At 31.8% G+C, this 60,665-nt stretch overlaps 4 protein-coding genes and 2 long non-coding RNA genes across 7 annotated transcripts; 3 read left to right on the forward strand and 3 right to left on the reverse strand.

Moving 5' to 3' along the window:
• Positions 1–10,290: 10,290 nt before the first annotated feature.
• LOC123229727 (disease resistance protein RPV1-like) lies at positions 10,291–20,836 on the forward strand. The gene is made up of 6 exons (XM_044655647.1): positions 10,291–10,769; positions 17,219–18,284; positions 18,573–18,875; positions 18,977–20,527; positions 20,622–20,721; positions 20,814–20,836. Exons 1-6 carry the CDS (start codon positions 10,291–10,293, stop codon positions 20,834–20,836), a joined length of 3,522 nt encoding a protein of 1,173 aa, XP_044511582.1.
• LOC123230057 lies at positions 20,729–21,942 on the forward strand. The gene is made up of 3 exons (XM_044656157.1): positions 20,729–21,178; positions 21,328–21,414; positions 21,618–21,942. Exons 1-3 carry the CDS (start codon positions 20,841–20,843, stop codon positions 21,844–21,846), a joined length of 654 nt encoding a protein of 217 aa, XP_044512092.1. The 5' UTR covers positions 20,729–20,840; the 3' UTR covers positions 21,847–21,942.
• A 550-nt stretch (positions 21,943–22,492) lies between these two features.
• Positions 22,493–22,805, forward strand: LOC123230058. The gene is made up of 2 exons (XR_006505007.1): positions 22,493–22,588; positions 22,738–22,805. It is a non-coding gene; the product is annotated as an uncharacterized LOC123230058 (long non-coding RNA).
• A 20,119-nt stretch (positions 22,806–42,924) lies between these two features.
• On the reverse strand, positions 42,925–43,579 carry LOC123228574. Its single transcript, XR_006504731.1, has 2 exons — positions 43,490–43,579; positions 42,925–43,286 (listed from the first exon to the last, which is right to left on the reverse strand). It is a non-coding gene; the product is annotated as an uncharacterized LOC123228574 (long non-coding RNA).
• A 6,462-nt stretch (positions 43,580–50,041) lies between these two features.
• Positions 50,042–52,275, reverse strand: LOC123229177. 2 transcript variants are annotated; one of them, XM_044654814.1, is made up of 3 exons: positions 51,971–52,275; positions 50,891–50,977; positions 50,042–50,687 (listed from the first exon to the last, which is right to left on the reverse strand). In XM_044654814.1, the coding sequence occupies exons 1-3, from the start codon at positions 52,081–52,083 to the stop codon at positions 50,228–50,230; spliced, it is 660 nt and encodes a 219-aa protein (XP_044510749.1). In that variant the 5' UTR covers positions 52,084–52,275; the 3' UTR covers positions 50,042–50,227. The 2 variants fall into 2 exon arrangements, with proteins under 2 accessions (XP_044510749.1, XP_044510748.1); XM_044654813.1 differs by lacking the exon at positions 51,971–52,275 and adding an exon at positions 51,127–51,768.
• On the reverse strand, positions 52,091–57,856 carry LOC123229729 (disease resistance protein RPV1-like). The gene is made up of 7 exons (XM_044655654.1): positions 57,320–57,856; positions 54,817–55,928; positions 54,664–54,671; positions 54,273–54,572; positions 52,622–54,172; positions 52,252–52,527; positions 52,091–52,135 (listed from the first exon to the last, which is right to left on the reverse strand). Exons 1-7 carry the CDS (start codon positions 57,796–57,798, stop codon positions 52,091–52,093), a joined length of 3,771 nt encoding a protein of 1,256 aa, XP_044511589.1. The 5' UTR covers positions 57,799–57,856.
• Positions 57,857–60,665: the final 2,809 nt, after the last annotated feature.

Raw genomic sequence — 60,665 nt, forward strand, 5'->3', positions numbered from 1 at the left:
CATAAGGTGTTTTTAGGGTTTATAGGGCTATTATGTGCTGGATGGGAATGTTTTCGCAAGAAGAGAGAAAATAAAAGAAAACCCATGTGACAACTAAGGTTTTTTCTTTTCTATATGTGGCATATTATTTTCTATTAATTGATTGATTAACCTACACTTTGTTTTATAATTATATGCAAGTGTCCAAGTGCAACAAGAGTTTAACTTATACTTGACATTATCAACACACGTGCATATGTGATACTTTTGTGTGCCACCTGCCACACATTAAACCATGCACATGTGATACACTTGTGTACCACCTGGCATGAAACATGCATTAAACGGTTAGATAAGACTTGTCCAGTCGTGCTATGCATATTAATTTTGCACAGTGCCAAATGACACTATACATATTAAGTCAAACTTGGTTAAAGTATATTCAACTGGAATCTTTCCCAATCTTTGCTTCTGGTTTCATATCAACCCCTATACGCATGTGACCCATAAACTCTTTATCAAACTGGTAGTGTCTGAATTAGGGTCGAATTCAATCACTGACCAAGATTAGCCTCTAGCAAAGTGTCATGACCATTCGAATGATAGAGTACTAGCGAACATCTTTTAAGCTTTTACAACATCAAAGTTATATGTAATTCAATCTTTTCCTCAACTAATATTTATCAAGGTTGAGACATAGAAATGTGTCTATCTTAATAGTTCCTCTACATGAACTGATATACATTAGTGACTTACATGGATTAGACTACAACCTTATCTCATTTTGGCCATAGATTCAATCATTCATGAATGTCATTTAGTATTCTCATGTAAGATATCTTTTCCTATGTTCAAGAGTGAAGAATCTTTTATTTATCAACCATAGTCCCTATGTATGTCACGATATGGCTGTGCACCACCTTTATGATACCTTAGTTACAATAATACTTTGGATAACATCAAATCATACTAATCCTTACACGAGACAATTTGGTGACCTTAAGTGATAGATCATATGCACTTATGATGTTCAAAGGATTTGTTCTATAGGCATTAGAACAACCATCATATAGATATCCTCTGGTAAGGTTAGTTTGATAAACACATCTACCATGTGCACCTATGTGTTGTATCAAACATTTTATAAACAACTTTAACATGTGAGAACTATCACCACCTTTCAGTGGGGTTGCTCAACACTATGATAATCTCATCATCATTACATATGCCCTTGTTCATTATAATGTTTGGATTATGAATATTTCTAAAATTACCACTTAACGTGTGTATAAGGTTCTCACGATTAGTCATCTGATCCCTTTGTCACAGTTCTATCATTCTAAGGGCATATTATTTACACAATCATATAAAATGACATATATGAATTGAATAACAATTAAATCCTTTATTAATTAATGAATGTAAAATTGCAATTATAAGTGCTGAATTAATTGGCTTTAAGGCACCAACCGTAACAGTTTGAGGCTAAATACAAAGGAACAGATGTGATATGCATTAGAGCTCAAGAGTTTTTCACCTTGGCTCAAGATGCAAACTCCATAAAAGAGTACTCCATTAAGTTCAATTATCTAACAAGATATGCCCTTACAATAACCAACATTGAGATTAGGCAAATAGAAAAATTTGTGTAAGGGTTTGATCTAGCCATAGCATAAAATGTCATGGCAGGTACACAACCACCCTAGGCTTACATTGAGGCCTTGAGAGCTAAATGTTTATAGTCTTCATGGATTTGATTAACCGAGTATTTCATGAATACCTAGATAAGTTCATTGTAGTATTCAAATATGACATACTAGTGTACTCTAAGAGTCAAGAGAAGTATGAACAACATTTGAAGTTTTCTTTACAAAGGTTAAAGGAAAAACAACTATATGCAAAGCTTTCAAAATATGAATTTTGGTTAGATACAGTAGCTTTCTTAGGGTATATAGTCTCAGTAGAAGGTATATCAACTGAATCTAGCAAATTTGTGATAGTGTTAGATTAATAGAGGCTAAAGACTATAAAAAGGTTTGTAATTTTTTAAGTTTAGTAGACTATTACAAAAGGTTTATTGAGGGTTTTGCCAAGGTAGGAAGGCCTCTCATAGCTTTCACAAAGAAGGAAACTCGGTTTTAGTGGTCAGATACATGTAAAGAAAGTTTCCAAAAGTTAAAGAAGAGATTGACTTTTGCTCCTATATTAGCCCTACTAGAAGAAGAGGTTGAGTATGATTTGTACATTGATGCTTCTCATAATGATTTAGGAGTAATATTAATGTAATGAGGCAAGGTAATAGTTTATGCCTCAAGACAATTAAAGGATTTCAAGGCCAGCTACCTTACTCATGATTTTGAGTTCGCAGTGATGACGTTTACACTTAAAATTTAGCACTACCTGTAATACCCCTTTCCAGATACATACTCTTAGCTAAAATAGGTATCTGAAAAGACATGTTAACTAAATCTCTTCCTAAACACATGTAGTAATAAATAATAATATGCTAAATAATTCACTCCCATTATCCTTAAAAGTGTAATAAATATGAATCCAAAATGTCTTAAATCCAAAATCATAAAAATAAAGTACACAAACATTGCTGATAATCCTAAATACAAAAGTTAACCTTGGACAAATTTGCAGGTATCATAATTCTCCCCCTAAAAAGAATTTCATCCTCAAAATTCACTCAAGCAACCATGAGGGCTTTTACCTCATATTCAGATCCACTTCCTAAGTGACCTACTCGACTTAATGGTTCCTCTAAAGAACCTAAACAAGTGATAATTATTTGTTTATAAGTTGTTTAACCCATCCATCCAAAATCTGAGTTGGATGCTCCTCATAAATCAAACTATCCTCAAGTACCACATCTTTATCTTTACATATATGAATTAAGTTACTACTGAACTTACACTAGAATGACATATGGAATACACTACAAATCTAGTCCATGTTCGTTGGTATCACAAATTGATAAGCAACCTTACTCTTTCCAAAATCTTGAAAGGTGTGAGAGTGAATTTACCTTTTTGTTCTTACCTTAATACAAGACTATAAGGGTAATTCACATAAAAATAATATCACTCAGATCAAATTCCAAGCCTCTTCACCTCTAATTGACATAACTCTTGAAAATCTTGTAATTGTTTTATTCTTTTCCTTGATTAATCTTACATCATAAATCATTTTTTGAGTCATTTTTGGTCTAAAAACTTGAGTTAGAGCATTTCTCTCATCTATCTTGTTCTAATGAAATAGTGATCTACATTTTCTCCTATAAAGTGCCTTATACAAAGCTATTTGGGTGGTTGTCTAACATACCCAAACTCTATCCATGGTAACATACCACTCCAACTTGCTTTTTGATCTGAATAATTTGCTTTCAACATGTTCTCCATTACTTGATTGACCTTTTCGGTTTAAGGTCATAGGCAGTACCAAATGCTAACCTTATACCCATAAACCTTTATGATTCTACCATAATACTAAAACAAATCTCATGACTCTACCTAACACAACCATCTTGGTTACACTATAGGGTTTCACACTTTCATTAGCATGAACCTGATTCAACTTATCAGTGCTGGTGTTATCCTTATTTAGAATAAGATACACCAACCTTGGTAAATTTTCTAGAGATACATGTTGCAACTCATATACAATAGAAGTATTTTGTAAGCTTAAAAGTGATTTACTAATCTCATTCATCATATGCATTAGATAACTCGCATATCTTTTACTCAACATTTCTCGTTTTCACATTGTTGATCATCATACTCATGATTCAACCCTCTCTAAAGGTGAATTCATTACCATTTCCATATAAAACTGAACTTTTCTCTTATTGTAATAAGTTTCAACCCTTATATTTGCTTATGAAGTTCATGCCAACAATCATATCATGATCCATAACCAATTTTTGGCTTCAAACTTATTGTCTCACCCAACAACATATGATTACTTATAATTTTATCCTTGTAGTTGTAACACCCTTGAGGAGATGTGTTGAATTAAAACTTCCATGCATAAACATTTAGGTCAATCATGCAGTAACATTAAATAATAACCCACGTCCCCAAAAGTGCATTTATTAACTCATAAATCCAAATAACAAAGTTTGAAATATTAGTTATAAAAATCTAGTGTCCATAATAAATAAATACGATTCAAAACCAATAAGAGGTCAAATCATGGTGAAATGTGCATATACTAAGAGAAATAATTCAAAATACATAAGATGTCCAAACTTAATGTAAATGATGATAATGAACCTACCTTCATGCACCTCTATAAGTTGACCTTCTAGCTTCGCTATTGTTACCTTACTGCTCTATAACTTTACTTACAAAACTGCACAAATAGAACATGCGAGTGATACACACTCAGTAAGCATGTAATTCGTATAATTCAATCATATCTACAATAATGTTCCAAATTGTACTAGTATAAGGAACATGAGACATAAATGCCCTTTCCAAATCATTTTGAGGACATTGCTTAAGACTAAGCTTATCTCTTTTCACCACAGGTACCTCATTGCCCTTACAATTATGTATATTAAAACTCTTAAGTACTCATTTAGTGTAAGTCTTTTGTGATAATCCTAATAACCTACGATTCTTATCATGGTGAATCTCAATACTAAGGGCAAAAATTGTCTGAGTAACCTATTCAGTAACCTTCTCCAAGATCTTTTATATCAAAAGCCTTAGACAAAATTGGTTCAACTCATGAAACAAATTACCATCATTACTGGCTAACAGAATATCATTAACATGAAAAGACCAGAAAGATGAATCTCCTCTTATTGATTTTTATATATACATGTTGATCAAATTTGTTTTCAACAAACCCATGTGAAATTATTACCTCATCAAACTTCAAATACCATTGTTGAGATAATTGTTTTAATTCATATATAGATTTTTTTAGTCTACATACCATATGCCTTTTTTTTTTCAACTTCCAAACCTTTTGATTGCCTCATATAGACTTTTTTATAAAGGTTTCCATTTAGAAAAATTGTTTTCATACATATTTAGTAAAGTTCCAAATCAAAATGAGCCATCAAAGCTATAATAATTCTAAATGAATCTTTAATGGATATAATGGAAAAAGTTTCATTGAAATCTATGCCTTCTTTTTAGGTAAAACCCCTAACAACCAATCTAGCTTTAAATCTTGCAAACTCATTTACAACTAATAGGTCTAACCCCATTAGGGTGCTCTATAAGATCTCATACATTATTTTCGCTCATAGACTACATTTCTTCCTTCATAGCCTTAAACCATTTATTTGATTATGGATAAGAAATGACTTTTTTAAAATTCACAAGATCTACAATCTGACCAATATCATAATTAGACTCACTAAGATAGACATAATATTTATTAGAGATGATTGTTTGTCTCTGTCTAGATAATCTTTTAACTAGAATCATAACTATGGGCTCATTAGGTATAGTATCAAAAAATAGGTAATTAGACTAATAAGGGATCTAAAATAGTATCCTCAGTAGTGACTTCATTATGAATAGGCTCACTTCCTATAAGATTCTTTAAATCTTATTATTTGGGCTCATAAACAAAAACGAGTAAAATACCACTATATATATCAACTAATGGCTATGATCTAGATGAACCTTCTTCAAATTCTTTCAATGATTGAAAGCTATTACCTTATGCTAAATCTAGCTCAAGAAATTTAGTAGCTAATGACTCTACCACTTTAGCGTTGTGAGAAAGACAATAAAATCTATATCCTTAGGAATGTTCAGGATAACCAATAAAATATCCTCGAACAGTCTTAAGATCTAAATTATTCGCATTAGGATTATGAACTCTTACTTTAGTTAGACAAACCAAAACTTGAACATATCTCAAACTAGGTTTTCTTCTTATCCAGAGTTTACAAGGAGTATTGCGTACTAATTTTGAAGGAATCTTATTTAGAATATATAATATAGTCATTATAGCTTCACCCTATAAATACTCTAGCAAATTAGATCTACACATCATACTTCTAACCATATCCTTAAGGGTGCGATTATGCCTTTCAGCCATCCATTTTGTTCAGGAGTCCCTAGTATAGTATATTGAGGAAAAATTCTACAATCTTGCAAATATTTTGCAAAAAGACCCATTTGTTGCCTTGAATTATTATATCTACCATAATATTTTCCACTTTGATCATACCTCACAACCTCGATAACTGTCCTAATTTGTTTTTCTGATTCTATCTTAAAAATCTTGAATAGTCATCAATAAAGGTGATGAAATACCTATCACCATATAAGATAGACGAATAAGGCCTACTAATATATGTATGAATAAGTTTTAGAAGCTCTTGACTCTTGGTTGATCTATATATCTCTTAGTCTTTGTCAATTTACCCCATATACAATCAACACAGGTCTCCAAATCTTGAAAGTCTAGAGGCGAAAGAATTTCATTTTTAATCAGTGTATCTACCTTTTCTTTAGAAATATGTCATAGCTTTTTGTGCCATAAGAATGATGACTTTTCTCTAATCAATGATCTTTTTAATACGAACATTTTCAACATTCAAAGAATAATCAATACTACAAGGAGCCAAACAAAGTCGATAGAAATTATTATAAAAAAACAAATACCAACTGATTGTGAATTAAACCATAAATCAACTTTTCCATTTCCAAACATAAGTCTACAACTAGATTTGTCCAATATCAACAAAAATTAAATTCTTCCTAAAGGAGGGAACATAAAAATAGTTTTCCAAACATAGTTTAAAACCAATCTCTAATAATAATTTGATAGTGCTAACATAAATGACTTTAACATCAATATCATTTCTAACGTTGAGTTTGGCCTCCCTATCAGTTGGTCTGCTTGTCTTATTAGAACCTATAAAAACGTAGTCACATGAATAATAGCACCATTGTTAATCCACCAATTATCTTTAGGCACATTGATAAGATTGGATTCATACACATATAGGCTAGGGCATTACCTTGTTTTTTCTTCCTATTTCCAACTAGGTTTTTAACTTCTTACCATTTACCTTCATATGAAATCTCTTTTTACAAAAAAAAAAAAAAAAAACATTTATCTTTCATTCCTACTTTCATCTGTGACCGATTTGAATCCCTTCTTTTAAAACTCTTCGTATTCCTTGTAGCATAAGACTTGAATTTTTTACTCTGTTGTTTCCCTTTAGATTAACTTTTAGATGAACCAACTAGAATTATAGTTTCTAGCTTCTCTGTTTTTAATTTCTCCTCTTCAGCCACACATTTGGTAATCAAGTTATTAATAGTCTAGTTCTTTCTTACAATATTGTAAACTGTTTTAATATGACTAAACTCTATAGATAAGGAATTAAGGGTATAATAGACAATATAATTATCATTAAGGGGAATATTATAATTCTTCAGCTTTGATTGTATCCTCACAATATTCAAAATAAATTCCTTAACCCCTTTATAGCTGTCATATCTAGCACTTAATAACTCACTCATCAAGTAGAAAGCTTCAAAATGATTGGAAACCTTATATCCATGCCTAATGATACCAAGAAACTTTCTAGCAATTACGGACTCTGGTAAGGTACTCAAACGATACTTTACAATAGTCATTTTTCTAGCAATAATGTTGAGTTTATTAGATCTTTCCCATTTATCATAATACTTTTTCTTAGTTGTGAAACTCTCATCAATAGGTCTTGGAGGTTCATCAACTTACAAGGTTATATCAATATCAATAATGCCTAGTGCAAATTCAGTATCAAATGTCCATCTCTTAAAATTACTATAAGTCAGGAGTTAAATAGTGGCATTGTTGTTGTTCACTATTATGGTAATTGAATTCATAGGTAAACAATGCAACTAATTAGTAATATAAACAATTAACCAATTAAAATAGCTCTAAAACCTTATAAGCTACTCTAAATTGGGATTACTACTGTATCAGCATAACTCTCCTTTAGGCAAAGAAAATGGCATGTGACTAGAATCCCAAAACATAAGGTCACAAAACCATAAAAGAATCTTATGAACAATTGATTTTAGAAAGAAATATCTCTTTTGGGTAGATAAACTTTCTAGATCAATGTTCATTCTCTCTCTAAAAGAAAGCACATGTCAATTGAATAAATACAACCACTTTTGGTTGCATTGGACTTATTCATGACCATGAACAATATATTTCATATAATCAAACTAATGCTATTATTAGTCTTAATACGCACAATAACTCTTTTTGGGTAGAAAATTACATGTAGTAAAACTAAAAAATGTATCATTACCAGATATAATATTTCTTGAGCTTTGATAAATGCACCACTTTAGCAATTAAACATTCTGATAACTCACTATTTAATTCCTATGATATTAAACAAAATTGTCCTAACAAAAATTTCATGAGATATTAACCTTAATTATCTCTGACAATCTTTTAAAGCAAAGTTGCATTGAACACAGTGAACAAACAACCATTTTGGAACATTAATTCTCAAATTGCAGCTATTTACAAAAGAATGTGTTCATAAATGTGTTATAAATGAAATATAACACAACAAACAAGCATGTGCACTTCTAGTTAACAAATAAACTCCTCGCACCAGAAAACCTCTTTCATACATCCAAAAACACTATTCAAAGCCATCAAATTAGAAGTCAACGTGGTCGACTAGTAATGAGTGTTCATATGTTGGGTCATGGGTTATAAGCAAGCTGGAAAACCCAATTACCTGACCTATGTAGTCAATGGATCACCCAAACCTAGGGTCAATGGTCAACACTTTGACTAGTTAACCATTTGACCAATTTTAGTCAACAGGTTGTTTGACCCAGAAACTAGGTCAACTTGAAATGTGCATGGGCACACGTGCACAACCCAATTTCAATTGATTTTTGATTGATTTTAGGTTCAAAAACATGTTTAAAATCATGTATAATCTTTAACAAACACAAACAAATAATTTCCATGCCCAATTATCAACTGATTTGGCAAAATTCCCTAAACCCTAATTCGAGAATTAAGCCAAAAATGATCCAATTTCATAAAATATGCAAGTTTTATACCTCTAACACCAAATCTAAGAAGAAAACATAATAGAACACCTAATTCTATAATAATAGAACATAATGATTTTACCCAAATTCATAATTTAATCATAATAGGCTATGAAACACTGTAATACAAAGATTAGGGACATAGAAAAACTTGTTTGTGCCATTTTGTTGTGAAAATTGTTGCAAAATGGGTTGATTATCAACCTTTGAGCAAGTCTTCCTTCTTAGTTCTCAGTTGCAACGCGCAAAAGGAGTGCTAATAAATTATATCACATAACTTGGAAGGGGACCCTACCTTTCTTTTATTAAAAATAAAATGAGTTAATTAGGTTCTTTATTAAAAGTTTAATAACCTTATATTAGTCTACATTTACAACCCAAATTTAATAACTACAATATAAAATGTATTGTTACATTTTTGAATGATTACATCAAATCTATAAAATAAATTCTTTCTGAATTACATATTCACCCAGTTTTTATTAAACGATAATAAAGTTTAATCAATGTGTGCCCACGTTATTTCAACATTATGTTCTAACATTAGGATGGTAAAACTTTGATTTTCTATCTTTTAAAGATTTCTTCCAGAGATGGGAGAGAAGCAGCTTTTATGTATAATATTGGTCCTATCAAGTATAATGCAAAATCTACTTATCAAGTTAGACGAAATTCATCACTCTTTCTTTATTTCTTCTAATTTATTATTTATCACTTTTTATTTGTGACATTATAGGAAAAAATTTACCAGCCCAAAATATAAACCAAATCCGATGAAATCATAATTATTGGTTTGCTTTGAAATTTTTCGTGAACATGATCATGAGGACTGTGCACCCCTCTAGCTTTTAATTGGGAATTGTATCTTTGGAACGAGGGGAATACAATTTCCTCAACTACGATTGACTAGGCGATGAATATCTCGTGAGGATATACTATATGTCTAGCAAAAAATGCAAGGCCGGCCATTACCAAGAAAGGTCACACACAGAATAGACAAATAGACATTGATGGCTTAAAAGAAAGTATAAAGACAAAACAAAGAAATTGATTTATAATTACCACAATTCTCCATCGATGTTCACTAAATTAAAAATTATCATTCTCCAACTCGTTAAGAAACAGTATATGCTGATTAATTAAGCGATCTGTTTTTGCGCAAAGTTTTCATTTCAAGGAATCTTGAAGTAAACGCTATTAAACATATTCCCAAACTTCAGAGACTGAGAGTCTGATTGCTTCAAGCAATTTGATGGCTTCTTCTTCTCGTCCTCAAGTAAATTACGATGTTTTTCTTAGTTTCAGAGGGGAGGACACTCGCAACGGGTTTACCAGCCACCTCTATGCAGCTTTGTGTAGAAGAGAGATTAAAACTTTCATTGATGATGGGCTTAGAATAGGAGATCGTATTCCATCATCTCTTGTGGAAGCAATTGAAGGATCAAAGATTTCAATTATCATTTTCTCTGAAAACTATGCTTCTTCTAAATGGTGCCTCGAAGAACTCGTAAAGATCCTCGAATGTAACAGAAAATATGGTCAAATTGTGATACCAATTTTCTATCATATAGATCCTTCAGATGTAAGGAAGCAAACTGGAAGTTATGGAGCGGCATTAGCTGAACATGAAGTACGATTTCAGAGGGAGAAAGAGATGTTGCAGGGATGGAGATGGAGGATTGCATTGACGGAAGCTGCCAATATATCTGGGTTTGATTCAAATATTATTAGGTGAATCCTTTTACTTTGATTTATTTTTACTGCAATTCTAATCTTTAGACAGGTTGGTTTGTATTGTTAGGGTGTACCAGTTCAGGTTTTAGGTAGGAGACTTGCAACTATAACACAACTAAAATAGATCGTATCGAAAATTTTCAACCACAACCCAACTGGAAAAATTTTCAGGTTAACTTGGTTCAATCCGAATTGATCCAAACAATATAATGAGTCATGTTGCGTCAAAACACAATATGCAATGACACGATTTGTTATAAAACAATATATTTTGATATAAAGAAACGTTTTGTCAAAACAAAATGTTATATTAATAGGAAACATCACATTTTGATACAAAATGACATTTTTTGTGTTAAAACTGAACAACAAATTTTCACACGAAACAACAAATAAGACCACAATTAAATTACAATTAAATTTAACTGTGGTCTTATATTGTAAGTTTTGTCAAAGCAAAATTTCTCTGTTGTAATTTAATTGTGGTCTTATTTGTCTCATAAACATCTTTAATAAAGAAATTCTACCTTTATTAATTAACACACATGAATAATTAAATTATGAAAATATATAGATTTATCAATGAAAATAAGGAATCACAACAATCAATCATTATAGTACATAAAACATAATTATATATGAATAGCATGAGACAATCACGAAGATATTATATGCCAGACAATGATTTCAAATCAATGTTACTGATAAAACCAAGGTTTTAAGAACTAAACCAAATCATGAACTATTTTAAGGTCTAATTTTGATCAAACCAGTTAAACCATTTCAGTTTTGTGTAAAAACTTAAAACAGTTTGGTCAAATTACATGTTTTTTACATATTGAATTTAAATCTATGCATAATTTTTCAATTCAAACTATGCAAAACACGTGTTGAAATACCATTACAAATTAATTATGTAATATAACCATTACAACATAAGCCAAAGCAAAAACCAAACCTACTACATTAAACAAAACACAACAACAAATTGAACAAAACACAAGTCATTCACCATTCTACATAACATTAAACGTTAATTTAACAATACATGCATTACATAACATCAATTAACTGATGGAACATTAGAACTTTTAGATTGAAAATTTAGGTTCGAGTCTCTGTCACGTTTTTTAAACTTAAAAAAATTACATAGGAAAAAAATTTAACAAAACATAATTGGTCTAACATCAAGTTAACTAAATGAGTAATTAGTCATTCTTCAAGATCAGTGTGAAAATTAGTCATTTATGCAATTGTATAGATGTTTATGTCAGTGCAAAAAAAAATAATGTTTTTACTTGAAAAATAATGTGATAAATCATAATCGGTTGGATTATTACTAATAAGAATAGATCCTTTTCTATAAAACATTTATTCTAATTCATTTGCATTAAGTTCACCAAACTCCTCTTCATCGTCTACTATCCAGAAGTCAATTTTATCAATATTTTCATAATTAATTTGATCATTTTTTTTTTGGGTGTAAAATAACCTAAATGGCAAAAATGATAATAAGTAAAAAATTAAAAGAGCTTAATACCAATAACCATTAAGTAGGGTAAAATCATATGAAAACAATTTAAAAAAACATGATAAATAGTCTAAATAGAGATATTAAAAATACAATGATGCATAATTGACAATTGTATTACCTATTTTGCAACCATAAGTTAGAATGAATGAAAACAAGATTATTCAAACATTGATGCTCCAATTTATTTCTCTCCCTAGTATGTATGCATTCAAAATACTCCAATTACACTCACAATATGAAGATATTGAAGTTTGACTAAAAATTTTAATTGCAAACTTCTATAAATTGGGATACAGTATCCAAATGTTCTCCACCATTCATGTATACAAAATGGCACATAAATAATTATGTAGCGGAATTTCATAACTTAGAAAAAGAATTGACACATAAAATACATATAAATTTAATACGTGCTAGATTGTGTGGATTTGCATGTTTCAATAGCAAGTTGATGTGAAAAATTCCCCTCATAACTGCGAAACATTCTACCCTTTTCCAATAACTTCGACATACTGACATTAAACATCGATGTTTTACTCTCAGAAACATCTAGGAAACCATTCAATACCTTTGGTTTTGTGCAAAAAGATTCATGGTCATACTGAAAGGCCAAATACAAGCAATATGTAGTTATATGAATGCCTCGACATAATGTCCTTTCCCACCTCAACTTGATAATTTGAGTGTAAGGCTTGTAGAATTTTTTTTTATTCTTGAACAACTTCTTTATCTTTGTCCTAGTTTTATGCATTCCATCATAGACATATTCTAATGCAGATCTCTCATCTAACTCCATAATACAAAGCAAATACATAAATGAACCCACAACTTTTACAATTATACCTATTGTGTTCCCAAATTCAATATTCAGAATTATGGTCACAATTTCTTTGCCTGTATTATTTCTCTCACATCTAGAATCAATAGAAAATCTATCTATGATCACTTGCAAGTCATGCTTATGCTCATAAAGACTTTTCTATGTGATGAAAGTCGTAGCAAACCTAGTTGCACTAGGTGGGATAATTTCTCTCCATCCTTCTTTCTTTCTCAATCAAACTATCAATAATGTATTATTATAAATAAACATTGTCACAAGAGATGCACTTTTGAAATTCTAACAATGTTATTCATTTCACCAATATCTCTTAAAATCAAATTAATACAATTTGCTACACAAGGTGACCAAATAATATTTTGATATTTTGCAAACAACAATCTTCTAGCAACTTTATAATTAGTTTCATTATCAATCACAAAATAGACAATGTTGTTAGGCCCAACCCATAAAACAATTTCCTCAAACAACCCAAATAACATGTCCGCCCCTTTTATAACATCAGATGCATTTACTAATTTGATAAAACAAATTCCTTTTAGACAATACACTGAAAAATTTATCAACAAACTATTTGAAATGTCCATCTAACCTTTAGCCATAAGTGTACAACCAACATCTTTCTAAATTTTTTTTGTAACTATCAACAAGTAATTGAACTTCGCTTTTTCCATCATTTAACAAACTCACACGTGCTTCATAATATATTGGTTGCTTATATATAGGAGCAATTGCAATTATGACATCCAACATAGTTTGGAAATAAATAAAATTTAATACATTAAAAGGGATGCAAACATCATATAAGAACCTAATAACAACCATGTTGGCTCTCCATTTAGCTTCTTTTCTAGCCAAAACATTTCTTATTAAGGGTTGAGATCTATTAGTAATCCTTGAAGCAAAAAAGTCACCAACCCCAACTGGTCTTTTTTTTTTTTGAATAATTTGAAAATCTATTTTGTTTTCTAGAAAAGCCAATATTAGCTTTATTCATATTCATTTGACCTACCCTAATCCCAGATGATGACATTCTTTCACTTTATCTATCTATTGCACATAAATTACAGAATAATAAATAACTATAAAAGAAGAGTACCAATTTTATAGATGTGTTTTTATTTATTTATTTATTATATATTATATGAGCATTAAGAATTAAGTCAGAAACTCAAAATCAATGGAATATTTAATCATTAATAAAAAAAATAATGTAAAAGTTAGGATCTCAAACAAAGTTTGTTACAATAGAATAAACAAGTATGAAATATTTGTAACATGAGAAATACTATGCTACCCATTATAGGTACACAAATGTATATACACTTACACGTGTCGTCACATGATTGAGTATTATTTTATCTTTAATTTTAAATCATTTAATCATATTATAACACATATAAGTTTGTATATATTTGTATACTCAAATGGATACATATAGTTTTATTGTTGTAGCATAGACATATTATGTTAAGCTATTAAATTTCAAACATTACACATGTTCAAGGTTAAATTGTTCAAGTGTGCATAAAACTAGAAGAAAGACAGGTTTATCCCACCATTTTTCAGAATTCAAACAATTAACGTGGCTAAAATTTTAGCACATAAAATCGTTACACATGTTCAATTATTTTGGTTGTTCCAGTCTTCATGTATCAATTACACATGATATAACTTGAAAATTATGTATGCTGTTGAAATAAACTAACAATATTACACACAATAGAAATATTATGATTTGTCATATTAATGTTTATTTCACAAAAAAATATTTATGTGTGTTCAATTATTTCAATAAACATATAGCAGTTGTTCATCACACATTACACACACAATATGCAAATCATTACTCATAAACTTATACATAACAAAGTCATCGGAGTTATTACCGGAAGTCATAACCGCATGAACTTGACAATTCACAATGAAGTTTTCGGTAGAAGAAGTCAACTACTTAATGCAAACGAAGAAGAAAACTTTAGCAGAAGAAGTCAAACATTGTTGACTCACCTTTGTGCGTGGTGGGGCTAAACCAATTTCATCAAAGTCTTGAGATTTTGATAGTTAGCTGTCAGTTTCGTGCACTGCTGTGTCTGTTAGGGTTAGGGCACAAGATGTGCAACGAATGATTTTGGGAATTTTTTTTTTAATTTCAATTTATATGAACTGGACAATGGGTGAACCGCAGGAAACTGGAAACCAGCTATGAACTGTCAGTCCACCTACGGTCCAACCCGAAAAATTGCATAAAACAGTTTTTCTTATAAAGTAATTGCCTGAACCACCACTTCACAGTCTGGCCGGTCCAATTTTGCAAACCTTGGATAAAGCATCAAAAAACTTATAAATGTACAACAACAAATAAATGATAAGTAATTTTTTGACAAGTCTACAAAAAAGAATTATTAAGTATGAATATTTTCAGTAGGAGAATAAAATTCTTCTAGAATGCCTAAGGGCCACCCCTCCTAAGCATACGTGCATTCAGCCAACATGTTAGATGTTGTAAGAAGAAAAACCACGTAGGAGTTAATTGGAAGGATCTATCATAATTAAGTTTGAGGGAACTAAAATTAAGTTTTAACCAAACAAATCTCAATAAAGATGAGAGTTAGAGCACTTTACTCATTAAATATCTTCTCTGCTTTATTCATATTTGTAATATCCTTTGTGACCCTGTTCAACTTGATGTCATTACTTTTTTCCACAAAAAAAAAAAAAAAAGGTTATTGATTTTATGGGAGGTAATAAGAAATATATAATATTTTTTAAATAAAAGGCACTCTTAAAAATTATTAATTTTATAAAGGAGGTTTAAAACCGATAAATTTATAATATTGAAATTCTTTAAAATTAATTGAAATTTACTCTTTTCTTCTAAAACTTTCTAAAAGTCTTTACAATATAAAAATATTTATATATCTCATCAATCAATATTATTATAAGAAATATGATTTATGTTAAGATATTATTTGTTAAAACTAATATCGATATCTTGAGTTGTAAAATACTATTTTCCTTTTCTTATTTATTTCTAATAATGTGTGTTCTTTTATTATATTTCATTTAATTATATTAATATATATTGGTGGAATATATTATTAATATTATTTATTTATATTATAATTGTAAAAATTACCCATTTAAATTGTTTTGAGGCTGAAATAAAATTTCACATAAATAATAGTAAGAGATATTCAAATAATTTATTCAAATTACTTTAAGTAGGGTTGGATTAGAGCCGAATTGAGCCCAAACAAGGTGATTCTTGTTTTAAACTTGTTTTTGGGGCAGCTCAACTTGGGCTTAACTCGAATTGTGTTTGGCTTCCTTCATGGATTGGGAGTTCGTGTTCGGCTCAAGTTCATGTAAATAAGCTGAACTTGGCTTAGGTTAGCCAAACTCATTCGCTTAAATTTGGTTCACTTGTGGCTTGAGCAGTGTAGTTTAAATTTATTTTTGCTCAAGCTCAAGTTCGAGTTTGTATATGTCAAGCTCGAATCCAAGGCTCATGATTGGTTTTTAAATATATTTTAACTTGTGTTCGGGCTCAAATTCGTATATGTCAGGTTGAAGTTCGAATTCGTTCAAACAAAACTTGTATCAAGCTTGAGCAAGCTCACTGCGAATTTAGCCTTAACTTTATGTTTAAAATAAATTATTTATTATTTTTAGTTAATGAACATGATTTAATAATTAACATAGTGAAAAGTAAATAGAAATGAATAATTATTTCATCGATGTGGGTTGGATTCAGATTGGATTGACCCAAACATGATATAAACAACAATTTGTGTCAAAAAAACTCTATTCCAACATAGTTCTTTAACGTATCAAGTAAAATTAATGGATCATATTACAAATTATCAGCTCTGTTAATTTTACTTTATGGTTATATTTATGTATTATTTTTTTTCTAGTCAGGATAAATATACTTCAATAGTGGATTATAGTTATGTGATAGCTATAATATCAAGACTTTAATTATTATACGTTGTATATCCTTTATTTTTTAAAATTAAAATAAGTTATAAATTAATCTTAAAATTTAATTATTTGATGTTTCAATTGTAGGCCTGAATCAAAACTTATACAGAAAATTATTAAAGTTGTTATGAAGAGATTGAATAATATGTCTTCTGGTTATGAGAACTTGGTTGGAGTAGCAATGAAGATTCAAACAATTAAATCTTTATTATCTAATGACTCGAATAAAGTGTGCAAAGTAGGGATTTGGGGCATGGGCGGTATCGGCAAAACAACTATTGCCAATGCAGTCTTCAACGAAATTTCGAGTCAGTTTGAAGGTTCTTATTTCATTCAAAATGTTAGGGAAGAATCGGAGAAACGTGGACTAATTCAGTTGCAGGAAAAACTTCTTTCTACAATATTAGAGGAGGAACGCCCCAATATAAGGCATGCTTCCACAATAGAAAGACTTAAGAGGAAAAAGCTTCTCTTTGTTTTTGATGATGTAACACATATACATCAAATAAATGAATTGATTGGAGACCTTGAAAACTTGGGCACAGGAAGTCAAATCATTATAACAACAAGAGATAAACAAGTACTTGTAAGTTGTAAAGTGGATCATGCCAACATATATGAGGTTGAAGGGTTGTATGCTGCTGAATCTTTTTGGCTTTTTTGTCAATATGCCTTCAAACAAAACCATCCCATCGATAAAGAATACACAAAGCTGTCAAATAGAGTTCTACGTTATGCTAAAGGTGTGCCATTAGCTCTTACAATTTTGGGTTCTTTTCTATGTGATAGGGGAAAACATGAATGGGAAAGTACATTGGAAAAATTAAAAAATTGTCCACATCAAGATATCCAAACAGTGCTTAAGATAAGTTATGATGGATTAGATGTTGAAGAAAAGAAATTATTTCTAGATATTGCATGCTTTTTTAATGGATGGAAAGAACATGTAGTTCGTCAATTCTCATCAAGTATTGGACTGACAGTACTTATTGATAAGGCTCTCATAACTATTTCATATGAAACTGTAAGAATACATGATTTGCTTCAAGAAATGGGCATGGAAATTGTTCGACAAGAATCCTTGAATAAACTGGGTGAACGTAGTCGATTGTGGCTTGATAATAATGTCTATGATGTATTGAACAAGAACAAGGTATGTACCAAAAAAATTAGCTTTCAGCTTCTATTTTATACCAATTGTTATATCTAGGAGATTATCATTTTAATTTTAAAGTACAATTAGAAGTCTTAGGTTTCTTTCATTTTGATAGAGAAAAATTGTGGGAAAATGTATTCAACAAATTAAAAAAAAAAAACCTCATGCATATTTCCTCTTACATTAGTTCTTGTGGTAACGGGCTTGGGGTGGTTCTTCTGGGAGGAATATCTATTTATTTAAAGTAATTGTGTTGTTAACTCATCATTTTGATTTTGATTATAGGGAACTGATAAAATACAAGGCGTACGATTTAATATGTCTGAAATAAGAGTGACACTCTTAAATCCTCATGCTTTCTCAAAGATGGATTATCTAAGATTATTGATAGTGGATACGTCAAACTACAAGGGCAAATATAATAATGTGCATGGTTTTGAAGGTCTGCAATCTGATTTCACAGAATTAAGATGCCTCTTCTGGGATTTTTATCCATTCCGATCACTGCCTTCGAAATTTTATCCTCAGAACCTTGTTGTACTTAAAATGCGTCACAGCAAGCTTAAACAACCATGGACTGATATCAAGGTATATATATGTTGATTTCATATGATAATTTTCATTTATATATTTTCAATATTAGATTTTCTAATTTGTCCTTGTAAATTTTAATTATTTTTTTGTTACAGGATCTTGCTAATTTGAAATTGATTGACCTAAGTCACTCAAAGCATCTATTTGAACTTCCAGACCTCTCAGAGGCTCAAAACCTGGAGTGTTTAATTCTAGAAGATTGTACAAGTTTGTCTGAGATCATTCCTCCAACTCGGAATCTCAATAAACTTGTCAGTTTGAATCTAAGAAACTGCAAAAGCCTTACCAGTCTTCCAACTGGACTTCAATCCAAGTCTTTAAAAGATGTTATTCTCTCAGGCTGCTCTAATCTCAAGACTTGTCCAATGATCGCATGTAATATGGAACGGTTGTGTTTGGATGGAACTGCGATAAAAGAATTATCTTCTTCCATTGAAAGTTCTTCCAGACTAGTTGAATTGAATCTTAAGGATTGTTTGAGGCTTGAAAGTCTTCCAAGCAGTGTTTGTAATTTGGAATCTCTTCAACAACTTGATCTTTCTGGTTTGTTAACGGTAAAGTTTGTTCTAGGGATCCCGCACAATATAAAAGAGTTAAATTTAGAAGGAACTGCGATAAAAGAGCTGCCTTCAACAATTGACAATGCATCCCGTCTTGAAAGATTGAGTCTAAAAGATTGTTCAAGCCTTGTGAATCTTCCAAACGGCATTTGTAAATTGAAGTCTCTCAAATATATTTGTATCTCTGGTTGTTCGAAACTTGACAGATTGCCAGAAGACATAGGATATTTAGAAAGTTTGGAAACGCTTGAAGCTACTGGAAATTCTAAGGACTGTTTAAGGCTTGAAAGTCTTCCAAGCAGCATCCATAATTTAAATCTTCGATTTCTCAATCTTTCTGGTTTGGTTTACCTAAAGATCGTTCCAGAGTTCCCACGGAGGATAGAAGAGTTATATTTAGATGGAACTGCGGTAGAACAATTGTCTTCATCAATTGAGAATGCATCCAATCTAGTAAGATTGAGTCTTAAAGATTGTTCAAGCCTTAGAAGTCTTCCAAACGGTATGTCCAAGTTGAAATCTCTTAAATATATTTGTATCTCTGGTTGTTTAAAGCTTCATACATTGCCTGAAGATATTGGACATTTGCAAAGTTTGGAAGTGCTGGAAGCTAATGGAACTTCTATAGGGAAAATACCTTCATCTATGACGGGCCCGCTATCACCAGGTCAATCAGGTTTGCAATTTTTAAGGAGATTGAACTTGAATCACTGCAGTCTTACACAGTTGCCCAATAATCTTGACCGGATATCCTTGCTCAGAGAGTTAGAATTAGAAGGAAACAATTTTGAGAACCTACCAGCAAGCATCGTGAACCTTTCTAAGTTAAAGCTCCTTAACATACGTGTTTGCAATAGGCTTAAGTCTTTACCGAAGCTTCCGAGTAATATAGAAGAACTTAGGGCAGATAATTGCAAAAGGCTGAAAGCAATTTCAGGTTTGAAAAATCTTAATCAAAGACATTGCGGAAGGAAACTCAGCTTCCCTAATTGCGTCAGTCTGAATTGGAATGCAGTCAGAGACATATTTCATGATGCTGCATTGGATTTGTACTCAGATGAATTTGAAGTATTCAAATATGAAAAGGTATCATTCAGTGTATCTCAATTTCCTTTTCTTATATAAAAACAAAAGACATGATATTAAAATTAACCATTTTTATGTATGATAAATGTATTAGGTTGCTGGCAAGCCACAAGGTCTTATGTGTTTCCCAGGAAGCGAAATTCCCGAATGGTTTAACATTCAAAGTAGTGGATCTGTCATAGAGTTACCAGAAGGTTCATTCAACCATAAGAAATTTCTGGGTTTTGTCTTCTGTGTCATTGTCAAAGGCCAAGGTTCAAGTAATTTCTTGAATGTTGAGTATGAGTTTCTCGTGAAATGCCAAAATGAATACATGACATTTGATAAAAAACTGCTTTCCGTTGGACCGACGAATATTAAATCGGATCACGTGTTACTGGGGTACAATTGCAATACATGTGAAGTTTTTGAATTCTCCTGCGACACGGAGGCCATTATCACTTTCACACCTGAGCAAAAAAATAAAACCAAATCTGGGGTCAAAAGGATAAAGAAGTGCGGGGTCCGTTTGGTGTTCACTCAAGAATTTAATGAACCCATGACAAGATCAACATGTACCATCATTGATGAAGAGGAAGTGCAAGAGGAAGCATATTCTGTCTCCAAAGGGTTTAGATCTTCAAATTTCTTTAAAGGTGAATCTAGCTCAAGGTATATATACCTTTTTTATTGCCTATAATTAAGCATTTGTTTCTTCTTTAAAATATGTTTTCTAGTAAAGTTATATTATATACTTAATATGTTTTCTAGTAAAGTTATAATATATACTGAATATGTTTTATCTTTCCTGATACCATAAGATACTCTATAATCGATGAAGAGCATAAGGAAGCATACTCCAAGGGATTTAAATCTTCAAATTTCTTTATAGGAGAATCTAGCTCAAGGTAATTAAATAACATACGTACCTTCTATACTGTCTATGATTAAGTAATGGTTTCTTTAAAAATATGATTTCCCGTAATCTTATATATGGATTAAAATAGGTTTTATCTTTTCCTGATACATATGAATTGCATTGATTATGTTTGATCTTTATTTCTAATATATCCTTTTTGTTTCGCTATATTATGAATTTGGATGAGAAAAGTTCTGGGTTGCATCAACTACAACACGAGGAGGAAGAAGTGGAAGAGTTCAATCCAAGTGCAAATAATTTCAACCCAAGCCCCAATGAATCCAGTAGATTTACTTCTGATTTGAATGAAATTCCTCAATATTTAATTGGATCAACAAGGGATAAGACAGGCACAAATAGGCTGAACCCTGCAGACAATGATGGGGTAAAACTGAAAGGATGTGGCTGCGTAATTTTATGATGAAGATTAACCACAACCTAAAGAAGTCAAATTCTAATGAAGAGCGAAGCCTGTACCTTGTATTACTTTCAGTTTTATGAATATATTGGTAAGTTTTTTGTTCTCAATTTTTATGTCTTGTTCCTTAATATTCAGTAAGTGCAGAAACTGATGATATTTCTGCTAAGAATCAGATGTATCAATGTTTTCTTTTTTATTGTTCGTTATTTATTTAACTACGTCTGATTTGTTATTTGTTAGATTACATTTATATATAGTTAAAAAAATGTTTAAAGTATATTTTATTTATATTTGCAAACACAGTAAGTTGTTTTGAGAATAATTTATCACACTTTTTCCAGTCAAACAGAAAAACTCAATTTCATTTGATCAATATGACTGTTTGGTGTAAAACTATTAAGATACAATAATGTGTAACTACTTTGAATACATAAATCGTTATACACTTTATATGTATCATTATATGAATGAATGATTTTGAAATAAAGATAAAATAGTATTCGATCATATAATAAGTTTATTCATTTATGTATTTAAAGTAGGTATTTGTAGTATTGCTCATTAAGATGTGCTAATATATCATGCTTAAATGGAAAACCCATGATCCATAATTAACGGTCACACGATGAGTTTGAGTTTGGATTCAGAAGGCTGTCGAGGATGTTGATGATACAAGAAGGGAAGACGCCAAGGCACTCTGACAGCAGCCACTAAGCCAGTTCAACATTGATGCATGCCCAGGGTACTAAAATCTGTTCTAAACAAAGAAGACATGTTTAAATTCACGCTGAATCTGTATCTTGCATTTGGCTGTGCGTTTAGTGACCTGTATTTATGTCGATTACCTGGTTTTTTTTTTAATATTGTTACAAATGATGTTGAATCTCTTAGCAACGATGACTTCAAAACTGTAACCTGCTGTCACCTGTAACAAAACTAGCTGTTCTGGATTTCAAAGTTCAACTCTGGGATGCTGAGCCTCCAGAACTCGTAAGCAAGAGCCTTTTGTGATCATGATAAATTATTCCTCCGTTCTTAATGGCCTAATTATAAACATCATTGTTATTTTCCGAATGTAGGTAAGGAACTTGAACTCTGAACACAAAAAAGTAAAAACTATGTCATTGAACTACTGGAATGATCGCAATTTAATGTCAAGAGGCCTCGATAAATCTATTGGCAGTTTAATTTCTTTCTGTCTTTTATGGAGTATGGATATATGCATTTATTTCCCCTGCGGCTATTCTAATTGCTTTCATGGAGTATGGATATCTACAATTATTTCCTCTCTAGCTATTCTAATTGTTGAAATCACATACTGACTTTTATGATCCTACCATGTTCTTATTTGCATTTAAAGCACGAGGCAATGTCACCTCTTGCATAAAAATGCCCAAATTCCTTATTCCCAAGCAAAAATGCCCATAATTTTTTTTAAAATATCAAAATTACCCTTCCTCTCATATATATAAATGCCCTTACTCACTAAATTCGATTCGAAAAAGACTATTCGTGGAAAATAAATATTGAGTTGGGGGGAAAAGTTACTTTTTTGAAATTGCAGTGGCGCTAATAGATTAGAAAATTATTGAAGAGGCAAGGGATAAATATTGGATAGTAGAAATTTTTTTAGGGGGTAAATTGATAGTTTTCATACCTAAGGTTTCTCGACGTGTAGTTTTTGAATTTTATATCCGTTTTTTTCTGTTTTAGGGTTTTTCAATATATAGTTTTCAAAATTAAGATTTGTTATTTTGATTTTTGTGCTTTTTGACACATTTTACGATGTAATGACGTAATTTCAGCTCAAGATTTCGGTTTTTTCGTTTATAGGATATATTGATTTGTATTTTTCAGATTTCTAAACGATTTTTCGATTAGTGACATTCTTACGTATTTCAACTGATAGAGTTCGAATTTTAATTCTATTTTTTCGATTTTTGTAGTTTTAGGATAAATCGAGTCTTTTTTTCAGATTTTTTAACGATTTTTTGATTATTCACATTCTATGAGATTTCAACGTATAAAATTTGAATTTTATTTTCGTTTTTTCAAATTTCACCATTTTATGATATATCGATTCGTATTTTCCAGATTTTCGAATAATTTTTGAATTATTGATATTCTAGGGTATTTCAACATTTAGAATTTGAATTTCAGTTTTGTTTTTTTGAATTTAACTGTTTTAGGATATATCGACTCGTATTTTGAAGATTTCTAAATGATTTTTTGATTATTGACATTTTATGGTATTTTAAAGTATAGAATGCGAATTTTAGTTTTGTTTTTTCGATTTTCGTCGTTTCAGGATATATTGATTCGTATTTTCAGATTTTCGGCTGATTTTTTTGTTGTTAATATTCTAGGGTATTTCAATGTATAGAATTTGAATTTCATTTCTATTTTTTCGAATTTCACCTTTTAAAGATATATCGACTCGTATTTCTCAGATTTTCGAATGATTTTTCGATTGTTGACATTCTAGGGTATTTCAACGTTTAGAATTCGAATTTCAATTCTGTTTTTTCAAATTTCACCGTTTTAAGATATATCGACTCGTATTTTGAAGATTTTCGAATGATTTTTCGATTATTGATATTTTATGGTATTTGAAAGTATAGAATTCGAATTTCAGTTCTGTTTTTTCGATTTTCTTCTTTTTAGAATATATCGATTCGTATTTTTAGATTTTTGGTTGATTTTTCTATTGTTAACATTCTAGGGTATTTCAACGTAGAGAATTCAAATTTTATTTTTGTTTTTCTGAATTTCACCGTTTTAGGATATATCGACTCATGTTTGATAGTAACATCACTCAAATCACATATAAAATGAAATTAAATACATATCCATATATAATGACAGATAAAGTACATCGTACACATATGCACATACAATAAATATATACATAAGAACATATGAAAAACGATAAATAAATAACAAACTAACTAAATATACACTCGTAAGCTACTCGATACAGTGAAAATACAACTGCAACGCTAAACGTTGATGCATGGAGGTAGACGACTCTCGGGGAAAATCGACACTCCGTGACAACGCCAAACACTCAAAAAATCGTAACATAAAAATGCCACAATCACCAGAGCCCTCCCCCTGCTGAGGGACATCCGTCGCTCGATATAACGCGAGGGGATCATGTCATGGAGTCTGCCCAAAAGATATCCAAAAGCTCGTCGCCTCTAATAATGTGGGTATGAATGCCATGTATGGTCGCATCCGCTGCTCCAAACATCCCATATTCCTCGAATATGATTCCTCTGAATCATACACCGTAATCGACCACTCACGAAAATCTATAACTTCGGTCACCCAATATGCATAGTCGAAGTTTATAGGGATATAAACCTATAAACAGTGACAAAATACAATTGATTATAAACTAATTCAACGTAAAATGTTATGAAAATACATATATACTATACCTTATCGACCATCCCCTATGGTTTGTAAAACAATCTCGGGGTGTACACTGCCTCAACCATCCTCATGAAAAGGGCCAAAAACTCGAACTCCTCATATGGTGTGGTTTGCCAACTCTTCTAGGCCATCTCAATATGACCTCCAAAGAATGTGTGGGCAGTCGTCCAACACTGTGAAACAGTCGCAAGGTGATCGTCTTGGTGCCGACATAATATAGCCAAAAATGAATCTACATGCTAAAATGGTATAAACAACTTTAAATGTGTTAGTTATTGGCAAATATATCAAACTTTTAACCGAATTTTATAGTATAGATAATTTACATCGTTGGTTAGCCACTGACGCAAATCTACCACAAGCCGCCAAAAACTGTCCTTCAACTTTGACCCGATAAAGTAAACATCATGCGCGTCGGAAGCCGCAGCTCTGGTGTACCACGTGAGGAAAAATTCCTCACGCTCTGAGGCAGTGGATGGAATGGTCCTGAGTTGCTATTTCGCTCTCCCTCTAAGTGGATTTGTATACTGGGTGCGAACTAGCGGACCCTTTCAAACTATTCGACCGTGTGCTATACGAATCAGCTGCAAGTTCCAAGAAACTAATAATTCGTTATTTCATCCTATGTAACAATTTGACATTAATCGATTAACGTTACCTTATTCATGTATGCGGGAGGAGGTTCGGTTGGAGAATCCTAAATGAGGGTCAAGTCCACCGTGTGTGCTCCTTCGACGGATTGTAAAATTGTAATTTTGTTCATTCGTGACCAATATATATAAATATTTATATACTAATTTTAAATACTCAATACCTCAATCTGGATGGCCTCAAAAACGTTCTCTTGGAAGTCCTCCTCCAGTGAACTAATATCCATTGTCCTTTTGCTCGAGCTCGGGATATCAACAAGTAACCATAGTCGCTCGTCCTGAAAAAGAGACAAAACATCATTAAATAAAAATTATAATTGGGAAGACAAATCGATCAATGACATTTCTTAAAAAAACATAACCTCAACTTCTAGGGAAAGTGTTTGGGGAGAACCCTCAATCGATGACATCTCAATACGGGTTCTCTACATGCATGAAAAAGACAAAATGGTAAATGATATGTAGATATAAAATATAATATCTACAATAATTTTCATACCTCAAGTGGATGATCTAAAGCAATTGGAGATCCGATTGAAAGACCTTCATGAGAAAGACCCTATACGAATATAGAAAATGAATTAATCGATAACAAAATAATCATAAAAATAAAGTTTCATCGATAAGTGACATACATCAACTCGAACAGGTGATGCAACAGAAGGGCCAACCGGTGCCCCTTTTGGCGACTACCCTAAGGTAATAATAATAATAACTTAATTAGTAACATTTCATATATAACAATATTATAATATAATAACAACATTTAACATTAAATATAATTTTGAAATTACATACGAACCTCGTGTGACTGATGGGATGGCATTGCGGTATCAATGAGGGAGGTCATCCCGAGATCGTCGTTCCTCTCCTGTACAAATATAATTATAGTTATCAAAATAATAACGAAATACTATTTGTATAAGTAATAAATTAGAAGTAGTTTGACAACCTGAACGACGGGGGCTGGACATATATGCGTGACGATGTCCTCTAAACGAGTCATACGATCCTGTAATTGAGCCATATCATCGCGTAATCAAGTTATCTGTGATGGGTAGCACCCCAGTACGCCAATGTAGTATCTATTATGGAAATACTGGGTGATACAGATGGGGGACACTTCTCAGTGGCATGATAGGTAGTACGATCCTCCACTCCAAGATGGTCTGTAGTCAGTGGGCTCTGAACTATAGGGGCACATAAAGGCTGCTCTATAACAGGAGGTTGAATAGGCTCCTTATGTGTCTCAAAAGTCTCGATCGGTACATTTGAAGGTCCTGAGGCTGGAGAAGCCTCGTCTCCTGTCACGAGAGGAATCAAAAATGATGAGGAGGAATCAACATCCGGTAAACTGGTATACTCGCGAATCTTAGCATACCATAGTAAACCCTTCTCCATCGGTGATGGACAAAAGGGGAATGTGACATTCTCCTAATGATGAAGATATATAAGTCAAAATAATTGTAACATTCAATGAATTAATCGACTTATTAATTAACGAGTACATATCGGATCACCAGTGAAAATACGACCTATATGAGTCTAACTAGGGACGTCTCATGTACGCCACCTAAACATCCGTAAAGACGCATAGAGATCAATAAGGTCAACCCAATCGTACAACCTGTCCAGAGTCTCATATATCCAATACTGTAATATAATCATTTACGATTTAAATAAGGCCAAAAGACTATTTCACACCCAAGGTATGCTGCAATCTCAAGTTTCCACCCTTTAACTATGGAAATATCAAACACCCACCCATGGCCGGTTAAATTTAACAGAACCCCAATGCTTGGAAATTTTATCTCTTTTTGCTCCCCTAAACTTTAAAAACTAAAATTTTCCTTTAGCCTAAGTTTTAAAAAATGGCAGTTTCACTCTAGGGTTTCGTTTTGAAATCTCCGACGACATCTCTAGCTCCATTGTCGATGACCTCTCCCTTCTGAAGCATCTTCTCCTTCCGATGATCTTTTTCCTCTCATTTTGATACCCGATCAACGTTGGAGAAACCTTGGGAGATGAAGACGAAGCTGTCGTCTTCATCTTCCTAGATGAAGACGACAGCTTCGTCTTCGTCTCCTAAGGTTTCTCTGACATCGATCGAATGTTCAAATAGGAGGAAAGAGATCGTCGAAAGGAGAGGATGCTTCGGGAGGGAGAGGCCGATTACAATGGAACCAGAGATGTTATCAAAGATTTCAAAATGAAACCCTAGGGTGAAACTGCCATTTTTTAAAACTTAGGCTGGGGGAAAATTTTAATTTTTAAAGTTTAGGGGGGAAAAATAGATATATTTTAGTTTATTTTTTAATATTATAGAGAAAATAATGATTTTACCCTTACCACCGTTAATTTTAACTGCTCATAGGTGGGTGTTTGGTATTTCCATAGTTAAAGAGTGGAAACTTGAGATTGCAGCATACCTTGGGTGGGAAATAGTCCTTTGGCCTTTAAATAAATCAATTCATATTTTTGTCAATTAATATATATAATCAATAAATGAAAACTAACCTAAAATGCGAAAGAAAATCTGTAGTGGTCGTATTTACGTATTTCAGGCATCCATTCGGAGCACACTTTGTCACTCGCCTGTGACATAGACTCGTATGTCATCTGCCACACGACAACACCCCAGGGGTAGGAATTAAACCCGTCTAGATGATCAACCAACTGTAAATATTCTAAAGACACCTTCTTTCATCGATCATTCCCCAACAAAACCATGTGAAGAACATATAGTAAGGCCATCTTGACAGCGTCAATATCATCATCCCTCCATGGTCGCTACAAGAAAACACACTCTAGGTTATGATACTGCACCTTTGGACAACCTTGAAAGTATGTATCCTTGATCCTATGTCTGGAGGAGCGAGGAATATATGAAGAGATATCAGTGCATCGGCTAAACGAAAGGCCTGTCACTAGAGCCAACTCAAACGGGCTAAATCTCACATCAACCCCGCTAATCCTAAACCAAAACTGGTCTCTGACAGAAGGCCGATGTAGCTGCCGTAGTAGAAATGTATGAACCAATATCCTAGAGAATTTGATTTCGGGTAAACGAAGGAGATACCAGAAACATGTCCTCTCAAATAGTCATAGCTGATTCGGAGTCAGTGTAGACATAATCCTAGATAATGTTGTGCATTGTGCACGACATATTAGATCTGCCTAGAATTGTCTGGACTCATTGGGGATTCGCAGCTCGCCTTCAACACGTTTTCTTTTGTGAGAAATATCTTGCAAAAATTTACAAAATTCGTAAGTCATTCATAAATAGCAAATGTGTAAACAAATGTCTTCATGAAAAAATCATAAAAAAATGAAAAATAGAAAACAATAAAAAAGGTGATCACAAAATTTAAAAAATAAGATTTCAGTATCTTAAAACGGTTAAAATAAAAAAACGAAACTGAAATTCAAATTTTATACATTGAAATACCTTAGAATGTTAACAAACGAAAAATCATTCAAAAATCTAAACAATACGAATCGATATATCCTAAAACGGTGAAATTCGAAAAAATGAAAATGAAGTTTGAATTCTGTATGTTGATATACCATAGAATGTTAACAATCGAAAAATCAGCCAAAAATCTTAAAATATTAATCGATATATCCTGAAATGATTAAAATTGAAAAAACGGAACTAAAATTCGAATTCTATACTTTGAAATATTTTAAAATGCCGATAATCGAAAAATCATTCAAAAATCTTCAAAATACGATCGATACATCCTAAAATGGTGAAATTCAAAAAAACAGAACTGAAATTTGAACTCTAAACATTGAAATACCCTAAACGATCAATAATCGAAAAATCATTTGAAAATCTGGAAAATACGAGTCGATGTAATCCTGAAAGAGCGTAAATCGAAAAAACGAAACTGAAATTCGAATTCTAAATGTTGAAATACCCTAGAATGTCAACAACCAAAAAATTGTTCAAAAATCTAGAAAGTACGAGTCGATATATCCTAAAACGGTGAAATTAAAAAAAAGGAAAATGAAATTCGAATTCTACACGTTGAAATACCACAGAATGTTAACAATTGAAAAATCAGTCGAAAATATGAATCGATATATCTTGAAATGACGAAAATCGAAAAAACAGAACTGAAATTTGAATTTTATACTTTGAAATATCTTAAAATGTCGATAATCGAAAAATCGTTCGAAATTTCAAAATATGAGTTGATATATCCTAAAACGATGAAATTCGAAAAAACGAAACTGAAATTCGAATTCTAAACGTTAAAATACCCTAGAATGGCAACAATCAAAAAATTGTTTCAAAATCTGGAAAATACAAGTTGATATATCATAAAAAGGTGAAATTCGAAAAAACGGAAATGAAATTTTTATTCTATACGTTGATATACCCTAGAATGTGAATAATTGAAAAAACGGAATTGAAATTCAAACTCTATCAGTTAAAATATATAAAAATGTCACTAATCAAAAAAATTGTTCGAAAATCTGGAAAATACGAATCGATATATCATAAAACGGTAAAATTCAGAAAAATAAAACTGAAATTCAAAAATACGAGTCGATATATCTTATAAATGAAAAAATTGAAATATTGAGTGGAATTAGGTCATTACATCGTAAAATGTGTCCAAAAGGCACACAAATCGAAAAACTAAATCTCAAATTCGAAAACTACATATTGAAAAACCCTAAAACAAAAAAAAAATAGATATAAAATTCGAAAACTACACGTTGAGAAACCCTAGCTATGAAAAATATCAATTTACCCCCTGAGAAAATTTCTATTGCAAATAGGTCCAATATTTATCCCTTGCCCCCTCAGTAATTTTCAAATATATTATCGCCCCTGCAGTTTCAAAAAAGTAAATTTTCCCCCCAACCCACGGTATTCACGGCAGTGGCCCACTGTCATATGGCAAATTTCAGAAACGCCCGCAGTGGATTAATTCTATGCGCCAACTCCCTAATATCTTAAAAATGCCATTTAACCCCCTAACCCACTGTCAATGTCTCTTGACAGTGGGAGTATTCGTCATGACAGTGGGATCCACTGTTCCCACTGTCGGACTGCCGATTACTTCGGACGCATTTTTCAGCCAAAAATCCGTCATTTTGGCCTCCAATTTCAACACAAATCAAATCTACATAGACTATAACACAAAATCCCTCAACAAATTCAACGAAAATAGCCAAGAATCAAAACATTTTAAGCATTGTTCAAAATCGAAACCCTAAAGTTTCAAACTGCAAAATCTCACTCAAATCTCAATAATATGAACAATAACTTGATTCAAACAAGATTACGAAAGATATACTAACATTCTTGACCATTTTCGATCGTTGGAAAGCAAGAAAATCTCCAGAAATCTGCTTGACAGTGGGATAACAGTGGGATAGTGGAGAAAGCGCGATTTTTCTTTGGATTTGCATAGTGACCGTGGCAGTTTCACCGTGAAAAATATGAAAATTTACCTTGTTTATATATAGGGGTAGTTTGGTCATTTCACAAATGTTGGGCATTTTTGCTTTAACCTGGTTATTTTAGATAATTTCGCTTAGACCCCCTTAATTTTGGCCTTTTATTATAATTTCCCGCATTTTTAATACAGTTCCTTCTCAAAATTTCTTGTTACCGATATGCCTCTAAACTATGTCCTACAAGTTGTTGTCCACCTTTCAGGAGAAGCCGAAGAAGAGCTGATAATTGAAATTAACGTCATAAATATACTTGATTGCTTAATCACTGTTGCATGAATCGTATTCGTCCTAAGTCCTAGTAATGGTAGCTGCTAAATGTTTCTAATGTGTTTACATTTGTCGAAGTTTTGGCGTAGCCTCAATTTAAGCACATTAAAGTAGCAGTATAATTAGATTTACATTCATCTAAGTGGCTATCAAGGAAATGTTTCGCTTATTATCTTAACTTGTAGAATGCTCAAGAAGTTTAAATGCAAGAATAGAATAGGCAAAACAATTCCCAAAATTATGAAATATTTATCATGATCTAATGGGAATATCAGCCAGGAGAGAAGACGATGATGGGAAAGCCAGCCAATAGCAAGAACAACAATCAGCCATCGGAGATAGAAGAACTTACCCTTGGGGTTGGGGGTTAGGGGGCAAGGGAATGTAGTTTTTTAAAGTTTAACAAAGAGAAAAATTGTTAGTTTTCAAAATTAAAAAGAAGAATGATACAAATTTTTAGGGTTTTAAGATTTAAAGATAAAATAATGATTTTATCCTTATTTTTAATTAAAAATTTTAATAAAAATTAACTTATAAATAGGTGTTTGAGTTTTTTTATCTGTCGTGAATATATTTTGAGGGTGAGGGCAAAATTTGGGTAGGAAACAGTTCTTTGGCCTTTTTATAATTGTGAATACATATACAGTCACAAGTGCAAAAAAAAATGTAAAAAGAAAAAAGAAAAAACATCGGCAAGGGCATATATAAAAAAAATGGAACCCATGGAGATCATTAACAAAGAGATTTTTGGTTTAATTTTTTTTTGTTTTATTATTTTTTTTCTTGGTTGTTTTTTTATTATCAAGTCTACCTTTTCCCTTTTTTTTTTGTTTTTTCCGTTGTTTTGTTGTTTTTTTAATTTTTTTATTATTGTCAAGTCTGTTAATGCATAGTAAGGCTGTGCGGAGAACGATAAGTTGCATATTTTTTTAAATCAAGACCGCTGATGCCAGAAGGGCTGAGTAGAGAACAATGAGTTTCATAGGTTGAGGATGAGAACGACGAGTGTGATATCTATTGCCTTTGATTGTCTACTCCCTGGGGCTTTGAGTTTGTCTTACTGCTGTTTTTCCGTATTTGATTGTCAGTGAACATTAACGGAAAGGCTAAGGATGAGAACGTCGAGTAGAGTTCGACATCTACGACCTTTGATTGTCTATTGCCTGAGGCTTTGACTTTGTATTAGTGTTGCTTTTCCGTATTTGATTACCGGTGATCATTAATGGATTTTGTTCAAATCTTCGTCCCTTTCTTTATTTTTCTTTTTTTGCTGTTTTTTTTTCCTTCATTTTCTTTTTCTTACTTTTTTTTTTCTTTGTTGTTTTTTCTTTTTAATTTTTATCCTTCTCTTTTTATTTTGTTTTTAACTAAAACCTGCAGAACAGAGGAGGATCTACACACCACTTCCAAAGTGATTAGTCTGAGCATTGTGTTAGTAAAAGTAACTAAAAGTTAAAGAAATAAAAAATGACGGCAGACTGAGAGAGCAGTCAGAATTAAAAGAAACTTAAGAGAAGAAACAAGTTAAACAAACAACCTGCACTCCACTGGATGAGATTTGTGAAACACTCAGGAGGCAGTGAACTAGCTAGGAAGATATAATATCAGCACAATATGAAACTAGTTAGGAAGATATTATATCAGGAGGCAGTGAACTAATTTCAACTAGGCAACCTAAGTCAGCAGATTCACAAAGATAATTACGCATGGATGCATGACTGCACTTGTGGACAATACACCAGAGAAAAAAAAAAGAAGTCAATAATCAAGACAATTGAGCAATAGAATCAAGGCAGCTGATACAAAGCAAGACTATTGAACATGAGAATCAAGGCAACTGATACAAATTGTTAAGCAAGGGACATAGAAAGAATGAGTATGATAATGACAGATGAATTAACACACCAATTCCCAACTATCATGTTATGCAGTGTAGCAGAACCAAGCATAGGACATAAATTTTTTGAATTATAAAGGTGGTCCGTTGCAAAACCAAATTACTGTTCATCAAGGGAAGTGATGTTAGGTAGCTGGAAGTGTTTTAGCAGCAACTCCCCTCTGTTATCTTGCTCCAGCAGTGTAAATAATGTATTTCAATACTTCTGTAATTATTTTTTTCTCCAGAAATGTATTATCTGTTTCACCACATTACGCTCTGCTGCTTTTCCTCAATCAACACCCCAAACAACTCAACTTTAATTGATCCAACAATAAACTCATATTCAATAATACAGTAAAGAAACAACATAATCATCAACACAAATTCATTCTTTCATTTCTGGAAAATAAGTGCAACAGCACCACTGTTCTTTGCACCATTTGATTCAGCATAAAAGAAAAACGGAAAACAATCTAGAGTACAAGCAAAATAAAATTCCACAAGTTTCCAAGGCAATTCGAGAGCCCTAGTTCTCTCCCCTAAATCCCTTTTTTTTTTTTTTGAATTTGCTAATGCCCTTTTCCCTCCCCTGTCCATTTCTTATAAGTCTTCTAGCAACCAAATTCTCTACTGGTTTGCCAGGTGCTCTCTCTGATTCTGGTGGTCCATGAAGCTGATAGTTTGCCACCTGTTCTTTTCCTTTGCTGCCATGTGGCATTATTCTCTTCCATTGATCTCCCTTCCTGCAAGAAACATATATGAGTCCTAACAAGTGATTATTCAAGGTACAACAGGCAATTAGAAAAACAAAACAAAAACAACAAAAAGGGAGGAGAAGAAGAAGATAAAAGAAAAAGAAAAAGGGAAGAAGAAGAAAAAAAGGAATTACTAAAACACAGACAATTTCGCAAGGGCAGCAATTCAGCAGATACACTAGCATAACCATTCAACATGTGAAATCACAATTACTTAGACAAAAAAAAAAAAATTGAAATCACAAAAATAGGTAGCAATAACGGAAAAAAAAAAAAGGAAAAAGATGAGAAGAAGAAGATAAAAGAAAGGAAGAGAAGAAGAAAAAACAAGAAATTACCAAAACTCAGACAATTTCACAATGTTAGCAATTTAGTAGATACACCAGCATGACTATTCAACACTTAAAATCACAGAAACAGGTGTGAACACATGAAACACAACAACATAAATTAGCAAAACACGGATTCAAGGCAATTTCACAAGATAGCAATTCTCAGAGAGTAAACACAATAAAGAAAGTCAAACATTGGCATTGTGGAGTCATGTCTCAGCTGTGTAAACTTGCAAGGAGTTTCTGAGGGTTTCAAATTTGTGTGCACGAAGAGCTTTTGTTGATATGTCAGCCCGTTGAAATTCACTTGGAATATATTGGATGGTAACATTGTTTGCACAGACTTGATCTTTGATGTTATGGGCATCAATTTCAATGTGTTTTTCTCAGGCATGAAAAACCGGATTTGAGGCAAGAGCACTGACACTCTAATTATCACATCAAATAATAGGAGGTTTTGTAAATTCAAGGCCAATCTCAGTAAACAAAGTTTTGGTTCAGGCCACTTCAGTGGCGGTGTGAGTGAGTGCTCTGTATTCTGCTTGGATGAAAGATAAGAGTAAGAACTCTATGCTTCTTGGAACACCATTGAATGAGATTGGTGCCAAGAAACAAACAATACCTTGTGTTAGATCTTCAGTCATGGAGATTACTAGCTCATTTAGAATAAGAAAAACATTCTAACAGGAGGGCAGAGTTGGATTTAAAAAAGAGACCAAATTGTAAAATGCCTTTAATGTATCTCAGAATTCATTTACAGGCTCTCCAATGTAGTTGATTGGAAGCCTATAGAAACTGACTGAGTTTGTTAATTGAGAAAGATATATCAGGTATGGTGAAAGTGAGATTTTGAAATACATGTATGAGATTTCTATACAAGGATGGGTGATCAAATTTTTCAATATCTTCAGGGAATAATTTTGTGTCTATGCCAAAAGGTGTGGTGGAAGGGTTGGAGTCTAACATGTTGGCTTTTACTATAATGTCTTTAGCTTATTTGGACTTGCATAGATGAAGGTCATCAACAGTTCTAGTAACTTCAAAGCCTAAAAAATAATGTAGGGGTCCAAAGTTTTTCAAAGCAAACTGACTATTTAATTGATCGATGATTTTCTCTAGAAAGGTGATTTTGTTTCCTATCAACAAAATATCATCAATATAAACAAGTACATATAGGACAATGTCATCAACTATGTAAATGAACAAGCTGAAATCAACAACTAAGGAGCTAAAGCCCCAGTTGAGTAGGGTAGTTTTCAATTTATCAAACCAAGCCCTTGGGGGCCTATTTGAGACCATACAGGACCTTTTGTAGTTGAAAGACTTGCTTGCCTTGACTGTTATGGATGGAAAAACTTTCTAGTTGACTCATAGAGACTTGTTAAATCTTTTGGATTGCGTAGACTGTAATTGATAAGTATTGAGCTTATATATTGTACTGGTGACACAACATTAAAACCATGAATTCAAGTTTAGTTTATATTTGAACTTGTATCCTGAAATTCTTGGGTTTTCATTGTATACGCATTATTTTTAGCTCAACAAGATTGTAATGTCACACAAGTTAGAGATTGGCTTCCTCACACGAGCAATCATTTTTGGCGCTAAGAGAGTGAGTAAAGATGAGACATTATCCTTGAGAAAAGTGACACTAAGATAGCGTACCAATGAGAGACAAATTTTTCAAGAAAAGATTTATCGAAGTTAAAATGTCACCTTGATGATCGATCAAAATAAGGTCATGAATAGATACATTTGAAAATGATCAATTTGAATTCTCCATGTCCAAACAACTTATGAATGTCAGATGTGAGTTTTTAATATGGATAAATACCTGCAAGTGTGAAGATGATTAAGAACTCATGTTAGGTGCTAGGTGTAGCGACTAAACTAAGATCTGTATAGTGTTGCAAATGACATTTAAGAAAATACATGTTGTAGCCATGATTCATACCATATGTGTATAATTAAGAGGACCAGTTAAAGTAGTGAGTGGATGAATCTCTGCTCCCTCACTACTTGAGACTTTATAAGGATTACCTCATACTGGTATCCCTTGACTTTTTGTCGTTATTCAATTTTTACTCTTAGTGTTGCTATCTTAGCTTAACACCTATAACCACATACGATTCGGTCTATGGAACATGACCAGAAAAGTAACTAAGTTTAAATTAAGAATTTTGAGTAGAAAATGAATACTTCTATATATATACATATATTACGTGTGTCCACTGGATGGTCAATCATATCACTCATATGGGAGAATGAACTTGATCATGGATACATATGAAGTAACACAATGATAAATGAAGGATTAAAAGGAGCTAGTGTTATTAAGTAAGTCTGAAGTGTTGTGAGTCTAATATTTTATTTTGTTTTATTCGGGTTGAAGTGGTTATATTATTCCTAATATATGCATAGTATTTAGCTCTCAAGTACAGGTAGCTTACGAGGTCGCACGACATATTTGTAAATATGAAAGTACTACTATATAGGATTTCTGTGGCTATATATTTGGTTTGGATCTTTTATCATGTGTGAGTGAGAGATATTAGGTTTAGGTCCATCTATGATAGGTTAACCTGATCTAGTTTAATTTAACTGTCTGCCAAAGGTATTTATTAGAAAGGAGTTGGAAGGCAGTTGGACACTTATAAGTTGTCCAAAAACGGCCTCCTCCCAATAATAATAATAATATGCATTATTTTAATAACATAAGAGAATTGCTTCTTCTCTTGGGAAACCAAAAAAAGGCACATAGAGATCAAGTCTCCCAAAGAAAAGTAGTATGTGGGCAAATGGTGTTGTGGGAATGACTAACGTTAACATCTTACATTGTTTTCAAATGGATTTCGTCACAAACTCAAAGTCAAATACATGTATTTATGTTTACTATAATTTACAAAATTCAATTGGGCATGTTTAATTATTTCCAACAAGCAACTAATAATTTAGACACAAATGAATATATTTAGCAACTAAAATATTTAAACACCATTGAATGTTATTAGCAACTAAAAATATTAGTCATAGATGAATGTTGGTCACAACTAAAAAAATTAGACGCAAATGAATATTATTAGCAACTGAAAATATTAATCGCAAATGATTTTCGTTAACAGCTAAAAAAATTAGACACAAATAAATGTAATTAACAACTACACAAATTAGTCACAGATGAATTTCGTTTGTTACTAAAAAAATTAGATACAAATAAATGTCATTAGCAACTAAAACATTTAGTCGTAGATGAAATATTATTAGCAATTAAAATATTTAGTCACAAATAAATATTGTTAACAACTAAATCAATTTACACGTTAAATATTATTTCATTTGCGAAAAAATAATTACTTTTAAAAAGTATTCTTCAAAATTTTGTTTTATTATTTCATAATTATTTTATATTAAATAAAATAATACTTTTTGCAACTAAAAATATTAGACATTAATAATTTTGTTCTGACAGTATTTATTTCAATTTTCCTAATTTTATATATACTAGAAAAAATATTCAATATCACAATTATTTGAATAATATCATAATACATAACTCTTTCACTATATATAAAAAACACATGCATCTTTATAGAAGAAAATATGTATTTTAATTGCTAAATAACCATATAAATATATCTCTTTTGATATAAAACCAACACTTTCATATATGCATAACCAAAAAACCAAAATATTCTCCCACATATTCAACCTAAGATACTTAAACAACTCATATGTTTCTAAAAAGAATGTGTTTTATAGCTAAACAATAAGAAACACATATTTATAGCTAGACAACTAAAAAGTGCACATGCACGTGTCAATCCTTAAAAGGCTAAAAATTAAAATTTCACAAAGACCTCAATTAGATGGACAATTATGAGGTTGAGATGAATTTGTTACACCTTGATGTTAAACTTCTCAACAAATTCGTCATATTATTTTGTTGTTCTTCAAGTTCTTTAATTTTGGCTTCCTGTTCTTCCACCTTATGTCTCAACTCTATTGTTTCTTCTTATGCATAATGTTGAGAAGGACAAAATGCAAAATTTTTGTTAAATATTATCTAGATCTTTACCTAATTTCAGGTAACAAAATCAAGCAACTTTAACAAAAGACTAGATTTTGATCAGCAACTATAACAAAATCAAACAATTTCTTTTGTCTAGCCATATTCGTTTTCTAATGTTTATAATTTTATAGTTTAGCTTTGTCTAGCTAGATGATATAATACATATTATGAGTATTCTATTTCCATGGATCACTCATAGAAATCCCATCAGTCCAACTACATTAAGACAATTTGGTATTTTATTTTTTATTATAGTATATCATTGTCAAATATATTATTGTTCACATGACAGTCTTATCCCTATATGCAATCTTATGTCTATTTCTATGGATCACTCCCAGAAACATTATTTATTGAAAAAAGATAGTCAAATCAAGAAATCAAGAAATTTGTCTTGTTGATTGCCTAAGGTTTAGCAAGATACCAAGTTATGATCAAAATGAATACATTGAGATAAAATATGCATACAATCTAAGAAAGATTTATATTATAAAAAGTTTGATTTCATAATAGTTGAAATATTTGATTTACGAATGATTTTGAAAAAAATTGAAAATCAAAATCCGCAACACTAATATTTTAGTAATTAGATCAAAAGAAATACAAATAACATATCATTCAAATCATAATGATAAAAAAATAAAGATGTTCAAATACATAATATTCTCGTATAAAAAATTTTTATCAAATAAAATTTATATAATCAACGTAATTAAGTCTCACCAATTGTTATAAAAATTTATTAAAGACTACCAAGTGAAAAAAACATGAAAGTAATTAAGTTTAAAACCATCATAATTTATGCAACCAACAATTATAGAAAATAATTATCAATAAATCTAGGGTTTCAATTAATATTCTAAGGTTTATCAAATTTAATCAAGTGCAAAACCCTAAACGGCTAATAATCCTTAAGGTGGGGTGAAAATGATTATTTGAAAACTTTGACCAAATCAAGACTTTTGAACAAATTTATAAATAAGTTTAACCAAATATATAAATGTAAAATTTTTCAAACAAATATTTAATTAAAATTAATCACTTAAGCAATTTTAACAAGAGTAATCAAACAAAATCAGTATTCAACAAATTATCACAGCACACATATATAGAACTGAAGGTAAAGAGAAAGAGATAGAAATGTTTAATAGTTTATAGTGGTTCAGAATTTTCTCTTTTAAACCTCCTACGTCCACTTCTTCAAATAATCCGGTTGAAATTTTACTCGTAAAAATATCATCTTTTTACAATAGTACTTCAAGATTTCGTCCAACACAATAGTTTATTCGAGATTTCACCCAAGTGTTTGAATATAGAAAATAATATTTGTGAATGCCTCTATAAAGCCAATACAAGAAAATGAGCAAAAATGTTGGTCTCAAGAATTTTAAGTTATGAACTTATGTGAAAAATTAAAGAAGAAATGAGTTTAAGTTTTTTACATTATATTATCTAACCTATTCTCCGTCTAAGACTCTTTAATTTATAGTCTTGGATGGTTGGAATGGCTTAAATGACCTTTGGTTAAGATAATATATCTGTTAAGCTTCGATAAAGATGTTTTGACTATGAAAACACGATAGGACAGACGTCCTTTTTTTAGGGATGAGCATCCTTTTACACATTCTAACTTCCGTGGCTTTGAAATAGTCATCCAAGGGTTGAATTCTTGAAACACACCACTTGAGGGATGGGAGTCCCTTTTTGCACCCTCAAAAATCAATTCTAGAAACTTCAAACAGGAAGAGACTAGCAAGGGACTACTAGAGGAATAGACATCCTTTTTTTGGGGATGAGTGTCCTTGTTCATTTGGCAAAAATTCTCAAAAGTTATAGACTTGTAAAGACTGTCATGGGATGAGCAAAGGAACTGATGTCCCATAGGGGCCAGGAATTCTATGTCTGAAAAGATAAAAAACAAACATTTTACCTATCTTTTGGTCATAAGAATTTTATATCATGGAATTAATTAGCTCAATAAATATAAATTAATAATTTTAAACTTAGTTTTGGAATAATTAAAACACTTAAAAGGTCCAACATCAAATATTATAGCTAATTTATAAAATATAAAGATATTATAATGAAATAACAATAGAATTGAGAAAATAAGAAGGTATTAATTAAAGTGAATGAGATTTATCAACCTAATTGAGGAGGAGCGTTAAAGAGGTACAAAAAGAGAAAAATTTCAAAGGTTGAGACGGAAGGCATGAGACTGCGTGGCAAAACAATAATTATGCAGAAGGCTGCGCGACAAGAATGGCTTAAACGTAAAAAATGAGACCCCTATACTATTTACTTTTTAATATAATAATATATTATATTAAATTCTTAGTATGTTTATTAATAATATTACTATATTATATTCTATTTATTGATTTTACTAATAATATTATATTAATTAATATTTTATTTAATATTAAATCGAATTTAAGTTTAATTTGAACTAGTGAGAGATGAATACTATTATTAAATTTGGATAAATAATATTATCAAATAAATGAACATATCTTAAATTCAATTTAAATTAAACCTAAGACTAATTCAAATATAATTGATTCAATTCTAGACTCTAAAAATATATCAATTATTATGAAAGAAAATAATAATAATAAAATGGTTCTTTAATCCCTTAAATATAAATATAATTAGAACATAAACAATATATTCACATGATTTTATATTGACCAAATACATATTAATAGTTCAATACCAACAAACATTCATCTTTTAATTTTCTTCCCTAACTATACTTTGCTAAAACTAAATTGTGTTTTTAAGTTTTATTGTATTTTACTTTTTATTTTTAAAAAAATGGTGTTTTAATACTTTAACTATTAATATAATTAGAATATAAAAATATATTAACATAATTTTATATTGAAAATTTAATAATCAAATACATATTAATAATTCAAATAAACCATATTTTACAATTGAAGTTATATTTGTTGAACAAATTTATTTACAATTAAAATTTTAGTTATTAAAATAGAAATTATTTATAAAATAACCAAAATGATGAAATTATTTTGCATCTAAATATTTAGTTGTTAAAACAAAATTATTTACAACTAAAAAATTACTTGCAGAACATTAAATCTACCACTATTTTGCAGCTAAACACTTACTTGCAAAAACATAATTATTTACAACTAAAAATTTTAGTTACTAAAATAACCAAAAAGATGAAAATATTTTGTAATTAAACACTTAATTTTCAAAATAAATTAGTCGTAAAACATTAAATTTATCTTTATTTTGTAGCTAAATGTTAGTTGCTAAAACATAATTATTTTATAATTAAAAAATTAGTTGTAGAAACTTAATTTTAGTAGTTTATTGTTTCCATCCACTGGAAAAGTGAGGTTGTAAAAATGAAATCATTATTTTGTAACTAAATTCATTTTAGTTACTATAAATCAATTTTTGCAACTATTTATAATTAATGGTAAAAAAATTTATTGCTAATTATATATTTTTTAAGTGAATTTTTTTTTCTTATATCTTTAAATTCCAACATTCGGTGTAGCCCATTTACCTTATAGCAGAAGCTTTTGTTGCTCCAGACCTTGATCTGTATATTTAAACCGAAATTCAATTATTGCCAGCTGCGAAAAGTTAGGAGTAAGCCCATTTCACTGGTTAGGCAAAGGAAAAAAGAAACAGTTATTACCTTGTTCATATTATACTTCTACAAATCTTCATTTCATAAACTCAAAAAATTTTCTGTCATCTCCATTTCATGATTTGGGGAATTGTTTTGCCTGTTCTATTCTTGTATTTAAACTTCTTGAGCCTCCTACAAGTTAAGATAATAAGTGAAACGATATCTCCTTGATAGCCACTTGGTGAATATAAATCTAGTTATACTGCGACTTTAATGTGCTTGAATTGAGGCTAGGCCAGTCAGGTAACAAGACTTCGACAAATGTAAACACGTTAAAAACTTTTGGGAGCTACAATTACTAAAACTCAGGATGAATACGGCTCATGCAACAGTGATAAAGCAATCAAGCATATATGTGACAGTAATTTTTATTTTTACCTCTTCTTCAGCTTTTGCTTGAAGGTTGACAACAACTTACAGGAGAATAACAACAAATAAAAATAAATAAATTAAACATTGATACGTATTCTTCTTACCAGAGAATATCATTCAATTTCTGCACTTACTGAATATGAAAGAACAAGTCAAAGAAATTAAGAGCTAAATAAGATGGATTAGGGTCAGAACTTGAGATCCAAATTAACCAATACATTCATAAAACTGAAAGTAGTACAAGATATAGGCTTCGCCCCTCATTACAAATTTGAATAGTTTAGGTTATGGTTAATCTTCATCATAAAATTACGCGGTGACATCCTTTCAGTTTTACCCCATCGTTGTCAGCAGGGCTCAGCATAGTTGTTCCTCTCACATCCCTTGTTGATCCGATTTTAATATTGAGGATTTCATTCAAATCAGAACTAAATCTACTATATTCATTGGTGCTTGGGTTGAAATCATTTGTACTTGGATTGAACTCTTCCACTTCTTTCTCATGTTGTGGCTGATGCAACCCAGAACTTCCCTCATCAGAAATTCATAATTTAGTGAAACAAAAAAGAAAAAATCAAGATCAAACAATTAATTTATGAATAAATCAATGCAAATTCATATGTATCAGTTAAAGATAAAACCTATTTTAGTCTATATATAAGATCATATTATAAAGAAACCATTACTTTAATCATTGGCAGTAAAGAAGTTACATATCTTATTTAATTACCTTGAGCTAGATTCACCTTTAAAGAAATTTGAAGATTTAAATCCCATGGAGTATGCTTGCTCATGCTCTTCATCGATTATGGAACATCTTATGGTAGCAGGAAAAATAAAGCATATTTAGTATATAATATAACTTTACTAGAGAACATATTTTTTTTGAAAAAATAAACCAATACCCAGTTATAGTAAATAAAGAAGGTATAGATCTTCAATTACCTTGAGGTAGATTCACCTTTAAAAAAACTTGAAGATCCAAATCGCTTGGAGACAGAATATGCTTCATCTTTCACTTCCTCGTCATCAACGATGGAACATCTTGATCTTTTCACAGGTTCGTTAAATTCTTGAGTGAACACCAAACGGACCCCGCACTTCTTTATGTTTTTTACCCCAGGTTGGGTTAATTTGGCTCAGGTTTGAAAGTGATAATGGCCTCCATGTCACAGGAGAATTCAAAAACTTCACATGTATTGCAATTGTATCCCAGTATTACATGATCCGACTTAATATTTGTCGGTCCAATGGAAAGCAGTTTTTTATCAAATTTCATGTATTCATTTAGGCATTTCACCAGAAACTCATACCCAACATTCAAGAACTTACCCAAATCTAGACAGCCTTCTGAATCCAAACTCAAACTCATCGTGTGGCTGTTAATTATGGATAATGGGTTTTCCATTTAAGCATGATATATTAGCACATTTTAATGAGCAATACTACAAATATCTATTTTGAATATATAAATAAGTAAACTTATATATAAATAGGTAAACTTATTATGTATCATTATATGACTGAACATTACTTTATCCTTATTTCAAAATTACTCATTTATATAATGATACATATAAAGTGTATACCGATTTATGTATTCAAAGTAGTTACACATTATTGTATCTTAATAGTTTTACACCAAACAGTCATATTGATCAAATAAAATTCAGTTTTTCTGTTTGACTGGAAAAAGTGTGATAAATTATTCTCAAAACAACTTACTGTGTTTGCAAATATAAATAATATATACTTTAAACATTTTTTTAACTATATATAAATGTAATCTAACAAATAACAAATCAGACGTAGTTAAATAAATAACGAACAATAAAAAAGAAAACATTGATACATCTGATTCTTAGCAGAAATATCATCAGTTTCTGCACTTACTGAATATTAAGGAACAAGACATAAAAATTGAGAACAAAAAACTTACCAATATATTCATAAAACTGAAAGTAATACAAGGTACAGGCTTCGCTCTCCATTAGAATTTGATTTCTTTAGGTTGTGGTTAATCTTCATCATAAAATTACGCAGCCACATTGATACGACCCTCCTACAATTCTTGAACTATAGGCTGGCCATAAATAAAGCCACTCTTCGAGCGAGTGTCAGCTCCGATTAAAAAGATTGAGAAGAAAAAGTTGGAGAGGAAGGAAAGGTAGAAAGAAGGAGAATATGGAGAGCAATATTATTCTCTGTTATTTTCTGAAATACAAAAGCCAGATATATATGTATGATTCCACTCCTAAGATAACTACTATGACAACCAATCATGATAAATACAAAAACAAGATATATATGACTCCACTAACATGATAATGTCAAACTAAATTAGATAAAACTTACTAATTATATTTGCTCTCATCCATACTAGATAAATCTATTTCATCTAATAAAATCATTGAGCCACATAGGTGGCTTCCTAGTCCTTTTTGGATAATTGTTGGATGGCACTTGTTGGATCCCTTCCTGGACATCAATATTGGACTGGTCCTCATTATTTAGCTTTTGTTATTCTTGCACCTGCCATTCATCTTCTGTATTCTGTTGCTTTTGTTCCGCTTGCCCCAAGTGTATAACTTTGGTTGTATCATTCCCTACTCCTTCAAAGATCACCTTGTCCTCAAGGTGATAGTTGGGGTAAAGCTTACAAAATTCATCAAGGTTTTCCCAAGTTGAGTCCTCTGGAGTGCTATCAGCCCACTGCACCAAGACTTGATGCACCTCCTTGCCTTGGCGAAGAATGGTACGTGTTGCATATATAGCAATCAGTAATGATAGTGGCCTGTTACCCTTACTCAGTGGAGGCAATGGAAGAGAGTCTATAGCGGCAATACCTTGATATGGCTTCAATGCAGATATGTGAAACACCGGATGGATTTTACTCCCACTCGGCAATGCCACTTTGTACTCCACTGGACCTATATGTTCCACCACTGGAAAAAGACCATAGTAACGTTTCGCCAGCTTTTACGAAGGTCGTTGAGCTACAGTAGTTTGTCTATAAGGCTGGAGACGTATAAGGACTTTATCACCAATTTCAAGTTGGACATCTCGTCTATGAGCATTAGCCTTCTGTGTCATGCGATTTTGAGCTTGTCGCAAATTGTCTTTTAAAAAGCGTAACAACTCATCTCGTTCCAATAAAACTTCATCAAGTGTTTGGATTGAGGTAAAGCTCTTCGAATAGACAGGTATGGATGGAGGACGCCTACCATACAATGCTTGGAATGGTGACATTTTCAGGCTACTATGGTAGCTGGAATTATAGCAGAATTTCGCCCAGCCAAGTAGAGAAGACCATATATTAAGCTTGTCTTGGGTGAAAGCTCTCAAATATTGCTCAAGCCCCCGATTCACAACCTTTGATTGCTCATCAATTTATGGATGATAAGACGAGCTGTGATGTAGAGTGGTGCCACTGAGTTCAAAAAATTTTTTCCAAAAATTGCTCAAGAAGATGGGGTCACGATCTGATATAATAGAGCTAGGAAAACCATGAAGTTTTACCACTATATCAGCAAATAATTCGGCAACTTTCATGGCTGTGAATTTAGTAGGTAGTGGACCGAAATGGGCTGATTTTGTTAGGCGATAAACCACCACCAGAATGGCCCCAAACCCGTGTGACGGCGGAAGGCCGATGATAAAATCCATAGTCACCTCATCCTAATCCAAAGCTGGAATTGGTAATGGCTGAATGTAACCTGCTGGGGGTTGGATAAAGTTTTTAATCTGTTGACAAATTAATCAATTAAAGACAAACTTCTCCACATCAGTCCGCATACGAGGCCAAAAGAAATTAGTTGACAAGCGTGTCAACGTTCGTTTAATACCTGTGTGCCCTCCAAGTAGAGTATCATGAAATTCTTTCAATAAAATATATTTCAAAGTAGAATTTGGACTGATATATAAACGGTTATTGTAAAGGAGGAAGCCATCATTAACTGAGTAAGAACGAGATAATGCACCTTCCGAGAGCTATTTGTGTAATTGCACTAAATCTGGTAAAGTTTTATTTTCCTCACGCAATGCATTTAGTAATTCGAATGACGGCTTTGTGACCAAGGAGAAGTAAGCAGCTATCACGTTTGCATGAGAATGAAAAAAGTGACGCGTCAACTGCTTACTTCTCCTTGGTCACTTTTTTCACTTTTGAATGTACACCTGTTGGTTAGGGGTTTGAATAACCTGTTGCAAAAGCTCTTTAATGCTTTTGTGGTCTGTGCGAACGATAAAAAACCTGCCAAGAAGATATTGCCTCCATTTTTGAACTACTTTTGAAATTGCATGTAACTCTTTAAGATATGTCGAGGCGGCTTGCATTTTTGGTCCTAACTTCTTGCTGAAATACGATATTGGGTGCTCAGCTTGCATCAAAACAGCTCCAATCCCTACATTACAAGCGTTAGTCTCAATAACAAACTCAAGAGAAAAGTCTGGTAATTATAAAACCAATGCTTTAACCATGGCGCGCTTCAAGGCTGTAAAACTATCAGTAGTTTCTTGTGTCTAGGAAAAGAAATCTTTGCATAACAAATAAGTGAGGAGAGCTGCTATAGTAGCATACCCCTAAATGAAACGTCGATAGTACCCGGTGAGACCTAAAAATCCCCTTAATTGTTTTACAGTTTTTGGAATAGGTCATCTTATTTACAAGGATTTCATCGACTTGATAGCACTGCACCATTGCTTTAATCTTTTGAGGATCTGGTTGCACTCTACGAGCTGAAACCACATGGCCCAAGTAATCAATAGTGTCTTGGCAGAATAGGCATTTAGATAGCTTAACAAAAAACTAATTGGAATTCAAACTTTCTAAAACTTGTTCCAAATGCCAAACATGGTCCTGTAGAGAAGTGTTATAGACCAATATATCGTCGAAAAAGACGATCACAAATTTGCACAAAAATAGAGCAAAATTTTGGTTCATGGTTGCTTAGAATGTTGACGATCTATTAGTAAGACCAAATGGCATAACAAGGAACTCGTAGTGCCATTCGTGAGTTCAAAAGTCTGTCTTGTAAGTGTCACGTTTATGCACACGAATTTGATGGTATCCAGCCCTTAAATCCAACTTACTAAAAATCGAAGCACCCTCAAGTTCATTAAGTAGCTCATCAATCGTTGGGATGGGAAATTTATCCTTTATTGTTACAACACTCAAAGCTCGATAATCAACACAAAATCTGCAACTGTTGTCTTTTTTCTTAACCAACAGTACTGGAGATGAGAAAGGACTTTGTCTCAGCTTGATTATCCCTTGATCCAACATTTCACTAATAAGCTTCTCCATTTCAGTTTTCTGAAAATGAGGATAACAATAAAGACGAACATTAATCGGTTTAGTAGTTGGATTTAGGTGAATTTTATGGTCTATGGTTCGATGGGGTCAGAGGCCAGATGGTGGAAAAAATAAATTTTGGTATTGATAAAGAATTGTTTTGATGTGGTCTGGGAAAGAGTTAATGGCTTCCACTACCTGCATTTTTAGCTTCATTAGGTTATCATAATTTTCCTCCATTGGCAGCGAGTTTAATTCAAAAAGACTATGAACATGGGAGCTTTACATCAGAGCTTGAAATTGATGAAGAGTTATCAAGTTTGGTGTGTTGGCCAAATCTCCTCGAAGCAGTACTTGTTTTCCCTCCCACATGAATTCCATGAAAAGGGTTGAATAATCATGGAATACTCTACCAAGCTGTTGTAACCATTGGATCCCAAGAACCACATCTGATCCTTCAATTTGTAATACAAACAAGTCTAACACGAATGTATTTCCCTGAAGTGTCAAAGGAACCTTTGGACAATAGAATTGGCACATCAAATAATCTCCACTACTAATGTAAACTCTAGAATTTGTTATAGGCAAAATGCTCAATCAGAGTCATTGAGCCATTATCTGTTTGATAAAATTATGGGTACTTCCACTGTCAATGAGGACATGAAATTTTTGGTCGCCAATTTCACCCACCAATCGAAGCGATCGAGGATTAATTTGTCCAGCAAACGCATTTAGGCTTGAAATGTCCCCTGTAACCATTTCTTTGATTGGCTTTACCAATTGTGTCTCCTTTATTGGCATATCTTCAACATTGTCGGTGCCCATTAGCATTAGATACTTACTACGATAGCAATGATTAGGCCCATATTTTTTGTCACAGTTATAGCACAACCCTTTTTCAAGTTTTTCTTGGAGTTCACTTGGCGTTAGGCGATGAATAGGGAGGTTCGGAGAAGGTAAAAGAGGTGGTAGTGGTGAAGGTTTTAATGGTTGGAAGTTGCTTGTTTGGGAGGTATTTGGCTGCAATGTTTGTGGTTTTGTGGACATTATTGTGGAAGGAGGATGTGGTGTTGGTTTGCTGGGTAGGGAATTCCATTTACTCCAAGGTCGAGTACTTAATTTGCTCTCCTCATTACGGGCTTCAAATGACCGAGTTAAGGCAAATGCCTCCATTAAGGAGGAAGGTCTATTGAATAATAACTCCCTCCGAATTTCTAGTTTCAGTCCAGTAATAAAAAAACTAATTAATAATGGTTCCAAAATGCCGGTCACCTTATTCATCAAATCTTCAAAAGCGGATTGGAACTCAGCAACAGTAGTGGTTTGTGTCAATTTTGAAAGGTTTCCTTGGTGATCTTCATACATAGATGAGCCAAAATGGTGTTTAAGATTAGTCAAAAACTCCTTCCAAGTGGTCAGCAATTGGTTAGCCTTCATCCATTGATACCAGCTGGCGGCTCTACCTTCCATATGGAAAGAAGCTATTAGAAGTCGTAACTGTTCGAGTGTCCCATGGAAATCAAAAAACTCCTCAATTCGAAAAACCCAGCCATTAGGATCACTTCCATCAAATTTTGGGACCTCTATTTTCATAGATTATAACATCGACGAAATTTCTGTCCCACTTGAAAACGTCTTTGATGAAGCCGTCACCTTAGATGAGTTACCATCAGGTCTGGTTTGGTTCGAAGAAGTCTCTTGAATCTGTGATCTTAAGTCTTCCAAACGGTTGTCAACCGAAGCCATATATTGTTGTAACGTTTGGTGGATGGAAATAGTTTGGCCTTCAAATTGAGCCTACAGAGCCTTCACTGTCTCTATCAATTCTGTATTTGACATCGTCAGTTCTCTCAACGAAAGCACCAATTGATACGACCCTCTTACAATTCTTGAACTATAGGCTGGTCGTAAATAAAGCCACTCTTCGAGTGAATGTTAGCTCCGATTAAAAAGACTGAGAAGAAAAAGTTGGAGAGGAAGAAGGAAAGGTAGCAAGAAGGAGAATATGGAGAGCAATATTATTCTCTGCTATTTTCCGAAATACAAAAGCCAGATATATATGTATGATTCCACTCTTAAGATAACTATTATGACAATCAATCATGATAAATACAAAAACAAGATATATATGACTCCACTAACATGATAATGTCAAACTAAATTAAATAAAACTTACTAATTATATTTGCTCTCATCCATACTAGATAAGTTTATTTCATCTAATGAAATCATTGAGCCACATAGGTGGCTTCCCAGTCCTTTTTGGATAATTGTTGGATGGCACTTGTTGGATCCCTTCCTGGACATCAATATTGGACTGGTCCTCATTATTTTTCTTTTGTTGTTCTTGCACCTGCCATTCATCTTCTGTATTCTGTTGCTTCTGTTCCGCTTGCTCCAAGTGTATAACTTTGGTTGTATCACACATCCTTTCAGTTTTACCCCATCATTGTTTGCAGGGTTCAGCTTATTTGTGCATGTCTTATCCCTTGTTGATCCAATTAAATATTGAGGAATTTCATTCAAATCAGAAGTAAATCTACTGGATTCATTGGGGCTTGGGTTGAAATTATTTGCACTTGGATTGAACTCTTCCACTTCTTTCTCCTCGTGTTGTAGTTGATGCAACCCAGAACTTTTCTCATCCAAATTCATAATATAGCGAAACAAAAAGGATATATTAGAAATCAAGATCAAACATAATCAATGCAATTCATATGTATCAGGAAAAGATAAAACCTATTTTATTCTATATATAAGATTACGGGAAATCATATTTTTAAAGAAACCATTACTTAATCATAGACAGTATAGAAGGTACGTATGTTATTTAATTACCTTGAGCTAGATTCTCCTATAAAGAAATTTGAAGATTTAAATCCCTTGGAGTATGCTTCCTTATGCTCTTCATCGATTATAGAGTATCTTATGGTATCAGGAAAGATAAAACATATTTAGTATATATTATAACTTTACTAGAAAACATATTAAGTATATAATATAACTTTACTAGAAAACATATTTTAAAGAAGAAGCAAATGCTTAATTATAGGCAATAAAGAAGGTATATATACCTTGAGCTAGATTCACCTTTAAAGAACTTTGAAGATCTAAACCCTTTGGAGACAGAATTGGATCCCTTCCTGGACATCAATATTGGACTGGTCCTCATTATTTTTCTTTTGTTGTTCTTGCACCTGCCATTCATCTTCTGTATTCTGTTGCTTCTGTTCCGCTTGCCCCAAGTGTATAACTTTGGTTGTATCACACATCTTTTCAGTTTTACCCCATCATTGTTTGCAGGGTTCAGCTTATTTGTGCCTGTCTTATCCCTTGTTGATCCAATTAAATATTGAGGAATTTCATTCAAATCAGAAGTAAATCTACTGGATTCATTGGGGCTTGGGTTGAAATTATTTGCACTTGGATTGAACTCTTCCACTTCTTTCTCCTCGTGTTGTCGTTGATGCAACCCAGAACTTTTCTCATCCAAATTCATAATATAGCGAAACAAAAAGGATATATTAGAAATCAAGATCAAACATAATCAATGCAATTCATATGTATCAGGAAAAGATAAAACCTATTTTAATCTATATATAAGATTACGGGAAATCATATTTTTAAAGAAACCATTACTTAATCATAGACAGTATAGAAGGTACGTATGTTATTTAATTACCTTGAGCTAGATTCTCCTATAAAGTAATTTGAAGATTTAAATCCCTTGGAGTATGCTTCCTTATGCTCTTCATCGATTATGGAGTATCTTATGGTATCAGGAAAGATAAAACATATTTAGTATATATTATAACTTTACTAGAAAACATATTAAGTATATAATATAACTTTACTAGAAAACATATTTTAAAGAAGAAGCAAATGCTTAATTATAGGCAATAAAGAAGGTATATATACCTTGAGCTAGATTCACCTTTAAAGAACTTTGAAGATCTAAACCCTTTGGAGACAGAATATGCTTCCTCTTGCACTTCCTCTTCATCAATGATGGTACATGTTGATCTTGTCATAGGTTCATTAAATTCTTGAGTGAACACCAAACGGACCCCGCACTTCTTTATCCTTTTGACCCCAGATTTGGTTATATTTTTTTGCTCAGGTGTGAAAGTGATAATGGCCTCCGTGTCGCAGGAGAATTCAAAAACTTCACATGTATTGCAATTGTACCCCAGTAATACGTGATCCGATTTAATATATGTCGGTCCAACGGAAAGCAGTTTTTTATCAAATGTCATGTATTCGTTTAGGCATTTCACGAGAAACTCATACTCGACATTCAAGAAATTACTTGAACCTTGGCCTTTGACAATGACACAGAAGACAAAACCCAGAAATTTCTTATGGTTGAATGAACCTTGTGGTAACTCTATGACAGATCCACTACTTTGAATGTTAAACCATTCGGGAATTTCGCTTCCTGGGAAACACATAACACCTTGTGGCTTGCCAGCAACCTAATACATGTATCATACATAAAAATGGTTAATTTTAATATCATGTCTTTTGTTTTTATATAAGAAAAAGAAATTGAGATACACTGAATGATACCTTTTCATATTTGAATACTTCAAATTCATCTGAGTACAAATCCAATGCAGCATCATGAAATATGTCTCTGACTACATTCCAATTCAGACTGACGCAATTAGGGAAGCTGAGTTTCCTTCCGCAATGTCTTTGATTAAGATTTTTCAAACCTGAAATTGCTTTCAGCCTTTTGCAATTATCTGCCCTAAGTTCTTCTATATTACTCGGAAGCTTCGGTAAAGACTTAAGCCTATTGCAAACACGTATGTTAAGGAGCTTTAACTTAGAAAGGTTCACGATGCTTGTTGGTAGGTTCTCAAAATTGTTTCCTTCTAATTCTAACTCTCTGAGCAAGGATATCCGGTCAAGATTATTGGGCAACTGTGTAAGACTGCAGTGATTCAAGTTCAATCTCCTTAAAAATTGCAAACCTGATTGACCTGGTGATAGCGGGCCCGTCATAGATGAAGGTATTTCCCCTATAGAAGTTCCATTAGCTTCCAGCACTTCCAAACTTTGCAAATGTCCAATATCTTCAGGCAATATATGAAGCTTTGAACAACCAGAGATACAAATATATTTAAGAGATTTCAATTTAGACATACCGTTTGGAAGACTTCTAAGGCTTGAACAATCTTTAAGACTCAATCTTACTAGATTGGATGCATTCTCAATTGATGAAGACAACTGTTCTATCGCAGTTCCATCTAAATATAACTCTTCTATCCTCCGTGGGAACTCTGGAACCATCTTTAGGTAAACCAAACCAGAAAGATTGAGAAATCGAAGATTCAAATTATGGATGCTGCTTGGAAGACTTTCAAGCCCTAAACAGTCCTTAGAATTTCCAGTAGCTTCCAGCACTTCCAAACTTTGCAAATGTCCAATATCTTCAGGCAATATATGAAGCTTTGAACAACCAGAGATACAAATATATTTAAGCGATTTCAATTTAGACAAACCGTTTGGAAGACTTCTAAGGCTTGAACAATCTTTAAGACTCAATCTTACTAGATTGGATGCATTCTCAATTGATGAAGACAACTGTTCTATCGCAGTTCTATCTAAATATAACTCTTCTATCCTCCGTGGGAACTCTGGAACCATCTTTAGGTAAACCAAACCAGAAAGATCAAGTTGTTGAAGAGATTCCAAATTACAAACACTGCTTGGAAGACTTTCAAGCCACAAACAATCCTTAAGATTCAATTCAACTAGTCTGGAAGAACTTTCAATGGAAGAAGATAATTCTTTTATCGCAGTTCCATCCAAACACAACTGTTCCATATTACATGCGATCATTGGACAAGTCTCGAGATTAGAGCAGCCTGAGAGAATAACATCTTTTAAAGACTTGGATTGAAGTCCAGTTGGAAGACTGGTAAGGCTTTTGCAGTTTCTTAGATTCAAATTGACAAGTTTATTGAGATTCCGAGTTGGAGGAATGATCTCAGACAAACTTGTACAATCTTCTAGAATTAAACACTCCAGGTTTTGAGCCTCTGAGAGGTCTGGAAGTTCAAATAGATGCTCTGAGTGACTTAGGTCAATCAATTTCAAATTAGCAAGATCCTGTAACAAAAAAATAATTAAAATTTACATGGACAAATTGAAAATCTAATATTTAAAATGTATAAATGAAAATTATCATATGAAATCAACATATATATACCTTGATACCAGTCCATTGTTTAAGCTCGCTGTGACGCATTTTAAGTACAACAAGGTTCTGAGGATAAAATTTCGAAGGCAGTGATTGGAATGGATAAAAATCCCAGAAGAGGCATCTTAATTCTGTGAAATCAGATTGCAGACCTTCAAAACCATGCACATTATTATATTTTCCTTCGTATTTTGACGTATCCACTATCAATAATCTTAGATAATCCATCTTTGAGAAAGCATGAGGATTTAAATCTGTCACTCTTATTTCAGACATATTAAATCGTACGCCTTGTATTTTATCAGTTCCCTATAATCAAAATCAAAATGATGAGTTAACAACATAATTACTTAAAAGAAATATATATTCCTCCCAGAAGAACCACCCCAAGCCCCGTTACCACAAGAACTAATGTAAGAGGAAATATGCATAAGGTTTTTTTTTTTAAATTTGTTGAATACATTTTCCCACAATTTTTTCTCTATCAAAATGAAAGAAACCAAAGACTTCTAATTATACTTTAAAATTAAAATGATAATCTCCTAGATATAACAATTGGTATAAAATAGAAGCTGAAAGCTAATTTTTTTGGTACATACCTTATTCTTGTTCAATACATTGTAGACATCATTATCAAGCCACAATCGACTACGTTCACCCAGTTTATTCAAGGATTCTTGTCGAACAATTTCCATGCCCATTTCTTGAAGCAAATCATGTACTCTTACCTCTCTATATGTAATAGTTATGAGAGCTCTATCAATAAGTACTCTCAATCCAATACTTGAAGAGAATATACGAACTAGACATTCATCCCATCCATTGAAGAAGCATGCGATATCTAGAAATAAATTCTTTTCTTCAACATCTAATCCATCATAACTTATTTTAAGTACCGTTTGGATATCTTGATTTGGACAATTTTTTAATTTTTCCAATGTACTTTCCCATTCATATTTTTCTCTATTAAGTAGAAAAGAACCCAAGACTTTAAGAGCTAATGGTACACCTTTAGCATAACGTATTACTTGATTTGACAGCTCCATATAATCTTCATCGATGGGATGGTTTTGTTTGAAGGCATGTTGGCTAAACAGTTGAAAAGATTCATCATCATATAATCCTTTAATCTCACATATTCTATCATGATCCACATTACAACTAACAAGTACCTGTTTATCTCTTGTTGTTATAATGATTTGACTTCCTGCACCCAAGTTTTCCAAGTCTCCAATCAATTCATTTATTTGATTTATATGTGTTACATCATCAAAAACAATGAGAACTTTTTTCCTCCCAAGTCTTTCTATTGTGGAAGCATGCCTTATATTGGGGTGTTCATCCTCTAATAATGTAGAAAGAAGTTTTTCTTGCAACTGAATTGGTCCATGTTTCTCCGATTCTTCCCTAATGTTTTGAATAAAATAAAAACCTTCAAACTGACTTGAAATTTCATTGAAGACTGCATTGGCAATAGTTGTTTTACCAATGCCTCCCATGCCCCAAATTCCTACTTTGCATACATTACTCGACCCATTAGATAATAAAGATTTAATTGTCCGAACCTTCATTGCTACTCCAACCAAGTTCTTGCAACCAGAACACATATTATTCAATCTCTTCAAAACATCTTTAATAATTTTCTCTATAAGTGTTGATTCAAGCCTACAATTGAAACATCAAATAATTAAATTTGAAGATTAATATATAACTTATTTGGTTTAAAAAAAAAAAGAATATACTTCACATAAAAATTAAAGTCTAGATATTATAGCCATCACATAACTATAATCCCCTATTGAATTATATTTATCCTAAACAGAAAAAAAAAAAAAAAAAAGCCATAAAGCAATATTAGTAGAGTTAGACAATTTTTAACACAATCCATTAACTCAACTCAATATGAAAAAAATCATATTAGGATTGAGTCTTTTTACACCAAATACAATTTGAATTATCTTTGGGTTAATCTAATTTGAATTAAATCATGATCGGATTAATACGAAATCAACTCAAAGTAATTAGAATGATTTTAAAAAATTGACCAATATTAAAAAACAAGTCAAATACAAATATATATTTTGTATTTTTACAGGCTTCAATAAAATAATTATTCATCTCAAATGAGTTTTCACTATGTTAATTATTAAAACATATTCAAAAGCTAAAAAGAATACAGAATTGATTTTAAACATCAAGTAATTTCATTTTATTATTAAAACATCCCTTAATATTATATATGTGAAATTTTAATTCAACCACAAAACAATTTAAAAGGGTAATTTCGATAATTACAATACAAATAAATAACATTAATAATAAATTCCACCAATATATTTTTAAATATAAGTAGAGAAATATAATAATAAAAAAATATTAGAATTAAAAGAAAAAAGGAAAATAGTATTTGTTTTTGTATTTTATATGTTTGTAGGTATTTTTATCAATACAGCTTATTTAAATATATTATGTTTGGTAGGTAATATCTTTATAATTAACTTTGAAATATTCAGATATTTATATTTAACCATATATTGTATATTGTATCGTTTGATTTGTGTATGTTTTTTTTTTTTTTTCATTGATGTATTTATATATTTTCATTATTTAATTATTTATTTGTGTTAATTAATTGAGGTTTTTTATTCAAAAGACAAAATAAGCAAACAATTAAATTGCAATAGTGAAATTTTGTTTTGAAAAAGGTATATTTTTGTGTCAAAATGTGATTTTTAGAGTAAAATCTACGTTTTCTTTTGACAAAACATGTTTTTTTAATGTTAAAACTGATTATTTCGCAACAAATTATTTTATTACATAGAGAAATGTATTATTTCGTAACAAATGTACAAAAGTTAATATTCAGGATTGAAAAATTTTTCATACAATCTATTTCAATAAGCTTATGGCCGAGAGTTTCTAATCCAAAATCTAAAATGATACGATACGAATAAAGTTTGATAACACGAACTGCCTAATCTTAAGATTAGAATTTCAGTAAAAATAAATCAAAGCTTAGAACTTCAGTGAAAATAAATCAAAGTATAAGGATTCACCTAACAATATTTGAATCAAACCCAGATATATTGGCAGCTTCCGTCAAAGCATTCCTCCATCTCCGTCCCTGCAACATCTCTTCCTCCGTCTGAAATCGTACCTCAAGCTTAGCAAGTGCATCTCCAAAACTTCCAGTTTGCTTCCTTACATCTGAAGGATCTGCATGATAGAAAATGGGTATCACGATCTGACCATATTTTTCCTTACATTCGAGGATCTTTACAAGTTCTTGAAGACACCATTTAGAAGAAGCATAGTTTTTAGAGAAAATGATGATTGAAATCTTTGATCCTTCAATTGCTTCCACAAGAGATGACGAAATCCAGTCTCCTCTTCTAAGTCCATCATCAATGAAAGTTTTAATCTTCATTCTACACAAAGCTGCATTGAGGTGGCTGGTAAACCCGTTGCGAGTGTCCTCCCCTCTGAAACTAAGAAAAACATCGTAAATTACTTGAGGACGAGAAGAAGAAGCCATCGAATTGCTTGAAGCAATCAAGTCTCTTAAGTTTGGGAAAATGTTTACTAGCGTTCACTTCAAGCAGATCGATTAATTAATAAACATATATTATTTCTTCATGCGTTGGAGCATGATAATTTTTTATTTAGTAAACGAATCACAGAGCTTCGTGGTAATTACAGATAAATTTCTCTGCTTTGTCTTTATTTCTTTTCAGCTGTCAATTTTGACTGGAAGTTTTCTACGCTTGATTCGATTCTATATGTACTTTCTTTGTCTGTCCTTTCTGGGGAATTGCCTGGCTTTGCACAATATTCTAGGCTTGTCTTATATTTTTAGGGTAGTCAAACCAGTAGTTCATAAATCAACGATTTCGATTCAAAATTATTGATTCATGATTCAAAAAAATAAAAATTTTAAATCAAACTCATTATAGGATAGTTAGTAATCGGTTTAAAACTGATGATTCCAATTTATAGCCTCAATTCAAAATTAATATTGAACTGTTAATTTAAATACATGGTCTTAATTTATTTTTTAATTAATAGTTATAATAATTAAAAATTTAAAAAATCTTTGAACTTAATTTTTTAATAAAGCTTTTTATGTGTCCTCCTGAGGTTTAGAAGAATCAAAGCGTACGTAATTCTTTTACCTTCGCGTATCCAAAGCTGGCGGTATCCGTTTATCTTATCATTCACCTTTGTTATCTTAACTACTGATTCCTGTCATCTAACTATCCGTAGTTAAATTAAGGAGTTCATCATTGAAGTCCACTTTTATATCTTGTTAGCGTAATTTGGCTTTTGTCTAATCGTCCATGCATACTTAAGCTTCAATAGATTCAAGAGTCAAACTTGATCCTCTCTCATCCAATATATTGTCCCCTTGACTAAAAGTTTGTTCCATTGCGACAATTAATACTAATGCTGCTAAGACTCGTTTAACAATAGTTACTAATGTTAAAAAGGTTAATGCATGTCGACTTCACCATTCTAGAACTAGAAAGTCTTTACTTATATTGCTGTCACCAAACTAAAAAGTAATGGTCAGATAAATATCAAGCTCTAAGGTAGAGTTTGATGTTCCTCTTGGTCTTTTGTTTTTTTGTATTATAATACGATCATCATAACTAATATTTTGAGTTGGTGATAAGAAAATAAGTGATAAAGAAAAAAAAGAATCACTTTGGTTACTATAAACTAATGAATATTAAATATAATATAATTACATATATTTATAATATAATATTAAATGAAAGGAAGATACTACTCGATAGTCTTCTAAGCGCAACCGAGCGGCAAGAAGCTCGATGAGTTAAGTTGATAAGGGCAAGAACAGAAAATTTATTAAACATCAAGTTCGTGAATGGAGTCCTTCAAATCTCTCCTTGGCATGTACACGTTTACACAGAAAGTCTCTTGAGAACACTCATTGCATTTGAGGTATCGTGTCCATGTGTCAATACACATCACCTCCTCTGTTCTCCTCGTAAGGGGGAGATGGCTATAATGTAATAAATGGAAAAATCAAATCCTCAAATGAGGAAATACAAGTTTTTAAAGCTAAGCTTGGGAAATTATATGTTTTCAAAAGGCCAGAATACTTATTCCCGCTCAAAGGTTACTCTATTGGAAAAATCTCATCCATTAACTTTGAAAAATCAAAATATCCATATATTATTAAGTTATATTAGCATCCTATATTAGTTTAACTGTAAATTCCTAATTTACTCTTTTTACAAGATTACTGTCATAAATTGGTACTTTCCTCCCTTGGTACTCAAACCAGAAATCAAATTAATTCAAAACTCTGACTTTCTATTCACTTTCCTGACCAAAAAAAAAATTGCACTCATAATCTTGGTCTTCTATGAAACGGATCCAGCCAACGTAAGAAACCAAACTGGCACTTTTGGGAAAGCATTTTCTGAGCATGAAGAACGGTTTAAGGATGATCCAGAGAAGTTGCAGAGATGGAGGACTGCTTTGACGGCCGCTGGCAACATATCTGGCTTTGATTCAAAGATTAGTAGCTAACTGTTAATTTATTTATAAATGTCTTTTACACAGTAATTTTACTTTCAACTGTTTGTTAAATTTTTTATTTATTTACCTTTTTTTCAATTTTACCACAAAATACAGATAGATAGTTACAACAAAGAGTAATTAAAAAAAAAAAAAGTTAAATCGAAGTATTTCCTTTTCTATAAACCATACTAATCTCCCTATATCTCACTCACTCCAACTACGTACATTGATATAATTCTTCATTATTTTTTCATATTTTTGTGCTTTATATTCATTAAATGTTTTTATGAAATTAATTTAGAATTCTACAATAAGATATTAATATTAATTTAAAAAATAGCAATAATCTTATTTTTATTCTGTTTCTTATTCCAACTACTCTTTGCATTGTTCTCCTTTGCTGATTGATAAATTCTTCCAAGTCTCAAACATATTTTTTCTCTGCTTTTTCCCTTATATTAACGTCAATATTTTTTTTTTTTTTTTTGCACGACGTCTTTGCTTGTGGTTAACTTTAATAATAGGCTTTTGAAAACTTTCAAATTGGGATCTTCACAGCAAAGTATTTTCTTCATGGAATTCATGTTTGGATTCTAAGAAAGTTAGAGTTTTAAATTAATTTGATTTTAGGTTGAGGAACGAGGGAGGACGGCACTAATTCATGAGGGTAACTTTATCATCATAGATAGGACTTTATTAATGGAGTAAACCTGGGGTTTGAATAAGTCTTTTGGCTTTTCCAAATTAAATTGGAAAATAAAATAAAATTTTTATTTTTATGATTAACATATTTTTTTAATAATCATAGTTGATAGGTAGGTGTTTTGTCAATTATCGGATATGGTTTTGTCAATG

The sequence above is a fragment of the Mangifera indica genome, chromosome 11 (genome assembly GCF_011075055.1).
Source record: "Mangifera indica cultivar Alphonso chromosome 11, CATAS_Mindica_2.1, whole genome shotgun sequence".
Classification (NCBI taxonomy): Eukaryota; Viridiplantae; Streptophyta; class Magnoliopsida; order Sapindales; family Anacardiaceae; genus Mangifera; species Mangifera indica.

Excerpts from the sequence above, each read along its gene's own strand:
- LOC123229727 (XM_044655647.1), top strand. The coding sequence starts at position 10,291 with ATGGCTTCTTCTTCTCGTCCTCAAGTAAATTACGATGTTTTTCTTAGT. Across the intron at positions 18,876-18,976 it reads AACCATGGACTGATATCAAG|GATCTTGCTAATTTGAAATT; the intron begins GTATATATATGT and ends TTTTTGTTACAG. Across the intron at positions 20,722-20,813 it reads TGTCATAGAGTTACCAGAAG|TTTCTCGTGAAATGCCAAAA; the intron begins GTTCATTCAACC and ends GTTGAGTATGAG.
- LOC123229729 (XM_044655654.1), bottom strand. The coding sequence starts at position 57,798 with ATGGCTTCTTCTTCTCGTCCTCAAGTAATTTACGATGTTTTTCTTAGT. Across the intron at positions 54,173-54,272 it reads AACAATGGACTGGTATCAAG|GATCTTGCTAATTTGAAATT; the intron begins GTATATATATGT and ends TTTTTGTTACAG. Across the intron at positions 52,136-52,251 it reads CATATATTAAATCGGATCAC|GATAAAGAAGTGCGGGGTCC; the intron begins GTATTACTGGGG and ends TGGGGTCAAAAG.
- LOC123230057 (XM_044656157.1), top strand. The coding sequence starts at position 20,841 with ATGACATTTGATAAAAAACTGCTTTCCGTTGGACCGACGAATATTAAA. Across the intron at positions 21,179-21,327 it reads AAAGGTGAATCTAGCTCAAG|ATACTCTATAATCGATGAAG; the intron begins GTATATATACCT and ends TGATACCATAAG. Across the intron at positions 21,415-21,617 it reads ATAGGAGAATCTAGCTCAAG|TTCTGGGTTGCATCAACTAC; the intron begins GTAATTAAATAA and ends GGATGAGAAAAG.
- LOC123229177 (XM_044654813.1), bottom strand. The coding sequence starts at position 51,551 with ATGAATTTGGATGAGAAAAGTTCTGGGTTGCATCAACGACAACACGAG. Across the intron at positions 50,978-51,126 it reads AAAGGTGAATCTAGCTCAAG|ATACTCTATAATCGATGAAG; the intron begins GTATATATACCT and ends TGATACCATAAG. Across the intron at positions 50,688-50,890 it reads ATAGGAGAATCTAGCTCAAG|TTCTGGGTTGCATCAACTAC; the intron begins GTAATTAAATAA and ends GGATGAGAAAAG.